Source organism: Lygodium microphyllum, chromosome 7, assembly GCF_053477565.2.
Source record: "Lygodium microphyllum isolate KBCC chromosome 7, Lygodium_microphyllum_v1.1.10, whole genome shotgun sequence".
In the NCBI taxonomy this organism is placed as follows: Eukaryota; Viridiplantae; Streptophyta; class Polypodiopsida; order Schizaeales; family Lygodiaceae; genus Lygodium; species Lygodium microphyllum.
In genome coordinates this window covers 87,630,526-87,702,614 of record NC_141141.1, presented here as the reverse complement: position 1 = coordinate 87,702,614, position 72,089 = coordinate 87,630,526, and the positions used below count along the sequence as shown (strand labels likewise).

General features: G+C 39.8%; 2 protein-coding genes across 2 annotated transcripts in view; both read left to right on the top strand.

The window, feature by feature from the left end:
• LOC148033665 (Transport protein particle (TRAPP) component) overlaps positions 1–3,578 on the top strand; it is an 18,445-nt gene extending 14,867 nt beyond the window's left edge. The window contains exons 2-4 of the mRNA XM_087681587.1: positions 625–742; positions 832–1,066; positions 3,161–3,578. Of these exons, the coding sequence (XP_087537713.1) occupies positions 625–742; positions 832–1,066; positions 3,161–3,189 (382 nt within the window). The 3' untranslated portion in view covers positions 3,190–3,578. The remainder of the gene's footprint in view (positions 1–624; positions 743–831; positions 1,067–3,160) is intronic.
• A 28,760-nt stretch (positions 3,579–32,338) lies between these two features.
• Positions 32,339–62,676, top strand: LOC148033664 (semialdehyde dehydrogenase family protein). Its single transcript, XM_087681586.1, has 11 exons — positions 32,339–32,848; positions 33,000–33,085; positions 60,059–60,158; positions 60,247–60,369; positions 60,493–60,579; positions 60,678–60,722; positions 60,829–60,924; positions 61,346–61,447; positions 61,535–61,621; positions 61,785–61,852; positions 62,164–62,676. The coding sequence occupies exons 1-11, from the start codon at positions 32,537–32,539 to the stop codon at positions 62,243–62,245; spliced, it is 1,188 nt and encodes a 395-aa protein (XP_087537712.1). The 5' UTR covers positions 32,339–32,536; the 3' UTR covers positions 62,246–62,676.
• The last annotated feature ends 9,413 nt before the right edge of the window (positions 62,677–72,089 follow it).

Here is a 72,089-nt window from a genome sequence, read left to right as displayed (position 1 = left end):
GATTGCTTAGGATAGCAATCCATTAAGCGGGGGTGAATGTAAGGGCCTTGTAGGTATACCATGGTGTTGTCTACATATGCACCTCTATAGGGAGTCGTAGTCACTGAAGCCTTGCTTGGGATGTGCTTCTACATGTGATTCCCTATGCTCAGTGGTGAACACTCACATGTGCAGCGTCACGAGGGTATAGTCTTGAGATGCGCCTCAATGTTGTATCTTTCTATATTATGAATAGAAAGGATTCCTTATTCATATATCTTCAGTGCCTTTTCAATGTGCTATTTCTGTGCCTCATGACAGGTTATGACTCGAAGTCCTGTGAAGGTTCGACACCCCCCCCCCCCCCCCCCCTCCAAAAAAAAAAAGAAAGAAAAAAGAAAAAGAAAAAGAGAAAGAAAAACCCATCCACGCGACCCCACCACCCACCTGCCAAGGACAATAAAAAAGAAACCCCAAATTAGTTCTCTATCTATATTTGTTGCTTTCATTGGGCAGTTACATTTGGTTTGTTTTTTATGCTTTCACGTCAAACTGTGAAAATGGCTTGCTTCTTGTGTCGCACTTTTCAATATTATCTTCCCTATCAATGTAATGTACATGCATGAATTCCTTTCATCTTAGCAGGTATACCAAAGAGCGACCCAGATTTGGGGATCATCTTGAAGCCATTAAGTTCATCTGCAAGGATTTCTGGTCAGAAATTTTCAAGAAACAGGTTGACAACTTGAAGACAAATCATCGAGTAAGCTGTACATGGGTCTGGGTTGAAATAATAAAATGTAAGCTAAATCTCCAAAATGTGACAATTAACATTTTTTTTTTTTTTTGCAGGGTGTATTTGTGTTGCAGGATAATCGTTTTCGTTGGCTTACTCGTATTTCCTTGGACTCTCCAACACAGATTGGGGATGGAGTTTCATTAGAGAATGTGCTTACGAACAACACTGTCATGACGGCAAGAGCAGCTGGCCAATATTTATACTTCCCATGTGGTCTGATTCGTGGTGCATTAACAAACCTTGGAGTGCCTTGTGATGTTAATGCTGAGGTTGCCAGTCTTCCGGCATGTAAGCCCTTAGTTTTTTCAATCATTTGAAAGCATGATTGTATTGCTGAATATAGTTAACATTTTGTTTGTGTCATACTAGCGGTGCTTGTCTTATTTTCGTTTTGTAGGACTGTAAAGCAAAGGAAAGAAAAAAGAAACTAAGATGGTCAAGGGGAAAATTATAGTTGTGAGTCAAAATAATGTGATATGCATGTGAACATATGCTAGGGTTTGCATGGAGAAAACACAGAATGTAGAAACACAACTAAAACATGATAACTCAGATAAAAACACAAAAGAGTCAGAGCATGTAATGGCTGATGGAGATCCCCAGGAGCAGGGCAGCAGCAGTGTGAGCAGACCTGCAACAAACACACAGCTGTACCAGCACCTATTTGATCAGAGTGGCAGCAGGGATGGGCAGATCTGAGGCTGCAGACTGTCATGGAATATCTGTGGCACAAGAAGTAGCTGCAGACTGTTGCCTAGCAGCAGAGGCTGTAAACACAAGCAGCAAAGTGTTAGCAAGATTGTCAACTCATGTGTGAGTCAGTGCATGCTAGTTAGGGTTGGGCACACTTATCATTATTTTAGGCATTTTATGTGTGATTTATTTGTTGTATTTTATGCTTAAATGCTGACCGACCAGCTGCCATATTGGCCTATTTTATGCCTATATTTAGTGGGGCCTATAGTCATCATCATTCTTGAGGTGGTCTTGAGAGAGGAGCCGATGCCAGTGCCCATGCAGCCAGTGACTCAATGTTGTACGCAATTGTCTCATGTTTGGTATATGGATTCCATTTCCCGAGCACATCTTTGAGTTCTCTTCTTTTGCAGCGTTCTTTTGTTTTCTTTCTCTTTTGTCTTGAGCTCAGTAGTTTATTTTAGCACATGTCTGTGCTTCCATTGCTGCACCACTTCTGACATGGTATTAGATTGCAGGATCTAGACTCCTGTTGTATGTTTCTCTGCTGATTATAGACCGTCTACACCCCTGCTTGACATGGCGACTGCTCCCTGCTCAAATTGACTTGTGATTGTGTTTTAACACCTAGTGCCTGTACAGTAGCCTGTGTCAACATTTAATTGCTGTGTTTTCAGCACTTACTGCTCCCTAAGGCTGGGCAATTGCATCTGTTGACATCTGACTCTGTTTCTTGGCTGTTTCCTGAGCGCAACAAACAAACCACCATGTCAATTACAAAGGATGTTGAGGAGCTGAGGAAGGGCTGAAAACAGGAAAATACAACAGCCCAAAGTTGACTAAGCCTTGATGAGTATACTGGCAGTAGGATGGCAGCCGATGACAGTGGGCAGGAGCAGGCCATACAGAGGTATACATGACCTAAACAGACGAAACGTGCTAGGGATCCAAAGACATGGGCTGGTCTGAAAACATGGGAAACTATCCACAAACTGACTAAATTGGACCAAAATGTCCCAAGTGACCACTATTGGGCAGAGTCGCCAATGTTCCTCACTTGATATACTATAGGGCTTTCAAGCAACAGATAACCGTGATTCCTAACACATGGACACTAGACACCTAAGTGACCATGAGTGGACAGAGCCTCTAATGCCCCTCGTTGATTTAGTAGAGGGCCTGCAAGCAGTGGAATAACCATGACTGCTGCAAGCCCTTCCCTAGTAGCCCTAGTCAGTTGTACCTTATCAATGTACAAGGTAAATCTGGGTTAGGAGAACTTACTCTGCTATTCTCTGACATTGTAGAGTTCTTGTGTGCGTTCTCTCTGCCTCTACCTGTGCACAACAAGGATTTGCAGTTCATGGCAGGATTTTTGGTTTTGTGCAATCTACTTTCCCCATCATTCGGAGACACGCCCCCGGCTCTCAGGTTTAATCTCTACTACACAAAATATCAAAATATGTTACCTAATTTGAGCATTAATGTCTCTTTCAAAGTTGAGACATGTTTCTTGAAGGATTCTAACCTGGAAATTCCAATAGAACATCATTAAGGTATTTTATCACAGCTTGATGTTCTTGGTCACATCTTTAGTTTCTGTAATGATACTGGTTGTGTTCCTACCAAGTTAAGAAAAAAGAGTAATACTGCAAGCTAAACAATTTCTTAAAATTGATTTTACAGGTTCTTTTATTGTGCGGATCAAAGCATGAGGAGCTCGAACTGATCTATCCTAACATGAGTTTTCTTGCAGTCTAGAAACTGAACAAGAGAGATGAATTGTGTTTCTGAGGGTGAATGCAGGCAAAAGATGGCATGTTGTTCTAGTTGTACATCAAGCTCCTCGACTTTTATTGATTTTTGGAATGAGAGCATTGAAGCAGAAACTCTCTTCTTTGGTGATGCACACTTGTGTGAATGTGCCAAACCATCTAAACCATTTATGTCAAAGGTGGATCCAAGTAGGTTTATAAATTACATTGATGAAATTGCTACTTGTTATTCAGCAGGTACTAGTGATGCTACTTGTAATCAGGTCAATTGAGTTCCATTTTAGTGATTTGAATGAGGCATGCAAGTTTATTATCCAGTTTATAATTGAGATTGATTGAACATCTGACAATTTTAGTTGCCTGGTAGTGATGTCATTTTTAACCCTGGAACATTCTTGCAAGGTAGATCTTTTTATGTTTGCTGGTTGGGACAACTATGTGCTTTTTCACAGTTGACTCCTTTGTCAGAACATGTTCACCTGTGGTTATTGTTCTTGCTGTGTTTGTAGAACTCTAGCACCTTTTCCAAGAGGACTCCATTCACAACCCCTCCAACCTTGTGAGCAGGTTGCATCCATGGTGTACCAGCCCCCAAACCACTGGTCCTAACCTTTGAAAGGGATTTAAAAATGACTTTTGGTTATAAATATTTCTAGCTTTCCCTAGAAGTATGTTACTAAGTAACTACAACAAAAAATGCTCTCGAATATTGGAGAGTACAAACTTTGAATTGTTTGAGGTCTTGTCACTGTTGTCAGTGGCAGCTAACTCTGGTGTTAGACTTTTTGATAGTAAGAGAAGTATGCTTTCAACAAAAGCCAAATGATGCGTCTTGGTGAAAAGTTGGGTTATGTATAAACTCTGAAGTTGACCAAGTTGAAAATTGAGCCCGAGAAGGCACAATACTCCTCACAAAATTGAAGTGATGCCGCTTGATGAAAAGTTGGCTGTTTTAATGCATTCTCAAGTTGACAGAAAGGGCATCTTACTTGTCTTGCAGGCATGGAGAAGCACTAATAGTATGTTGCTGGTTTGGGAATTATCCTTAGAGTAAAGATGAAAACATAACAATAATAATGGCAGGAAACCCAAAAGGGCCAAAACCTATAGATCACATCCAAGAAATGCAAAGAATGAAAAAGGTCAGCCGTGTATGAGGAACGGCAATTCCACCAAAAGAATAGCTATAATGGCAAAAAGGTTATAATAAAGTCAAAAGAGCTTGCCAAAAGGGGGGGTTGAGATAGTGGGAAATAGTTGGATTACAGTTGAGTGATCTAACAAAAGGGTACAATGACTTAGATTGTGTTGAAACATTTGACCAACTAGTTTGCTTGAGGAAGTAGCTTGTTGCAATTTCGAGTTTCATTTGCATTTCTTGTCCAAAAGATTTGCTCAAAAGCTAGTAAAACTCTTATGTTTTCTCAAAGACGTTTGTTGAAGTTACCTAGTGCCCTAAGGATTTCACATTCTTTAGTTGCTTCATAATGAAAGGTATTAGGTGATGTATTTCTAGTGTACGGTTATTGGCCTAAGAACCACCCGTGATTACAAAAGACAAGGAAATGGATTGTACAATTGGAAAAGGTTTTGGAAGAGGAGGACCTAGAAGGTGGTAAAGGTAATGTAGACCTCCATTGATATTTGTAGTAGGTGGTTGGTACACTCCAATTGCAAGTGAGTGCTTTGCTTAACTATCACATTGTGATTATAAAGACAAAGGAATGCAGTGCACATGGTGAAAAAAATAAAATTTTGAAAAAAGAGCCTAGTAAGGAAATTGAACCCTCGTTACAAAAATGGACAACAACATTATAGCAAGATGGCCACTCATAAGTTACAAATGTACTTTGTTAAAGAAAGAAAGTTGTATGAACATTCTTTAGGATCCCTCAAAGGTGTATATGTTCATGCTAAAGGGGAGAAGACGAAGAAGAAGGACAGAAGGAAGAGTAATAGAGAACAACAAAAGGAAGAGGAAAGAGAGTGGAAGAAGAAGAAGAATCTAAGATACATTATTACTAGACCAGAAGCAAGAACTATGGCGTGCCTTTGGTGGACTAAAACTAGCCATCTCAATGGTTTGTCTCCTAGAATACTCTTCCACCTTGTTAATGGATGTGTGAGATTCACTTTGTGAGGATGAGAATGTGCATGCTTCTTGCATAGTGTGTGATTTGAAGATTGAGGTTTAGTGTGTTGAATTTGGAGTATACACTTGTATGGAAGATGCTATCAATGTTGTTGCATCATCTATCAACTAAGGATCACTATATTTCAAACTTGTAGAATCATCTATTGGTTGAGAATTACATACTTCTTTCTTTGAGGCCAGATATGGGTGATCATGATGCAAGATGGGGATAGGAAAGTGATTATATATAGTAATCATGGTCACATACTTCTTTCTTTGAGGCAAGATATGGGTGATCATGATGTAGGATGGGGGTAGGAAAGTGATTATATTTAGTAATCATGGTCACATCAATTACTTGCTTCACTTGCCATTTGCTTATTTGGAGGGATGTAGTTTCATTTTCTTCAACTTGCGAAATCCTACATCCATCTATTTGCATTTGTAACATGGGTTAGGGAAGGATACACAATGAACACACACTCACCCCATGCATGCAAGCATGTGCACATGTGCACACAACAATAACAAGAAATATTTGTAATAGTGTAGACTTGGAAGCTCATGTTGTACCTCACCTAAAAGTGTTTGCATGGAGTACAATAATGCAAAACAATGCCAATAAATGTTTCAATAATAAAGTGAGCACCAATTATAAAAATGTATTGATATTGCCATTGGGCTAACATGTGCTAGGTAACTTGGCACAAGTTTATATTAATTGATCAAACGAAGGTATTGCATATGCCAGCTTTATTAGCTTTGTGAGATAATGTTTATGGCAAATGACTATGCACTATGAAACCCTAAACAAAAAAGATTGAATCACATTTACTTTTGTTGTATTTGTGGCTAAGGGCAACTAGTAAAAACCTTTCCAAGTAAAAAATTTGGCTTTGGCAATGAATCTTAGTACAATATTGAGGATGAAGAGGGTTTCTTGAAGGATATAATGCACCATGTTCAAAGAAGTTCAAGCTGGAGTGATAAGGGGAAAAGGACTTGCCAAGCTTTATCATGTTTGTTAACATTCAAGGTAGCAACAAGGCAATCTGGAATTTGATTTCCATAAGGGTGCATAACATGCATTCAATTTCCCTACTTAAGCATTGCATTGGATCCAAAGATTCATACATTGGTCTAGTTTTTGAAAAATATCAACGAGAAAGCTACAAAGAGAAAAACATTTTATCAAGCCCTACAAGCATCTAGTGATTAGAAACTGGGGCAAAATACCATGACATTTGATAGGCAAGACAAAAAAGATTGAGTAGTAGACAATGCTTGCATGATGATTGATGCATATTAATCTATCATAGTATGGAACCATGGAAAGATTTAGTTAGCAAATTGAGAGTTGAAAAATTTGTGGATTGGCAATTAGCCATGCTAATACCAATTATATATGTGGGTTGCTATGATGCTCCTAAATAAAGTCAAAAGTATTTCTTCAATATGGGTCATATATAGTTCAATATAGCACACTTTTCCAAGTGGAACAGTGATGACAATAAAGCAAATGCATATATTTGTTACAACATGTGAAATATACAAACCAAGATTTATTTATCATATGCAAGTGGATATAAATAAATGTTTTGGTAGAATGCATTGGGATTTCATTGTGCACACATTCGTCAAATAGGGTATGGAGAGAATGCCACATGTTCAAGGATTCTATGAAAAACTTTCTCAAATATGGAGAATGATATGGTCAAAGTGTATTGCTTTGTAGTGACTACACAATTTGCATGATTTAATATACATTTGATCTTTTATCATGGCTAATTTGAGCTCTTATGCAATTGTTGTCACATACCCAATTAATGATCGTTTGTTGGGTGGGAAAATAAAATGAACGAAGGTCAACTTGAGTAAAAATGTTGTTATTGGAAACTTTCAAAATAGCAATATGTGTCCATTTCACTCATTATGCAAGCAACCACAATTTGCATACACTCTCTAGCTATTTGCATTTCTCTCTATGGGTTCACTATATGTATACCCTCTTCATCATGTTCTGCATTCAAGCCCTATTTATAAATACCCTTATTATCTGTGAAGTTTTCCTAAATAAAGCACACCCCTTTTCTATTCAATTTGTGAATAAACCCTTTATATAGCATCGTTTTGTATGTAAAAAAATGTGTAAAAATTGTATTTGAAAAATCCCTTATGTTGAACCCATTTGATATGCATATATATTGACCTTAGAGAATCCTGTAAGGGTAGAATCTCTAGCCACCATAGTGTCAATGGCAAGCAACCCTATCATCCAGACGACAAGGGAAGAAGCATCCAAGGACCCAAATTACCAATAGTTATAAGGAGATGTCCAAGTTAAGGAGCAATACCCTAAAGTAAGACTTAAATATTAAGACACCTCCACTGTAGATTCCCACAAGTCAAGATCTGAAGAAGATCCCATGACTTCCTATACACATACCTAGCTATGCCAAAACACTCAATGCCATAAGGAAGAGTTATCATTGGGAAGAGCTAAGGAGTGATGTAGTTAAGTACATCACCGACATAAGTTACCAATGAGTGAAAGCCAAGGGTGTCAAGATGCTAGCCAAGCGCCAACTGCTTGACATCCCTCAGATCAAGTGGAAATTCATTGATATGGATTTTGTAGTAGGATTACCTTCAGTTCAAGGAGGATATAACTCTACCTTCGTGATCATGGACATGCTAACAAAGGTTAGAGTACCTTCTCCTCGTCAAGACAAACTAGAAGGCCTCAAATCTTGTAAGGCTCTTTGGAAAGGAGATTTTTAGACTTCGTGGCTTATCAAAAAGGCTTGTCTTAGTGATCAAGATATTCACTATTCACTTCTTAATTTTGGAAGAGCCTATTTGAAGTCATTGGGAACCCATGTTAGTATAGCTTGCCACCCCTAAACTAATAGCTAGATAGAGTGGGCCAATCAAGTCATTGAAGATAATATATATTGAGGGCATCTTGCTATAGGGAGCCTAAACCATGGATGCATTATCTACACTTAATAGAATTTGCCTACAAATTCTTCTTAGCACCAAATCATCCAGATGACCCCCTTTCGAGCTTTGTATGGGCATGATTGTCTCATATTGCTCAACTTTTTTGATCCTACCCTAAAGGTGGAAGCCTCTAAGAAGATATTGGATGAAATAGATGAATAGATTAAAGCCATTAGACAAGATATTCAAATAACTAATGGTTGATAAAAGGCCGACACTGATCTAGGAAGGCAATAGTAGATTTGTAAAGGAGAATGCATGGTTTTGATCCGTGTCTCCCCAAGGAAGAGCTCACTGCCTTTGGGTGAATTCAAGAAGTTGAGCTCAATATATTGTGGGCCTTACAAGATCCTACATGTTGAGCATACAAGTTACATCTCCCTGAGTACTCAAAATTCCACAATGTATTTCATATTAGCTTGTTGAAAGCCTAATGATCAACAAGTTGTAATACTAAGGCGAGGAGTCCATGAGCTTCAGCCTCAAAGGATACTTCATGTAAAAGAGAGAATTCTTAGAAGTAGAACTCTTAGGAAATACCTTGTCCACTAGAAGGCCTATTAAAAAGAGGATTCCACTTGGATTGAGAAGGATACTTTATGTAAACACTATCCCCAATTTCTCTCGAGAAGAAGACATCTACATTCCCTTGAGGGGGAAATGATGTAATGTCCCATGCATGACAGTGAGCTAGAGACTAAGGTTTGAAAAGATTTGTTTAATACCAAAAGGAAAAAAGAGAAATGGAGCTATTGATTAAATTTGCCACCATCGATGGTAGCATATGCCTCAAAAGCTCTCTTATTTCCTTCACCGTCAGACGATTGGTGATTCAAAAATGAATTCATCACTCATTTGATACATGAATGGGAGGATGGTAGAGACACTTACGATCATGTGTACAAAAGTCCACCAAACCTGATGGATATATACTAGTCTCTATGCCTCTATGCTAAGGCTATAGATACTTTTTTTTAAAGGCCAATCATTTGATAAGCTAAACAATATGTGTGTGTGAGAGAGAGAGAGAGAGGTCGAAGGCAAGAAGATCATCAAAGCTTTGGAAGAGGACTCGAATACCCTCTCAGCACCTTACTTGTCATCCCCTTTAAGCACATTGCCATCATCTACTCAATTGGTCGATTTTCCTTTGCCCCCCTCCATCCTCAATATCCTTAAGGTATATTAAGCTTCCACCTTCCAAAATTCGTAAGAAATCACATACTACTCCTTCCTATCAACCACATATAGCTTCAAAGGTCTAATCTTTCCCTTGGCCAAGGTATCCCCTTGTGTTGGAGTTTCGACACATCGGTCTCTCTTTTTCTTGCTTGAACCTCCATAGCTCTTGCACTCTTCTTGCTTTCGCTTGTGCTTCTATCTTCCACTCACCTTTCAGGAGTAGGAATTTGAGGAGCTTCTTCATCATTTGCTTCAGCCTGGATTCAAAGCTTCAGCTCAAGGTTTCATGGTAGCACTACCTTCTTCTCCCCGATGTATGCATTGAGTTCTTTCATCTCCCAGCTTGCTTCAGCTTGCTCTCGGCTTGTTAAAGAGCTTCCCCAAGACCCTTGGAGCATTTACAAGTGATCATTGAACCCAACACACTCAGTCATCAGTGGAAACTAACAGCCACGCTATGTGATTTATGCATGTTGTGCTACCCCCTTTCTTGATTTGGCTCATCACTTCCACGTCCTACTTAAGCTCTCGACAATTGGCAAACACCTTGGCAATAATTTAGACATTGTTTGACTTGATCTCAAGCATCATTTGAGGTGTTCTTGATCAGCCATTGCTTCACTATTTTGTATAGACCTGCTATATACCATGTGGATAGCAAACAATGAGCTCATGGCTCCTACTCCCTTTCGTGTTTAACCACAAAAAGATATTAGATAACATTTGCACAACTAGGATTTGGGGTCCTATCAATGATAAGTATCCATTATGCATGTTTAATGCTTTGGTGATGCTATTTTGGGGCCCGAATGTTATGATTGTTTAAAGCTTGATTAACTCAATTTTGAAACCATTCTTTATCATATATTTTGATAGAATTATGTATTTCTAAAATATTGGAGTTTATTGGTGTAACAATAGTTTGGATAGTAAGCATACAGTGAGCTCCATGCTTTGAATGCATATTGTGTCTACATGGTATTTTGGATATGCTACATGTCTATAGTGATGTCTAGCATTGATGTATGAGCTCAGATATATTTATCACATGCTTTGGCACTTGGATTGGAGCTACATTTGATTTACTTTGGCTTTGTTTAATTACTTTAAGCTTTGATGTTTACTCACTTATAGGTATTGAAGCTTCATTGGACACTTATACTTGTGGATGTATATTTGATGTGCTTGGGCTTCTCGAATGCTTTGATGTATATGTCTTGACATTTTCTTGCTCACTTTGCATTCCAAACTTGCTTCCAATAGGAGACACTTGTACTTACTAGGCAGAGCTTGGTTCTTTGAGAGAGTGGGACTCTTGATTCATGTACGTGCTCTCTTGTATGCTATTGGGATGCAATTACTTCTGCTTGTGGGTTGCTTTGATTTCTTATGTTTTGGACACTAACACTTACCTCTATCAACAATTTTTCAATGATTTATACATGCATATTGGTTATGTACTAAGCACTAGTGCTCTTTGCTCAGTCAGTCATCCATTTGGCAGGTTTTTGCAGTTGCTCTTAAGATCTTCTATATGCATGATGTATATGCCAATGGGATGTATGGTTTATTGACACTTTGAGTTCATGATAATCTTTGGTGCCAGTGTTCTATACTCATTCACTGCTAGTTGCATTCTTTCTATTGTAGGTGCTACCCAGATATCCTTAGTAGTGAGAGCTTGCTTTCTTGGCTATTTTCCCATAATTGGATTGACATATACTACTATCTTTATTTCAGCATTGCTTTAATTACAAATTTCAACATTCTTTTTGAGAGTAGGCAATTTGTTTTTTCACACTCCTTTGATTACAGTTTGTGGACAATTGTATCCTCATTTGTTCCCACATCCTTTTGGATCAATTTTAGGGCTATCTTATTGAATTTATAGTAACCCTTACTCTTGTCATTTGTAGATGTTTATAATCATTATGGTAGGTTCATGAACCGGCGAATGCTATTTTCAATATTGAAAATATTAATGGCAATAACTTTCAATACTGGAAGATCCAGATATGGCAAGTCTTGATGTAGAAGAGGCAAGTCAAACCATTGAAGATAGAGGGCATAAAGCCTAAGCTTTATGATGCAAAGGATTGGGCATAACTTGATGAGCTATGCAAATCTACTATCATTCTTCCATTATCAACATAGGTGTATTTTAATGTCATTGATGGGCTTTATGATGCAAAGGATTGGGCATAACTTGATGAGCTATGCAAATCTACTATCATTCTTCCATTATCAACATAGGTGTATTTTAATGTCATTGACACTAAGAGTGGTGCTTATGCATTCTACTCATTTGAATGAGCTTCATTCCATTTTTAGCTAGCTTGTATCACATGGTATTTAGTTGAAAGATAATATCAAGTCTTTGTTCTTGCTTATTACACTGTATGAGTTATGGGACACCTTTTGTAATGCTCAAGGTGGTTTTAAATGTAGTAATCTAGAGAGTGCTCTAATGACATGAGAAGTAAATAGAAAGAACATTGATGCAACCCACACTTCTCATGCATTGACTATTAGAGGAAGAATTGGTGGTAATGGCAACAATAACCGTGGTAGGGAATCCTAGCCCAATAGGGACAAGTCTCAATCTTGTGGGCAATCTCGCAGTAAAACCCAGGAATGTGAGTCCTCTTTGATGTGTCATTATTGTGGGCGGTAAGGTCATTTTAGGCTATAGTGCCATAAAATGCATAATGTGATAGGCAAGGGGAAAGTGCAAGATAATGCAAAGTTTGATTATTGTAGCATTATCCCTAGTCTAATGTGAACATTGAAGAGATAAATGTAGTGCATCATGAGTCTAATGATGACTATATCTTAGCTACTTTATCGTTTGATGCCACTCATTTGATCAATGCTTCACTACTTACTCTCAGTGTTGGCTATTTGATTTGGAGGGATCCTTTACATGTTATCTCGCATCAGGATTGGTTTCATACCTATCATAGCATTGCAGATTTTTAAGATTGGAAAATGATACTACATTGGATATCATTGGCAGTGGGGATGATAGACTATAGATTGCTTCACACAACTCTTTTATTTTGTATAATGTACGTCATCTATTAGCTTTGACCAAAAGCTTACTCTCTGTTGGACAATTGGATGATGCTTGTAGGTTATCACGTCTCTTTTGGTGATTATACATGGAAGATTATATGTGGTCACATTGTTTTTGTTGAAGGTCCCAAGGCAAGCAACCTCTAACTATGTATTAGTTATGATTGATTTACGGCATATATCTTTATGGTATCCTCACCTTGGGCACATCTTGTTGAAATGAATGAGAGTACTTACTCATTTGTAGCACCTTTGGCCACTTGATTACTTGCATTTTGTTTCATGTGATCATTGTCTTTATGGCTAGCAGACATGGAATTGTCATAAAAAGTTTGGCTCTACATACATGGGTGAGCCTCTAACTCTTGTGCATTCTGATATATCTAGTCCCATGCCTTGGTGATGCAAAGTAGTTTGTCACATTTATTGATGATTATTTACATAAGGTTTGGGCTTATCCTATTAAGCAAAAATTATATGCTCTAGCTACATTTTAACACTTTATTGTTACTCTTGTTTTGGGAATCAATCTGGGTATAGTCTAAAATACCTAAGGTTTGAAAACGGGGGTGAATATGTCTCTAAGGTATTTGAGCATTTTTGTGATTAAGGTATTAAGCATTAGTTCACCACCCCATATACCCCACCCTAGAATGGTATTGTAGAGTGCATGAACATGACTATTCAAGAAAGAGCCCGTGGTATGCTTAGTTAGGTAGGCTTACTACAATATTTTGGGTTAAGGTAGTTACTACTATCATGCATCTCATTAATAGATCCCCATGCACCACTCAAGTTGGTTGTCAACTTGTAGAGGAGGTATGGTTTGGAAACCTCCATTATATGCTCACTTGAGGATTTTTGGATGTGAGGCTCTTTGCCATGTTCTTAAGGATATGCGCAACAAGCCAAATCTAAAGTCTATCAATTACATATTTCTTAGATATGGTGATGCAGCTGAGATGGGCTATTGCCTTTGGGATTTGCAAGCTTGGAAGGTTCTTTGCATATGTGATGTTATGTTTCATGAAGAAAAAATGCGTAAGTATCTTGAGCAAGTAGCTGAGCTACGCAGGGTGGTCTTTTAGAAGGAGCTTCTTATTATAGTATAGTCAGTCCCTGTCAGATACCTTGCTGCTATAGTTATTGATAACGTACTGGCCCACGATCTATATATTATGCAAGATCATGCTATTAAACAGAGAGGACATGCTTCTTAGGCTCCATATCCAACTTTAAGATGCTCTGCTAGATCTTCATGTCCTCCTAATCATTATGACCCCTCTGTGGATTATATCATGGTGATAAACTCTATTGAGCCACTTACCTATGAGAAGGCTATGCATAGAGGTGATTCTCATTCTTGGGAGATAGCTATGTAGATTGAGTTTGATTCGCTATAGAAGAACCATACATAGGACTTGGTTTCCTTTCGTGATGGAAAATGTACATTGCCATGCAATTTCATGTACAAGTTGAAGAGTACCCTTGATCACCCTAAGCCAACATATAAGACTAGATTGGTTGCAAAGGGTTTTAAGCAAGAGTATGGTGTTGACTTCGATGAAGTTTTTTCTCCTCTAGTCAAGATGACTATCCTATGCTTGGTCTTGGTGTTGGTTGCTCAGTTGGATTTGAATCTTTATCAAATGGATATTAAGACAGATTTTTTACATAAGGAATTGGATTATAAGATTTATATATAGCAAGTAAGGGATTCGCAAAGAAATGTAGGGAACACCTAGTATGCAAATTGAAGAAGAGTCTTTATGGGCTTAAGTAAGCACCTAGGAAGTGGTACCAAAAGTTGGATGCTTTAATGCACTTGCAAGGATATTCTCGTAATGATATGGATCAATGTCTATACACAAAGAAGGATCGTGATGCTAGGCTTATTATTTTGGTGCTTTATGTTGATGATATTCTTATAGTAGGGAGTGCTCGTGTTTTTGAACTGAATACTCTAAAGACAACACAAGAAGTTCTTTGAGATATGAAGGATATGGGATAGGCCTCACACATGCTTGGTATACACATTATGCACAATAGCTCTAAGGGAGTTCTCTATCTGTCCCAAAAGGATTTTATCCAAGAGGTACTTGAGCAATTCCATATGTAGGATAGTAAGCCTATTGGTTGTCCTTTATCTTCTCATGGAAAGGTTAGCCAAGTTGATTGTCCATAGTCAAATGCTAAGAGGGCCAAGATGACCAAGGTTCCATATGCATCCACAATCGGCAATTTAAAGTATGCCATGATAGCCACTCATCTTGACGTAGCATTTGCAATGGGAGATGTGGCATGATATATGGCTATACTTGATAGACAACATTGGGATGTCGTGGAAAGGGTATCATGGGATGCCTAAAAGGCATAGCAAATATATGCATTGGATATGGTAGCCAAGATATAGGGGTTGTAGGTTATAGTGACTCAAATTATGCACGATGTGCAAATAGTAGGAAGTCCACCTCTAGGTATGTCTTTACCTATGCTCAAGGCGCTATCTCTGGGATGTCCAAGGTGCAAAAATGCATGGCCTTGTCTACCACTCAGGTTAAGTACGTTGCAATCACTGAGGCTTGCAAGGAGGCCCTATGGTTAGAGACCATCTAATTGTAGATCTTGGTAGGACTATGACTCCTACACTGCATTCGGATTTGATAAGTACCATTCAATTCCTATAATCCAATCTTCCATGTGAAGACAAAGCACATTGAGGTACACTATGAGTTCATCAGGGAGGTGGTAGAGGACAAGTCCATTGAGCTTGTAAGATACCTACAAATACAAATCATGTAGATCTCACTAAAAGTCTTTCGGTGAAATGATATGCCTTCCTTAGGAGGTTGATAGGTATAGGATGGGATGATGTCTTTCATCATCCTATTGTACTCTATTCATATATTATACTTTTCTCTTTTTTCTTTCACTCCTCACTAAGGCACATTCACCTTTAAGTGGGATATTGTTGGGGATTAAAGGCTACTTGTGCCTAGTTGCCTAATTTATTGTATACAAACCCACACGCATGTACACTGCAAGTGACAAGCATCCATCACTGTCAATTTATTCTTTATTTTGTTTAGTGACAAATAGAATAAGGGAAGGCACATCACACATTGTGGCTGTTGGAGCTTCCATACACTGGTCTCTCTTCTTCTTGCATGAACCTCCATAACTGTTGCACTCTGTTCTAACTAATCATAATCTATGTAGCAGACTTATCCTACGGGCTTTTCTAACATTACTAACTTATCTCTCCTTTTATCATAAGATGCAAAAAAGTAATAACATAAAATAGAAAAGTAAGAAAATATAGAGTTAATAGCTTAAAAGTAATCCTTTTCTTATGTACTAAACTTGATTATCTCCGTTTTGCAATCCATCGTGATTATGGTTTATGACCGCAACCTCGGTTTGTTGTGAAATAACCGATCCTTTGGCTTGAATGGATTTGGATGTAGCTTCCACTTGCGCTTTAGCGGCGGCTACTTCCTCACGTTGGGGAGCTCTCCAAGCATGACCTTGCTCAGCATCTCGATGTCTCTTAGGAGCCATGGAAGAAGATTGATGGATTTGAGTAGTGCTTCTGCGTGGGTGTGAAGAGAGAGACGCTCGGCTGATTGCAGTAGAGCTTCGTCACATCAACATCAGAGAGACTTCACATGTGAGGTGACTCCTCCAATAGACTCGAAGGAGTCCTCTTAGTAGTTGACCGAAATTCATATCCATGCACATCACCATCCCATCTCCCCATGGAAAACCTAAGACTTTGTTGAACATTGGAATCTCAGCTCTACTTTATAGGGGAAGCTTGGACAATTCACCCCTAATAGCAATCTAATGCCCACCTAAGAAAGACCACTTTGTAATCAATCAAAGGCAGGAGTGAGGTTAACACCCCACTTGGTTCAAAGAGAGTGAGAGACGAGGGGGAGTGTAACTCGATTCCCCTACCCATAAGGTAAAATCTCAGCTCTAGTCTCCAAAACGGTATTAAACCTGGTAACTAATCCTATCAATATTGGGAGGGTCATGATGTAATAAGCTCTATATAGTATTGCAAAGTTACCCGATGTATTGAGTCCACCCAACCATAAGTGTTCGATTGTCAGGACCAAAGCCTCCCACTTTCTTCGATTGGGTTTGATTTAGTTTTCTAATTAGCAAAGCATACTAGCACACTATTTGGACATATTTTTAAAAAAAGCTTCCTTTTATTACTCAGTTAAATTGGGTTCATTAAACTCAATCTTTAGCACATAACAAACAATTTGGAAATCAAATACTTTATTTCATAGTAACAAGCAAAGCCATCACTCCGCAGAGTGCTACAAAATTGTCTTTCTGTAAAAAGGCATTGTCTAGCCTAGGATAGGACCATAAGTGACCGCAATCTAGGACCGTGAGTGATCACAGTCTGTCTATGGGGTCAACAAGGAATTTACTAGCTCACAGTCCCTCTAAGCTTCCTTGAGCCTCAAGAGCTGTCCTACATAGCAGGGGCACTTATCACTCGGCCCTTTTCCCTCTAAGGTGCTCGAGTGATCAAAAACCAAAAACAACTATCTCTCTCAAGAGCATAGGATCCCCACCCGCATGTGAGTTTTTCCACACTCCACAGAGTGTTTAGGGAGCATTGGGTTGGGGACCCCAACATCCCCATCCACCACAATTCACAACTTGTCAGGATATTATAAGCACGGAATCATAAGAGACATAATTCATCATTCACAAATCTAAAAGTAGACATAACCATAAAGCATTTTTAACACACTTGTCAATGTATGCAATGCATAGAACCTATCCCCTCATCAATTCTAATGTTCTTTCCTAAAAGGCAATTCATAATACTAACATGTTTTCGTAAGTTTAAGTACGTTCTAACTAATCGTAATCTATGTAACAGACTTATCCTTCTGGGCTTTTCTAACATTACTAACTTATCCCTCATTTTATCATAAGATGCAAAAAAACAATAAGTACATAAAATAGAAAAATTAGAGAGTTGTAGAGTTAATAGCTTAAAAGTAATCCTTTTCTTATGTACTAAATCAGATTATCTCAATTCGGCCATCCATCATGATTACAGTTTATGACCACAACCCTGGTTTATTATGGAACAAGCAATCCTTTGGGTTGAATGGATTTAGGGATAACTTCCACTTGCACTTCAACAGCGACTACTTCCTCGTGTTGGGAAGCTCTCCAAGCATGACCTTACTCAACATCTCGACGCCTCTTGGGAGCCATGAAAGAAGCTTCGTGGATTTGAACAGTGCTTCCGAATAGGTGTGGAGAGAGAGAGAGAGAGAGGCTCACCTAATTGTAGTAGAGCTTCGTCGCATCAACTGCAGAGAGACTTCATGTGTGAGGTGTCTCCTCCAACAAACCCGGAGGAGTCCTCTTAGTAGTGGACTAAAATTCATATCCATGCACATCACCATCCAGTCACCCCATGGGAAACCTAGGACATAGTTGAACATGGGAATCTCAATTCTACTTCACAAGGGAAGCATGGACAAGTCACCCCTAACAGCAAGCTAACGCCCACCTAAGAAAGACCACTTTGTAATCAATCAAAGGCAGGAGTGAGGTTAATACCGCACTTGGTTCAAAGAGAGTGAGAGACGAGGGAGAGTGTAACTCGATCCCCCTACCCATAAGGTAAAATCTCAGCTCCGGCCTCCTAAAATGGTATTAAACCTGGTAACTAATCCTATCGATATTGGGAGGGTCACGATTTAATCAGCTCTATCTAGTGTTGGAAAGTTACCCAACTTATCGAGTCCACCCAACCATAGGCGTTCGATTGTCAGGATCGAAGCCTCCCACTTTCTTCGATTGGGTTTGCTTTTGTTTTCAAATTAGCAAAGTATACTATCACATTGTTTGGACATATTTTAACAAACATCTTTCTTTTATTACTTAATTAAACTGGGTTTATTAAACTCAATCTTTAGCACATAACAAACAATTCAAAAATCAAATACTGTATTTCATAATAACAAGCAGAACCATTACTCCACAGAGTGGTACAAAACCATCTTTCCACAAAAAGACATTGTCCAACCTAGGATAAGATCTTCTAATCTCATAGGATTGGGTTGTATGTGATCGCACTCCATCTACGATCAATAGGGATTTAGTGTTTGATAGCCCTTTTTTCACAAAAAGACATCATCCAGCCTAGGATAGGACCTTCCAATCGCATAGGATTGGGCTATATGTGATCGCACTCTCTCTATGGTCAACAGGGAATTTACTAGCTTAGAGTCCCTCTAAGCTTCCCTGAGCCTCAAGAGCCATCCTACATAGTAGGCACACTTATCACCCGGCCCTTTGCCCGATCAAAAACCAAAAACACCTACCTCCCTCGGGAGCATAGGACCCCCACCTATAGGTGAGTTATTTGACACTCCACAAAGTGTTTAGGGAGCATCGGGTTGGGGACCCCAATGTCCCGAACCACCACAATCCACAACTCATCCAGTTGTTATAAGCACGGAATCATAAGAGACATAATTCATCATTCACAAATCCAAAAGCAGACATAACCATGAAACATTTTTAATGCAATTGTCAATGTATGCCAAGCATAGAATCTATCCCCCTCATCAATTCCTATGTTCTTTTCTAAAAATCAATTCATAATACTAACATTTTTTTCTAAGTTTAAGTACGTTCTAGCTAATCGTAATCTATGTAACAAACTTATCCTATGGGCTTTTCTAACATTACTAACTTATCCCTCATTTTATCATAAGATGCAAAAAAATAATAACATAAAATAGAAAAATAAAGAAGTTGTAGAGTCAATAGCTTAAAAGTAATCATTTTCTTATGTACTAAACCTAATTATCTCTGTTTGACCATCCATTGTGATTACAGTTTATGACCGCAACCTTGGCTTGTTGTGGAATAACCGGTCCTTCGAGTTGAATGAATTTGGGGGAAACTTTCGGTTGTGGTTCAGTAGTGACTACCTCGTGTTTAGAAGCTCTCCAAGCATGACCTTGCTAAGCATCTCGATGTCTCTTGGGAGCCATGGAAGAGGCTTAATTGATTTGAGCAGCGCTTGCGCGTAGATGTGGAGAGAGAGACAGAGAGAGGCTTCGTTGATTGTAGCAAAGCTTCATCGCGTCAACAATAGAGAGACTTCACACGTGGCTGTATGTGATCACACTCCGTCTGCAGTCAACATGGAATTTACTGACTCAGATCCCCTCTAAGCTTTCCTGAGCCTCAAGAGCCGTCCTACATAGCTGGGGCACTTATCACTCGGCCCTTTTCCCTCTCAGATACTCGAGTGATCAAAAACCAAAAACAACCTCCCTCGAGAGCATAGGACCCCCACCTGCAGGTGAGTTTTTTCACACTCTACAGAGTGTTTAGGGAGCATTGGGTTGGGGATCCTAATGTCCAAGCCACCACAATCCACAACTCATACAGTTGTTATAAGTGCGAAATCATAAGAGACATAATTCATCATTCACCAATCCAAAAGCACACATAACTATAAAATATTTTTAATACACTTGCCAATATATACAATGCATTGAATTTATCCTACCTCCCTTGGGAGCATAGGATCCCCACCCGTAGGTGAGTTTTGCACACTCCACAGAGTGTCTAGGGAGCATTGAGTTGGGGACCCCAACATCCCGAACCACCGCAATCCACAACTCGTCCTATTGCTACAAGCACATATTCATAAGAGACATAATTCATCATTCACAAATCCAAAAGCAAACATAACCATAAAACATTTTTCGTACACTTGTCAATGTATGCGATGCATAGAATCTATCCCCCTCATCAATTCCCATGTTCTTTCTTGAAAATTAATTGATAATACTAACATGTTTTTGTAAGTTTAAGTGCATTCTAACTAATTCTAATATATGTAATAGACTTATCCTATGGGCTTTTCTAGCATTACTAACTTATCTCTCATTTTATCTTAAGATGTAAAAAAACAATAACATAAAATACAAAAATTAGAAAGTTGTAGAGTTAGTAGCTTAAAAGTAATCCTTTTTTAATGTAATAAACTTGATTATCTCCATTCAGCCATCCATCATGATTATGGTTTATGACTGCAACCTTGGGGTTGAATGGATTCAGGGGTAACTTTCACTTGCACTTTAGCAACGACTACTTCCTCACATTGGGAAGCTCTCCAAGCATGACCTTGCTCAGCATCTCGATGTCTCTTGGGAGCGATGCAAGAATCTTGATGGATTTGAGTAGTGCTTCCACTTAGGTGTTGAGAGAGAGAGACTCGGCTAATTGCAGCAGAGCTTCGTTGCATCAACAACACAGAGAATTCACGTGTGAGGTGCATCCTCCAACAGACCCAAAGGAGTCGTCTTAGTAGTCAATTGAAATTCGTATCCATGTACATCACCATCCAATCTCCCTATGGAAAACCTAGGACTTTGTTGAACATTGGAATCTTAGTTCTACTTCACAAGGGAAGCTTGGACAAGTCACCCCTAACAACGATCTAATGCGCACTTAAGAAAGACCACTTTGTAATCAATCAAAGGCAGGAGTGAGATTAACACTGCACTTGGTTCAAAGAGAGTGAGAGATGGGGGAGAATGTAACTCGATCCCCCTACCCATAAGGTAAAATCTTAGTTCTGGCCTCCTAAAACAATGTTAAACATGGTAACTAATCCTACCGATATTGGGAGGGTCATGATTTAATCAACTCTATCTAGTGTTGAAAAGTTACCCAACTTATCGGGTCCACCCAACCATAGGCATTCAATCATTAGGATTGAAACCTCCCACTTTCCTCGACTGGGTTTGCTTTAGTTTTCTAATTAGCAAAGCATACTACCACATTGTTTGCACATATTTTTTTAAAAATAGCTTCCTTTTATTACTCAATTAAATTGGGTTTGTTAAACTCAATCTAAACACATAACAAACAATTCGAAAAACAAATATTTTATTTTATAATAATAAGTAGAACCATCACTCTACAGAGTGGTACAAAACCGTCTTTTCGCAAAAACACATTGTCTAGCTAGGACCCTCCAATCTCATAGGATTGGGCTGTATGTGATCACACTCCGTCTGTAGTGGTCAATAGGGAATTTAGTGGCTCACAGCCCCTCTAAGCTTTCCTAAGCCTTAGGAGCTGTCCTAGATAGTAAGGGGACTTATCACTTGACCCTTTGCCCTCTCAGGTACTAGAGTGATCAAAAACTAGAAACACTTATCTCCCTCGAGAGCATAGGACCCCCACCTACAAGTGAGTTTTTCCACACTCCACAGAGTGTTTAGGGAGCATTGGGTTGGGGACCCTAACATTCCAAACCACCATAATCCATAACTCATCCGGTTGTTACAAGCACAGAATCATAAGTGACATAATTCATCATTCACAAATCTAAAATCAAACATAGCCATAAAACATTTTTAATGCATGTTAATGTATGTGATGCATAGAATTTATCCCCCTCATCAATTCCCATGTTCTTTCCTAAAAAGCAATTGATAATACTAATATGTTTTTTTAAAGTTAAGTACATTCTAACTAATCGTAATCTATGTAACAGACTTATCCTATTAGCTTTTCTAACATTACTAACTTATCCCTCATTTTATCGTAAGATGCAAAAAAGCAATTACATAAAATAGAAAATTTAGGAAGTTGTAGGTTTAATGGCTAAAAAGTAATCCTTTTCTTACGTACTAAACTTCATTATCCAAATTCGGCCATCTCTCGTGATTATGGGTTATGACCGCAACCTCGGTTTGTTGTGGAATAACCGATCCTTCGAGTTGAATGGATTTGGGGGTAACTTCCGCTTGTGCTTCAGTAGTGACTACTTCCTCACATTAGGGAGCTCTCTAAGCATGACCTCGCTCAGCATCTCAACGTCTCTTGGGAGCAATGGAAGAAGCTTGATGGATTTGAGCAACACTTCCACGTAGGTGTGGAGAGAGAAAGAGGCTTGGCTAATTGCAGCAGAGCTTCACTGCATCAACGATAGAGAGACTTTTGCATGGGTTGTTGTTCTAATGTGGCACTCTAATTTGTGTTTATATAGTAATTGCAAGGGGAGGTAAAGAGAGAGCGCTTGCTTTTAGGATTTTTGATGACATCATCGATGATGTTAGAGAGGAGCTCCGTTTTTGGAACATAGTGTGGAGATAAAGATAAGAATTTACAAATATATGGCAAGCACCGCCCGTCACGTCGTTGGGCGACGTCACTCCAAGGGAGTGACCAAGGCATAGACCTTGGCATCTTGGCCATGGCATACTTGGCAATGGGCTACAAAGGCTTGTTGGCGCTGTTGGCTACATGTGAGAAGCTTCCACTAGCTTGTAGGAAAAGCTTCCCGGGAGGTCACCCATCCTGACAGTGTCGTCAACCAAGTGCACTTAACTGCCAAGTGACTATCCACTAGGCTAGTTCTTTTTGTTGTTCTATACTACAAACATAGTTTTAATAAGCTTTTCTTGGGAGGGTTTCCCAAGCCTTCCTTCAATTATCTTCATAGTTAGATGTAGTTTTAAAAATGTGTAATCTTTACCATCCACTTCACACTTGTTGATAACAATATATCTATACAAAGATTTCTCACGGTTACACCTAACTTTACTTAACAACACAAATAACCAATACATAAGATGAAGAATAATACTGAATGAAAGGTGCTAGATGAGAATCTTTCGTAGACTATACAAGTTAAATGTTTATATATATTTTTTCACCCTACAATTTGAAGCTTAGAATCCATCCTTTCTTATGAAAGTTCACAATATCTATTTTTGGTGTGTTGATCTTGTGAGGATCTTTGTAAGAGAAGATTCGAGTTATCTAATCATGGATCTTATAGGTTGCTGGATAGCATATATCTTTCTCTATTGTATTCTAACATATGTATACTCGTATAAAACTATATGGTTTCCTAGAAAAAGCCATGGAAGAGGCTTGAGATATTGAAAAGAAACAAGACACGTTAAAACTAAAATAAAAAAGATTCTCCAACTTAGTTTACAAGCTCAACGAAATAATAAAAATAAAAATAAAATGGCACATTAAATGCTAATTTTTCATAAAATCTAATTTTTATTACCTTAAAGTGAGACAAGAAGTGTTGCTACATAGAAGGTGCCAATCGAAGATCCTTTGTAGACTATAAGTTTTGAATATTTGCATGCCATTTTAAATCCTATAACTTAAATCTTGGAATTTGTCCTTTGAGTGAAATCTCATAGTTTTTCTTTTTTATTTGTTGATCTTATGAGAATCTTTACATGAGGGAAGCATTGTTATCCAATTGTGAATCTCGTAGGCTGATAGATACCATGCATCATCCTCTCTTATATTGTGTAGCATGTGCATGCATATATAGAGTTACATGGTTACCTAAAAGAAGCCATGGAAGAAAAAGTCTCAGGTATTGATGAGAAATGAGGTTAGAATAGAGTCAAGTTAATGCAAAAAGGAGTTTGGAGAAGCTAAACTACTAAAATAATGAGAGTTACAAGAAAATGCACACAAAAAGTGTGCAAAGTATAAAAGCTTTTGAAATATCTCTTAAATTGAGATAAATGGCTTTTAGTCATTACCAAGGATAAGCCTTTTGGTTGGAATTGCCTCATAAGGATAGGTTTAAGGCCTCTTTTTACCCTTTTGCTAGAGGTAGATGCATTTTGAATGAATTAGTAAAGAGTCAAATATTGCATTGGACTACACATGGCACTATCCTATTGGCATATTCAATAATTTTATCATTAATGATTCTAATTAAAAGGTTTATTTCCCTCAAAATTGGTCCTAATGAATGGTTCTAGGTTGGCTATAAAAGGTAAGCATATTAGCAACTTAGTTACCTTTATATAAGTCTACTTGAAATGAATGTTTCTATGTTTGCACAAGGTTCAGTGACATAGCCCATATCGAAATTTAGCATAAGGAGTTGATCAAATAAATGTACATCATATGAAAAATATGCAATCGTAGATTGTGGATGGCTTACCCAACTTTAGAGTTAACATGATACATAAAAAATGTGCAACATATCAAAAGTAGACAAGGCATGCATTTTCACATGAAAAGAACTTACATAAGGAATCATAGAGTTTATACGTTTTGATATGTGGGGTCCTATGAAGGTTGCAACTATTATGTCTCCTTCATTGATGATCATACTCAATAAGTATGGATTTATTTAATGCATAAAAAAAGCACACTTTAAAACATTTAAAGCTTTGGTTGAGAAGGAGACATGGTTGGAAATCAAATACCTAAGGTAAGATAGATGATGTGAGGATATCTTCTGATGAATTTTCCAATTTTGTGAAAAACATGGTATAGAGAGATAGTTTACATGTAAATATAGTTTCCAACACCATAGAGATATTGATTGAAAAAGAAGTATATTATAGAGGTGGCTTGCACATTGACATTTGAAAGAAACTTGTTGTATTCTTATTGGGTTGAAGTAATTGATATTACAAGTAGGACACCCACAATTGTTGTACATGGGATGGCACTTGAGGATAAGTTCATAGGTAGAAAACCAAATCTATCCCACCTGAAAATATTTGGATGTACTTCTTATGTGCATATTATTGATGAGTTGCATAGCATATTGGATCCCAATGTAGAAAAAATGTGTATTTGTGAAATATTCTCTTGATACAAATTCTACAACCATATCATATGTGAGTTAAGAGTTACAAAGGATGTTATATTTGATGAGATGAGCAACTGGTATAGCAATGTGCAAGATACAATAAGTGTTGATGTACATAAGTATCATAGGAGCTCCTAGTCATGAGACTAGTGATACACCTTGGAATGGTGGATTGGGTTACAAGTCACTCCACTAAGTACATCAAAGATGATGAAAAAAGGTAAGGAGAAGGTTGGGATATAAAGAACGGAATAGGATAGAAGAAATATGAGAAATATGAGAAAATCCATGACTACATGAGCAGGGGTATAAAAGGTGTAAGGGGTTTAGTTAGAGCAATAGTTATTTGCATAATCAAGTCTTTATTATCTTCCTTCTAGCTTTCATGGCTTCTTAGCTCTCTTTCTCCCTCTTCTCCTAGTACTTCTCTCAGTTCTTTGCAATCTTTTCTCTCTTCTCTTCCCTTTCTCTTGTCCTCTTCACTAGAGTTGGTATCAAAGCTCAGTGCTTTGATCCCTTTTCTTTCTCTTTCTTTCAAATCTCCTTTTATGAAACTTTAGTAATTGTGTCAATTTAGCATAAAATTTTATGCAAATTTTTAGTAAGCATGCCAATTTAGCATATTGTCACTAAATTGCATGCAAACTTTAGTGTTCTTGGTAAAGGAGACCACTACAAGAGTTAGAGGAGGGTAAAACCTTTCCTACTTTTCAAGTAAGACCTTCTCTCTCTTCTCCCCTCAAGCTTACTTCAAGCTACCATGGATTTACATGGAGAAAACTCGATTTCTCTTGTTGATCTTCGACAAGAGAAAACTCGATTTACTTCAAGCTACCATGGATTTACATGGAGAAAACTCGATTTCTCTTGTTGATCTTCAACTCCCAACAACAACAAAGGATTGAAGAAAGAAACTCTTAACCTGTCAAGCTTGAGAAAGAGCACCATTTTGTGGAGTTTTTGGGATCATGTGGATAATAGCCCTTTCCTAAACAATTTGCACTAGTTATGTACCTTCAAAGCTAACGTGATCATCAATGTGAAGGAAGGAAGTGTCATCACCTCCTTTGGTGTGCTAAGTGCTTCAATAATGTAGCTATATCCTAAACACTTCACTACATTGAGCAATAGCCCTTTGAGTAGATAAAGCTCCAACAGAACCATGCCTCGTGCCACTGGAGTATACATAGCCTACCATCATCTAAAATACCACCCTCTTTCTTGGAATCTGCATCTTGTTCTCTATTACTTATAAGAAAACCTAATGATGCTTGCTCCTTAGGATTGCAATCATAAAAGTGGACTGCTTGCAAAGCTCTATTCACTCTTAGCAACATGCAATGAAGGCACCTTGTCGAGCTTGTTCAACTATGTAACCAAGTCATCTATCAAACAACTTACACCTTGCAACTATGTCTTAGCTAGTTTGCACTCAACCCACAATGGAGACTAGTCATTTTTTAGAACAACCAATTCCTTATACAAGATCGAATATTGTTCCTCAATCTCTCTTCTAGAACCAAAAATCTTGATTAACTATGTTTTATAGCTTCATTTGCACACATTCTATTGCAGGTAGACTCTAACTGTTTATTCTCTAGCATCAACTATTTCTCCCCCTTTAAAGAAATGCTTTCATTGCGAATTCTATGTTGCAAGTTTGATCTCAAAAGTTTTGCAGCTATAGATTTCTAATATGAGAGTGCCATTCCTCCTATGAAATGTCTTCTTCACTCCTCAATGATCCTTGAGGCTCTACGTGTAGAGGTTTAAATTGTTCCAATGAAGGCAACATGCTACTATAGAAGTTGTAGGTTATGGAAGCTTGGGTACATCTCTAGTTGGTTTTATTGTCATGAATCTAGCTATCTCTACAGCTCTTGCTTCAAGAGTACAGGGTCAGGCAATGCTCACATCTACCCCTCCTTCAACACTATTCCAAACATACTTATTTGTCCATTATAATAAACTATGGAATAGACATGCAGACCAATGAGACCAAATGTTCCTAGCTTGCGAGTTGGCCTTTTGCAAGAGCATGGATTTCTTCATCGATGAGGCAAGGCCCAAAAGTACATTGATCTCTTAATGTACATTGCTCATCAAACCATTTGATTTTATCAAGCATCACAAGAATCACTTCCTCCTCCACTCTCACCATAAGGACATCATATTTATGAGGTTCAGTTCCTAGATGCTAATTCCATGGAAATTGTTGTTATTGCTATTCAAGTCTAGTATTGTTACTAACCTAGGAGAGTTACTAGGACCAAGGGGTTTTGGACTACAATATGCTATGTTTGGGTTCACATGCATGGTTTCCTGCTCTTGGAGGAGAACTTGGAAGGTTAACCTTGCAGGAAACCTTAGTCTTTGAGCCACATGCTTGCTAGGCTATAATAACAACTTCTAGAAGCATATCACCTTGCCCAACTCCATTGCATATCTTAGCTTTACTCACTTGTGCCTCTCAGACCTGATAGCTTCTTGTTTTGGACTACAATGTGCTATGATTGGGTTCACATGCATGGTTGCCTTGAGGGTTTCCTGCTCTCAAAGGAGGACTTGGAGGGTTAACCTGCAAGAACCTCAATCTTGAGGCACATGCTTGCTGGCCTATAATGATAGCTTTTGGAAGCATGTCACCTTGCCTAGCTCCATTGCATCCAAGGAGCTTAGGTGCTAGTCAACAACGTTCCAACAAGCCTCTACAAAGTTAGCAATAAAAGAAGAAAGAACATGAAGATATTGAAGTAAGTATCATGAAGTATTTGAGGGGTTAATTAAGTAGGATTTCATGAATCAAAGGTAAGAATAAGAAGCAAGAACATGCAAAAATTGGAGTAGCCTATCATGAGTATCTGAGAGGTCCATTGGACAATGTGCAACAATGAGCAACCACTAGATAAACTCAGTCATGGTGCATAGTTCTATCAGCTCCTTTTATCACTCTTGGCATCTCAAAATGAATGCTTTGAATGCTACTCTATGGTGACAAGAAGCTATCAGGGTTGAGAGACAACCAACTAATGGAGAGACATAACCAACCAATGTCCAAGTTTGATCAGATACTGGATCAAATGGCATTTGCCGGTGATAAGCCTAAGAAGGATCGATACAGTGATTGTCACCATGAGCAATGGTATAATCCATGTGATCAATAGGAATATTATTTTTATTATGAATACCATGAGTATTATCATCAGCATGATTATGAGCAACATCATGAGCATTCTTATGGGAATTATGAACAACATGACCATTGGCATGGGTCTCATAAGCAAAGATAGCAGCATGTGCATTCTTACGATGAGCATGCACATGATGTTTGTGCATATATATGAGTAGCAACATGCATCTGATGACTATGCACATTGTTATGAGCCACATTATGTTCATGGGCATAGACAACCATCTAGGTAGGCTTATATACATGGGCAACATCGTGCAAATGCATACAAGTATATACACAAGGAGCAACATACACATCAGCCATTGATAAATTTGTATAGCAGTGAGTATGGACAACCATTATCTTATGAGCATCATGTATATTGGGAACATGGGTATTCTTACAAGTAGCAACATACACACGCTAATGCTGCATATGATCAATCTTCTTGTGGGCATGCTTTTAATCATCATTCTTATGGGTAGCATGATGCTACTAATAGTAGATACCTCACTAGTGATGACATAAGAGAAATCTATGCTCAAGGCTTATGCTACAAGTGTGCTAAGCCTATGTTGACGAATCACAAACACACATGCATACCAGGAATGCTAAACTAATGTACTTGATTTTGCTAATAAAGAGGAGGATCGAATGGAAAATGAGTTGGTTGAACCCCAATCCCCCCCCCCTCCTTAACTACTTTAGGCCATGATGCAAGCATCTCACTATAGTTTCATGCAAAAGAGACCCTTTAGTCCAAGGATTGAGTCTAAATACCCAGTGGTAGCCAAGAATGTGGGGACCATGGACATGCAACACCTAGGGATCAATGCAATCATGGATTACAACTCCACTTGATCATAACCTTATGGGTAATGTTCCAATGGATGGCACAGATCAACATGTCTCTTTGATCCAAGTAGGCTAAGTATTGAGTTAAAATTTGAAGCTCTATTTAGACCAGCACATATGGCAAAATCTTTAAAGGATCTTTATGCTAGTTGGGCTCTATCTTATACCATTGTTTCATGGTTGACTACATATAATAGGACAACTCTCTATTCACTAGACCAATTTAAATTATGGTTTAATTAAAGATGTGTATCTTACATACCTAAATGCATTTAAAATAAGATTTCTTTCAAGCTGTAGTATGCACTATTCACATCAGCCTATGGAAAGTTATGGCAGTTTTAATGCAAATAGGTTTGTATAGACAACACATTGACTATTGACCACAAGAGCTCCTTACTAAGACATTCTGAACCAAGCTCCCAATTTTATGGTTCAATATGGATACATTGATATTCTACTTTATCCTCAAATCTTGCTCTATGCATTATCTTGAAGATATTGGATACTTTGTAATGTTTAAATATAGTACAGTTCCCCTTTCCACCAGTCGGAAAAACACTATAATAAGTCCTATCTTTTGCTTTTGGAGACAAAAACATCAGAGTGGGGATGGAATGTAAAGAATGGAATAGCATGGGAAAAATAGGGGAAATACAATAAAGTATTTGACTACATGAGTAGGGGTATAAAAGGTGTAAAGGGCTTTGTTAGGGCATTAGTTATTTGCATAATCAAGTCTCTTATACCTTCTTTCCACCTTTCATGGCTTTCCTGCTCTCTTCATCTTTCTCTCTCTTTTACTAGTATTTTTCTCTCGTGTCTCTATTTTTTCTCTCCTTTCTATAGCCTTCTCTCTCTTCTCTTCTCTCTCTCTCTCTCTCTCTCTCTCTCTCTCTCTCTCTCTCTCGTCCTCCTCACACTACATGGGGACTTAAATTATGTTGATATATCATTAGGTTTCTCTTATATGGATGTAGATTCCAATGGGTTGGAGCAACATTTGGATAAAGAGTTTGGGATTCTAGCTATTAGGACGCCCGATGTGAGAAATGCAAATGTGGATACTAAGATACCTTGTAGTAAATTAGGTCCATGCAACTCAACCAAAGTTAAAAATCCAATGCAATGGTTGTTGTATGCTAGCTATGTAGCTCATCACTCTGTGTCTTATTTTGAACATATAGTTGGCAATCATCATTAGGATCAAGCTATGGCTATACTGAAGAAAAACGACACATAGGATTCTGTGCTTTTACCTAAAGGCAAGAAAGTGTTATTGTTTACAAATGGATATATAAAATGGAAAGTATAGATCAAATTGATCTAGTGAGTACTATAAGGCTTGTCTAGAAGCCAATTTGTATGTACACACTCATGGCATTGACTATGAGGAGAATGTTTGCACAAGTGACTAAAATGACTATTGTAAGGGTTTTCATAGCAATGGCTATGTCAAAGGGTTGGATTATGCATTAGATGGATTTTAAAAATGCCTTCTTGCATGGAGAATTTGCAGTTTGATATTAATGTGGAGTACCCATGTGGTTATGTGAATGAGTGTCATCTTGATTATGTATCGAAGCGTTGTAATGTTTTGTATAGGCTAAATCATAGGGTTTCACAAAGTGCACATTGATGATTCACTTTATGTTTGTGAGGGTGATGCAAGTATTCACTTTATATATGTGAGGGTGATGCAAGTATTGTGACCATCACTATATATGCAAATGACAATGAGATAGAGATTGATCGTGTCAAGGGCATGGCCCACAATGTACCCCCAACCCATCAAATCCAAGTATAATGGTTTGTTAAGATGTTGATCGATCTATGTGCCTTAGTTGCAAACACTTCTAACATTATTTTGGCCTTGATCTAGTATATACCCACCATGGCATCAAAGGCTTGGAATGTACTACACAATAAGTATAAAATATGAAATCAAACAAGAATACAAAACCTAGAGGACCATCTAGCAATAGAGAAGTTTGGTCAATAAGAAACAATAGAGACCTTCAAAAGCCATATCAGGGGTATAAAAGATTAGCGAGGAGCCATATAGTACAAACATACCTACATATGTGTTTGTGTGTGCGTGTGCGTGTGTGTGTGTACATACATAAGGCAGTTACAATGAATGGTACAATAAAAGGTAAAATGAAGGAATTAGGAAATATGGTAAAAGTTATGCTAGAGTTATTCATGTCCACCATTGATGACTATGCTTCTCATCTTGAGAAGCATCCCACTAATTCATGGTTGTTGGATAGTTGTATCTTTCATCATGTGACTAGCAAGAAAGGTCTATATAATTCTATACATCCTACACAAGAACCCATCACTTTGATCATTAACAACAATGTAAAAGAGTCTTAGGCCATATGTAATGTTTTCTTCATTGCTACAAACGGTCTATTAAGAATCTTTCAAATATATTGCATGTTCTAAAGGTTAAGACACACCTACTATTAGTTGCTCCTATAAGTAATATTGGCCATGAAGTGAGATTCACGAAGATAGATGCAAAAATTCTCCATACTATTGGAAAGCTTATTTGTAAAGGATAAATAATAAATAATATGTATAAGATAATGCTCTTACAACCACCATTAGATTGGGCATCGAGAAAAATTTGGTATGAAAGGCAAGACCACATCAAATTTGCAATATGTATAAGATAGTGCTCCTACAGGCACCATTCAAGAGAAAATTGGTATGAAAGTTCAAACCACATTAGATTTGCAATACTAGGAAGATACATAAGCAGAGTATGATTTCTCACATGCTTGGAGTGACAAAAATGAAGGAACCATGTCAAGCTTGTATCATAGGACAAATGACTAATAGAGGTATTTCAATTAGAAAGAGAAAACAAAGCAAAGGCTTCTCTAGATGTGGTGTAACTTGACTTGTATACTAACATGTCTATGCCCTTCTACCCTAGTATATAATAGTTATCTTGACACGTCACTAAAAGCTACGCCCTTGACCTTCAGGTGCTGTGACTGAAAACTGTCGTGCCGGATACAGGGGCTTACTGGAGCTCCAAGGGTGCAAGGATGGGTTTCTCTGTACGCCCGGCGGCGGCATCCCGAAGGCCCTAATACCCCCCCTAGTAGCCTACTCTCACCAAGGTTTTTGGTACCGTTCGTTCGTCTCCTGCTCCTGTGCTACTTACGCCCGACGCGCTATGGCAGCCTCGGCTCTTCTCGCGCGTTCCTCGTCCTCTTCCCTGTTTTCGCCCCTGCCGGAGGTCAGCCCCAACCAGCTTCAGCTGCGCGACTCTCTATGGCTGAGATGCAACAGCAGCGGCAGGAGGAGTCGCGGCGCAGGTGCAGTCACCATGGGCTTGACCGAGCACGGCCCCTCTGTTGCTGTAGTCGGCGTCACGGGCGCGGTTGGCCAGGAGTTCTTGAGCGTGCTGTCGGAGCGGAACTTCCCCTACCGGAGCTTGAAGCTTCTCGCCAGCAAGCGTTCTGCAGGCAAACACATCACCTTTGAGGTTTCTCTCCTAACCTGCCTGTGAATCTGTCCTAATTTTTGAGTTTATGAAGTCTCACAGTAACTGATGTGAGTCGACTGAGAGATCCTACATTTCTGCTTTTCCTTGTTGATTATGGTGACGTTAAATGCCCCTCCTCCCTGTTTCATAGGGCCATGACATCGAGGTCGAGGAGCTCACAGAGGACAGCTTTCAGGGGATCGATATCGCCCTTTTCAGTGCTGGAGGTTCAATCAGGTGTGCATGCCATATTGGTACTGTATCGGGAATTTGACCATGATCTCTCGTGGCTGTAATGCAACCCTAAGGAAGTGTATGCAGTGTGAATAAGTCCTTGTTGTGTCCTGTAGACATGAATAGAAGAGTGCAATAAAGAGGAGGATTTTGACTCTTTGAGAAGACCATTACTTGAGGATCAAGTTAAATCAAAGCTCGTGGTTGGAATTTGGACAATAGTTGGACTAGTGGATCATATAGCAAGAAAGTAGAGATCTTGGATGATATCGATGTGTTAGTCTAATTCGATCAAGGTTTATGCTTTTGAATGATTTGTGAACATGGTGGCTGGTCTAGGAGGCCACATAGATATAGTGATGCAATGTACAGAAGGGCTACTCTATGTTTGGGATAGATCACAAATATTTGTAATGTAGGATTTAAGTTTGTTTCAGTTGTGCTTGCTTTGTACTTTCTTGGTAGTATTAAAAGGTGGTTCATGAAGAGTTTTATATAGTTGGTTGTTTAGCATCGAGGTAAGAAGGCCACCATCACCTGATCAATCATGACTTGAAGTGGACAAACACCATACTTGGCTTAACAAAAGTGCGCGATGAGAGGCAGTAAGTATCGATCCCTTTGACCATAAGGTATAGCCTCACATTGGCTCTCTAAAATAGTGCTATGCTGGGATCTAAGACCTAGACCCCAAGGAAGTCAGTGTTTAGGTCTAAACCTAGCCTTTGAGAAGCCACTCGATTAGATAGTCTACTCAGCCATAGGACAACTCCCATTCGGGAAGTTCTCCTCACGTTACTATGCATGCACTTTAAACATATTTTATTTTCTAGTTAGGGTTCTAGCACATTTAGTTTGAATATTCAAAATTAGCTTTCTAATTTAATCCTAGCAATAGCAATGTTACTATACATATGAGTGTGCATTTCGGGCTACGGCACTCCGTGATAGTTCCCTTGAACACCTACCATAGGTGGCTGAAAACCAGCTAGATTATGCATTTCAACATTGGCGGGTATAGTGGTATGCATGGCCTAAAACATCGATCCACTCCCAAAATGACTTAGATGCATAGATGGTTGAGGAATTGTTTATTGTCCATGAGGAATATTTTCCGCATTGTTTCTTGATGGATGATGGCGTTGCTAAATTGGAGTTCCTTGCACATTTGACATTATAGATGGTGGTGCATGCAATACTTGTGGTTTAAAAGATTGTCCATGAGTCTCACTTGGTTGTTTAGAATGTGAAGCATGACCTTTTTTCTTTAATATCAGGAATGGATTGCATAAATTTAGCTTGAGGTGCTGAACTGATTGCTGGAAGGTTATAGTAGGACTTGCCAATTGAGTCGTAAATATTGCATTTGCTTCTTGAGCACCTTGGACTCATGGAGTTACATTTTATTGAGTTGCATGCTCATCGATCACATTTATTGCTTATTGTCTTAAAGCATTTTCAGCACTTGATGACTCAAATCCATACGTTAAGTGTCTTTTTAGGTGGGGATTCTTGTTTCTCACTCCTATTAACATCGATATGTGACATCTTTAATTGTTTGCTCCTTGTTGTACATAGTTTTTAGGGAGTATAAACCTTTTTGTTTAACTAAATTATAGCAAGCTAAAATGCATGTATTTGTACCTTGAGATAACCACAAGCTTACTTCTTTTAGCAAGATGGTGATATCCCGACATTAGAACCATTAAACTTGCCTTTGGAAGCCCAAAGGGCAATGGACTACATTTTAGCAAACACTTAATTCAACTTAATAGTAAATTCCACAAGAAAAATCCACACACAATTGGAGTTATGAGTACTTTTGCACCACACATGATACCTGTTGATCCCAAAGCTTTGTGCCCCTTTCGGTAGTTCTTTAGGTTATTGATATATGCTCGAAATTGGATATAAATGGTTGCATTTTAGTGATTTCTTGCTATACTACTAATCCATGAGTATACAATGATCTTGTTACCTTCAATGCTGGTCTCCAACCCACTGTAGAGTATTCAAAAATGCAAATGAATACATTAGCTTGTCAAACCCTAAAAACTACAATGAGCATTTGAACCTAATTTCAAGAAGCATTTTTCCGGGCAACTGTCTGCTAGAGATAGTCTTTCCTTGGACATGCATTTTTCTCAGTTAGGCTGTGTACATATGCAATTTTCCAGTCAGGCAGTCATTTGAGAGAGTTTCGATGTGCGAAATAGGTTTGCCACGTTAGTAACAGCCACTCAAGATGCAGTGGGATTGCCACGTGGCAGTCCAATTGGACTACTGTGTAGTCGATCAGCTTTTTTGCGACACAGTCTGCTGCATTTAATGCAGCCAACCTGATTTTTATTGGCATTTGCAGTAGGCTATAAATAGCCTAACACTAGCAGACTCTCTCATTCTTATAGTTGTAGATTTCAGGGTAGAGATCAAATAGATTGCAGCAGACTTTGAGGTGTCTAGCAGGGAGACATTCTCGAGGTTGAGATATGTAGACATACAGAGTGTACACGTGTACAAATTTGCATTCCTTTGTATTCAGTATACTTAACACAATAAATCTTCATGTTTTTTTGTCTCTCTCTCTCTCTCCACTCCGTGCCCACTCTACTCTCTTAGTCTTGGTACCATGCTTTTGCACCGTTGCACTTTGACATGGTATCAGAGTAGTGAAGACGAACTGACTTAGTGAAAAACCCATCTGAAGAGGAGATTTCAGCGACATAAGGCTGCGTTTCCAGTGTTCAAGAGCGAGCGGGAGAGTTGTGCATCGGAACAAGGTTGAAGCGAGTGTGGGCATGTGGAAAAGGATCAAAGTTGGTGAAGTATTGTTGTTTGCTACCGTTCCAAGAGGAGGAAGGCCAAGTTTTTGGCCTTCAAGTGCAGATTTTATCTTTTCATTGTCTTCGACGGGTGGAGCCGGATGAGTGAACCATAGTTCTAGTAGGCTGTATTTTTACAGTCAGAGGGGGCTATTTTTGTGATTTGTGCAGACATTGTAGGTGAAGATGTCATTTGAGGCCGTGACAGCGTTTCAGGCGATCATGGACCGGAAGGTGTCCATCTTACCAGCTCTTCCATTAGATCAAAAGCTTGATGGCGAAAACTAGCGCATTTGGTGGGTAATGATGCTTGCCATATTGGAGTCCTATGATTTGGCGGAGCTTGTTATGGAGGCTATCCGTCATCCTTCTTACTAAATTATAGCAGTAAACAATTAATGCAAATCTGAAAATACAAATTTACCTACTGATCTTGGACAATGCGAATAGGCTAAAAACAACTTCAGCCTTGTTCAATCTAAGTCTTGGATCTTCCGATTTCTGCCACGATTCTCGAGGCTATTGCTAAACCCTAATTTTTGCTGCATATTAGGGTTTACAGCAGAGAAATCTGAAATTTCTTAGCGTCTAAGGGTCCAAATGCTGAGATCTTCAGAGCAAGGATGTGAAATGGCTGGGAGATGAGAGGGAAAGCTGTAGAGAGAGAAAATTCAGAGTTTTGTCGCGAAGAATGACTGAAATTCAGTCAAATGCAGTTGCTGCCTTACCACAACAGCTTGTAGATGCAAAGAATTGAAGAAAATCGGTCATTTACAGCTGCTGTTCTTTCTCAACAGCCTGTAGATGCTGTCTTTTGCTGTTGATCGGTCTTCTCCTGCCCTTGGCAGCCTCTGAAGGTCCTCCAATGACTGCAAATCAGACTAGCAGCCTCCTCTCTCTCTCCCTTGCAGGTTGAATTTATAGAGTTTCTTTTTTCTAGCCTCTAAAAGACGTTTTTTAGTCTTGCATATGCATTTTTGATAAGTGGCAGCCTTCCTTATTGTTTTTTCTAGCATTTTTCATAATTAAATATTAATTTTCAGTCTTTAAATATCAAAAATTAGTCTAATAATTATTTCGATGCCCTGAAAAATAACCTGATTGGTCAATAATTAAATTGGCTAGGCAACTTCTATTCCTGAGTGTCTCTGCGTCATCTTTGACCATTAGATTGGTGTTAGGTACTATTAAACGCCACTTCTCTAGTGTTACCAATTGACATTTATGGCTAAGTGGATGACCTAGGCCAACAACAGGCACTAAATACAACCAAATACGTGTGCGGCATAACTTATAGCAACTTTTGCCTTTGACATCTCGTGATTTCTTTGGGTCTCGGGCTCGTAAATTTACTCTAACCCCAGTTGCACATTTCTTGTGCAACATTTACTTAATCATGTGATTAAAATTAATCCACATGTTAAGTGAGGTTTCAAAAATACATGCCCTTATGACAACCCTTCCCCTTGAAATCCTTGCAATCGTTCTCGATTGTACTGCCAAATGCATCAAAAGCAAAGTACTACATTGGAATTTCCATAGGCCATCATAGTCAACACAACATTGCCCACTGCTGTTCGACCGTTCCATATGCTCAACATATACTGAAAATCACCAGTCAACATAACATAACATAAGACTCACAAAGAATCTCAAAAACAGTGCCAGATTATCATGTGACATGTCTGTTTCTCATGAGCTCAACTCATCTGGCAAAACAAAACCATTGTATAGTGAAAACCAAGCATAAACCATGGCTAAAACATCAATGGCATCATAACATACGCTATTGTCCATGGAACTAGATGTAAACCATTGAAAACTGAGTATAATCTGATCATAAACTGATCACTTACTGATATGAGAACGGATCACAAACTGCTGCAAATGTGACCCCAAATTGATCACAAACTCATTGTAAAAACTGACTAGCAATCAACGCAAAAGCTGATGCACAATTGATCCAAAAAGTGACCATAAACGATTCTCAAGCTGATCAAAAACTGATTTGAAACTTATCAGAATTTTTGTTCAAAAATTGAGATAAAATTCATACTAAATTGATCATAAGCTGATGCAAAAGTATAGTTCCAGTGCCCGGGTGAAACTCATACTCATTTGCATGCATTTCGTAGTGACTAGTATACTAAGTAGTAACCTCATGGCAAACATACTGTCAGCGCAGTACCTTGGATGCATGTTGAATACATTCGAGATCCACTACATACGAGAGCTGTCCATAACTGGAGGAGGGGAAGTGCTACCTTCCCCTTGAGCATCAGACAATACTTTGGACCCTTGCTTTGTTGAACCTAACAGAGCTCGAACTAAAGTCGGCTCTAACTGAAAGGCATCTAGGTAAAGCTGCAACAACTAAGGATAGTCTGCCAAGTCATCCTGTTCCATCCATTTGGCATCCATTGGTGAATAATTCTGAAATTTCATTAAGTATCTCCTAGAAACTTTACCTTTGATCTTTCTTTTTTATGTGCCAAAATTTGCTCAAGTACCAAAATTTCATCTAGCTTCTCAACCTCAAGCTGAATTTCAGCAGACATATCCTCTGGCACATCACCATGAAAAGGCCTCAACAAACTGACATGAAAGGCATTGTGTATCTGCCAATATGGAGGTAATTTCAGCCGATATGCCACATCGGTGATCTTCTCCAACACGTGGAAGAGCCCATAGTATCTCATACTCAACTTCGGATACAATCTTTCTCTTCCTTTCATCTTTTTCAACCTTGCCTTTTCAAAACGCAGTAATACATAATCACCCTTTGCAAACTGCAAAGTATGTTTGGGGCGATCAATTGTCCTCTTTTACTTTTCTTGTGATCTTTGAAGTGCATATTTTATCTTTGCATAGGCTACATCCAAGTTTTCCACATAACAATCAATCTCAAAGATCTTATCCTTAGTTTTCAGAATAGGTGGTATCGTCTTGCAATCCTCAATCACCTCAAATAGAGCTTTGTCCGTAGAACTATGCATTGTGTTGTTGTAAGCAAACTCAACCAAGGGCAAATATTGCTCCCACTGTGTCTTATGGACTGAAACATAGTACTTCAAAAGATTTAACACTGCGGAATTTGCTTCCTTAGATTGACTATCTCTCTGTGGATGGAAGAATGATGAGAATTTCAACGTGGTATCCATATTCGCAAACAAGTCCTTCCAAAATAAACTGGTCATCCGGGGGTCCTGATCATTAATTATCGACTCTGGCATACCATGATACTTAAAGATGTGTTGCAAAAACAATCGTGCCATATGATCAACCTTTATTTTCTTCCTCATTGGAATGAAATGGGCTTGTTTGCTAAACCTGCAAATGATATGATGTACCAGCGAGATAATAGGGTTTGCGGGGAGGAACATGGAGTGAACTCGGCAAACATGGAGAAGAGAAGAGAAGAGAGAAGAAACTTTGATGATGGAATGATGAAGTTCCGAATCATGGAGTGAATGTGATACAAGGGACCAAGGGTGTGGGTAGTAAGCTGAAACTCTTGAAATCTGCAAAAACGAGCAGCAGCAGAAGAAGAGAAGTGGATGCCAAACCCGCCACCCGTCTTTGTCGTCACTGGAGTGGAGGATCTTTGCCATTGTTTGAGCAAAACCGGTTCTGATACCATGTCAAAAGATGACGTACTAGAGAGACAGTAGGGTTGGCGGGGAGGAACACGGAGTGAACGCAACAAACATGGAGAAGAGAAGAGAAGAGAGAAGAAACTATGATGAATGGAATGATGTAGTTCCGAATCATGGAGTGAATGTGATACAAGGGACCAAGGGGGGTGCTGTTGCACAAGGAAGATGATGAAAATAGCCACGAACGACGAACCGCAATGTCCTCCTAAAGGGGTGTGAGGGTAGTGGAGAGGTTGGAGAGAAGAGGTGACAGACTGAATGAATCAGCCATAATGAATGAATGAGAGAGTGGCTTATAAATAGGCACAATCAATCTAGGATGGTGCCCCTTTTTTGGGGTTGCAAACCCTAAACGCAAAACGCAGAAACGCAAATTGCGGGTGAAGGGTTTCTTAACACCTAGACGGGCGGCCATGTCAATAGAGATGAAGTTGGCTCGTGTACCATTATCAAAGAAAATCAATTCATGTTGATCCCTAATTTTTCCCCATGCTCTGCACCACTCAGTAGCATCATCATTGGGCTGATCACTAACAACATCGGGCACCAATCCCACTGATGTTTTAGGCTTATTTCCTTTAGAATCTCCTTGATTTTCCGATTTTCCAGCTTGCTGCCTATTGGGACAGTCCCTTGCAATGTGTCCCTCCTGTTCACAAATAAAACATTTATTTGCAGCTATCAATTCCCTACGTTGTGCCAATGTTTTCGACCCTTTCTTTGTTGTTTTGGCCTCTTTTCAAGCTGATTTTCAGATTTTCCCCTTTTCTCAGCCTTAAACAACTTCTTATTCGGTTTCTCCCCATTCTCTAGGAAGCCCGAATCCTTCCCATGTAGCAAAGCATCGGCTGGAGCAGCAGTCTCTATAAACTGAGACATGCTAGACACGATGGATTTAATGCAAAAATCCCTGATTCCTTTGGGCAGCCCACAAACATATTTTTCCACTTGCTCATGAAGGGGTACGAGGCGATAAGAAGTAATAGGCAGCAATGCATCCCAAAACTTCTTATTATATTGCTCCGAATTCTTACATTCCTTAGCATCCAGCTTATTCCAAGCTGTCATGATGTCCACCTCAAAGGTACTTGTCAACCAATTCGATGCAAACATTTGCTTGAATTGTACCCACGTTGACAGTGCTCTACCTTGCATCAAAAGAGTGGACCGCCACTGTAATGGATTCCCTTTCAAGAAAGTGGTTGCCTTTCGAATCTTTGAGGACTCCGTGAAGTTCCCCCTTGAATAGGCTGCATCAAACTGCTAAATGAAAGTCAAAGCTTTCAGCTTATCTTGTACACTGCTGAAGGACTCAAACTTCACTCCTTTTCCACCCTCATCATAGTCTTTTGCTACCCCTTTGGGGTGTCAAGTTGTCATACACTGGCTGCTACAAAAAGGGTGCATTTGCTGAATTTACATCAAAACCAACGCCAAACGGAGCATTTGCATAACGAACATTCATTCCTTGAGCCCCATAAGCATTCGGGGGTGCAGATGCAATACCAAACATGCTACTTTGTGTCCCAGGCATCAAGCATGTGCCATACATAGGGTTTTGCATATTTCCAGCCATACGAGAATACATTGGGCCTTGCACACCATGCATTGGTTGTTGTATACCATTGGGATTTGTGCCATTTGTCCAACCATAGCATGAAAAATCGTGCTTCCACCAAAATATCCCAGCTGCCCCATCATAGTATGCACGCCTGGCTGTCCAAAATCCATTGGATTAGCACTTCCGTGATGGCCTTGCATTTGCATTCCTTGCCCCGTAGTTACCAATTGTTTTATTTCATTAGCATCTTCGGTGCATCTTGCTGTCCCGAAGGTGTAGAAGATGTCTTCTTCTTCTTGCCTTTGCTGTCCTTCTTTGGAGCATTCAAAAATCGGGTAAATTGAGGATTCTTTGCCAATTCAGCAAAGAGATTTATTGCTGTCCTCATCCGATTCTTGAACTGGTCATCAAATTCCTCTTCACTTTGCTGGTCATGAGCCTCCTTATGCCCCGAAGGCCGTGCATCTTGCCCAACAGCAACATTTTCAGCTTGCTGTTCATAATTTGAGCCTTGTCCAAGGTCAGGCATTACATTTCTTTCATTCCCATGTGAACGTTCATACTGAGAGGCATCATCATTGTTTGAGTCCATCTCACTGTATGTGTTAGAAGATAGGCATAGGAACCCGCTGTAAGCGTGGGTGTATGAGGGCAGATGGGTGTGAATAGCTTGAAGGGCAAGGGAAACCTTAACCCTAGCTAGACAGAGGCTATATAAATAGCCTATGGGTCACTATCAAGGTTGAGATAGAGTGTACCCAAGTTGTACCTTGAGCAACTTAGTAAACAAGATTTTGTTTTTGTACTTTGAGCTCCTATCTCCCTCTTGTGCACACTTTTTTCTTGCTGCAACTCTTCTCTTTCACATGATATCAGAGCCTCCTTTGATCCTTTCAGCTTCCTCAAACCACAGCCTTACTAAGTGCACAAGAAAATCTTCATTTCTCTCATCTTGGACCTTCAAATTTCATAGCAGCTTGATCCCCTGACCTTGGAGGACATGGGGAAGCCAAAGGAGAGTATTTCAGCTCCTGGCTTCAACTAAGAACTTCTTCCTTGACACAAGGTGACCAGTCCGAGCACATCAGAGCTCGACATTGGGCAGCCAGGAGTAGGGCATTGCGGGTTTTCTTAGAACGGTGCAGTTCTGAATTGTCAGGCCATTTGTACGGCGGCGCGGCCTGTAGCAGGTGCAATGATGGCGGCGACCATGGGGCTTTGATAGCCCCCCAAGTGGGCTATCTCCACCCAAGAGGGTTTCTTGAAATTCTTCTTTTGCTGCTCCCACATAGTGAAACCCTAACTATTTTTAGGGGTTTCATGGCAGCAATAGCCACAAGCTTGAAAGCTTGACCTTCTTGTTTTTTTCATCTTCTGCTGTCACTAACAATGATTTTAATCACTGAGTTATCTTTTTCAGAGTCAGTTACTAATCTGGGAACTTCATTTTAGAGGTTCTTTCACTTGGTAGGGTATCACCAAGCTTATCAAGACCGACATCTACCATCTCTAGTAGCATAAACTAGAGATCAGTGCTTGTAAGCACTAAAGCACATTGCTCAATCATTTTGTTGCTGGTATTTACTCAATCTGAGTTTTTCATTAGAAAATTAAAACCCATTAAGTGCTCTACTTTATTTTGTAAGGCTATGTGTACAACTATAAACACATAGACCATCCTATCCTAAACTCATGTTGCTTGTTGCATATCATGTGTGGTTTCTTTCAAATACCTTGGTCAATGAAATCAGAGAGATGAGTGTCATTGTACTCTCCTCGGAGTCATCAGCAACAAGCGTTGAAATCATAGACCCGTCCTTGTCCAATGCAAGGTTCATCTACTAAACCATACCACAAGGAAGAGCTAGAAGTCCAGTCTAGGTTCACATCATTGAAGCCTAAAAAGACCATTAAACCTCGGAAGAAGATTACATATGAGAAAGGACCACCAAAGTCATATTTTGAAGTACTACATATGTATGATTTTCAACTTTTCTCTTCATTGCAATTTTGAATATCAATTGTTTGTAAGGGTGTCCTTGATTTGCTTCTGCATTCATTGGCAAGTTTGTAAGGGACTAGACATTGCCCTTGTCTTAGCAAGTGGTAAGACCTTGCCAATTACCACAACATATGTTGATGTCCGCCCTCAGATTCCTAAATTTGATGGCAAAGATTTCCACCCATGGCAGGTACTTATCAAGTACAAGATGGAGAGAGGGTATTGGCCTCTCATTCAAGGCACTAGAGCTGTAAACTATGCAAATCTGGTTGATGTAGAGGATGACCAACGTGTCCAAGCAATCATCATGTTACACTTAGATGAGTTCTTGATTCATCATGTTGATTAGCTAAATATTGCTAAAGAAAAATGGGATGAGCTTGAAAAGCTCTATGGAGCCATTGGTAAAAATACTAAAATCTTTCTTAAAATTGAATTCTTTAGCTTGGAATATAAATCAGGAGAAGACTTGGGAAAATTCATTTCTCACATGAAGGGTCTCATGGCGCAGCTTGCCTCTGTACAAGCCCCAATCCATGAAGTGGATGCTATTGATATTCTCCTAAAAGCTGTGAAAAATGTGTTTCCTACCCTTGTAACCACTCTTACCAACATTTCAAATCTTACATTGGCAAGTACCATCCAATTCTATTCGGATGAAGAAAAGAGGAATCACAATGAAGGCAGGACCAGTTAGGCATCTTCAACTTCCCATGATTAAGTATTGGTACATAGAGTTATCACTAAATGTTCCTTTTGTAAGAAAAAAGGGCATATTGTAAACAACTGTTGGAAGAAGTATCTCGAAAAAATGAAATGTAACAAATGCAAGAAGGCAAGGTATATCACTAGTAAATGTCCCAACATTCCTGAAGTACCCAAAGAACTGGTGGCCAACTATGCTTCCAATCCATCTGATGATCGACTTTTTTGAGCCTCTAAACCATCTACCTATAAACACTTTCGTAGCCTGATCTATAAAGGCATCCCATTTTGTTTGAGGGGGGAGGGACATCTTACATGCTTTGTAATTCAATGCCACCTTGGCGTTGAGGGAGGTGTTAGAGATCAGATCAGGGCAGCAGGCCAGGTCTGGTGTAGTCGGACTGCCACGTGGCAGTCCGACCTGCAGCAGCCAGTCGGTTGCATTTAATGCAGCCGCCTGGCCATTTCTGGCGCCCTATTTTCCCCGGTTTTTCGCCTATTTATACCTGGCACTTTCAGCAGTCTGGTACACTTCTCTGCTCGCAGATTACAGACCAGTGACACGCGCAGATTCCGTTTCTGTTCGCAGATTTCAGACAGCAGACAGTGCAGACTGTAGCAGACTTCGAGGTGAACAGCAGGTTGCATCGTCGAGGTGGAGACACGCAGTCCAGCGCACTGCGCCCGTGTATATATCTGCATATTTTTGTATTCAGCTTTCTTTATACAGCAGATCTTCATCGTCCACTGTCTCTTTCTCTCTCTTCTCTCTCTGCGTTCTCTCTCTCTCAGTCCTACGCTTCCGCACCGCTGCACTCTGACATGGTATCAGAGCAGTGTTTGAGGGCTGACTGAGCGCAGAATCAACCTGAAGAGGAGTTTCCATCGCGACACAAATTTGCGTTTTTTGCGTTTAAGGGCAGACAGGAGGGCTGCGCCTTGGAACAAGGCTGAAATGAGTGTGGGCGCACAGGAAAGGAGAACAGGTGGTGGATTTGCTGCTATTTACTGTTGTTTGATGCGGAGGAAGTTTGAGTTTTTAGCCTACAAGTGCAGGTTTTGCTTTTTCATCGCCTCCGGCGGGTGAAGAAGATTCAGGACGCGAAAGAGCCTTAGCAGGCTGAGTTTTCCCAGTCAGAGGGGGCTGCTTTTGCGTTTGTGAAGGCATTGCAAGTGAAGATGTCTACAGAGATTGACTTGGAGTTCCAGGCGATTATGGATCGGAAGGTGCCTGTCTTACCGGCTCTTCCTACAGATCAGAAGCTCGACGGCGACAACTACCGTATTTGGCGCGTCATGATGTTGGCCATCCTTGAGTCCTATGATTTGGCGGAGTTGGTATAGGAGGAGATTGACCGGCCCTCGGTAAGAGATGAGTCCAAACTCTCTTCTGATGCTCGTGTGGAGTTGGCCAAGGCCCAGTCTCATTGGGACAAACTGAATGCCAGGATTCGATCCTTTCTCTTTCTATCATGCACTACAGCCGTGATCGCTCACATCGAGCACTTGACGGTGGCTCGGAAGATATGGCTGGAGCTTGATCAGATGTACAATCGGATGACCCTAATGAAGCGGGTTTCTTTGGAGGTATAGATGCGGACCTTGTCCGTAAATAAGTCTTCTTCGCTGCGGGAGCACATTAACAAGCTAAGGCAGCTTCAGATGCAGGTTCAGAATGCAGGGAAGCCGATTTCCTCTGAAGACATGGCGATCACACTATTGTTCCAGTTGCCGCCACGATTTGGTACATTTTACTCTGCCCTTATAGCCTCGGGGCGAGAGTCTACTCTTCGGTGGGAAGAGTTGGTTCCTATGGTCTTGGACCAAGAGGAACAGCTAAAGGGACATAATGCTTCTAAGTCGGAGGCATTGACAGGTCAAGCCTCTCAGAAGAAGGGGAAGGACCAAAAGAAGAAGAAGGGTGATAACAAGTCCAAGAAGGACAAGGACAAAGATTCCACATGCCATATTTGTGGAAAGACTGGCCATTGGAAGAAGGATTGCCCTGAAAAAGACATGAAGGACACCAAGAAGAAGGATACCAAGGATTCTGGAGCGGTGGCTGCACCCTTATCAGCTGCATTTCTTCATCTAGCTGTCATTGAGGACGCTTCACCGAATGCTTCTGATGCTGCGATGACGGCTCCCCGGGCTCGAGAGTGGATTGTTGATAGTGGTGCCTCTCGGCACATGACTCCTTCATCAGATGGTGTTGCCCAGTTGCGACCCTCGCGTGGGCAGATTCTCATTGGAGACAGCTCTTCAGTTTCTATTGCAGGTCGGGGTAAGATGCAGCTTATTCCCGATGGACGAGGTAGTACCCATACCTCAGAGGTTTTGCATGTACCAGGATTAGGGTACCATCTCCTTTCAGTTCATAAGATTTGCTCCCTTGGCCTTTTGGTGGAGTTTGATAGTACTATGGTGCGAGTCCTTGATCGTGGATCGAGGAAGGTTCTCTCATCCGGATATGAGGAGAACAGCATTTACAAACTGAAGTCTTCCGCCGCCCTCTCTACTCTTCTTCTTACCTCTCAGTCACAGTCAGAATTATGGCATGCTCGGTTTGGTCACCTGAACTATGACTATCTTTGGAGGGCGTCACGTGGACAGCTTGTTTGAGGGTTGCCGGATATAGTGGTGAGCCAGCAGCCATGTGTCTCCTGCATTCGGGGGAAGCAGCATAGGGATGCCATTCCCCACACAGCTTTGCGGCAGTCTACTTCACCGATGGAGCTAGTATCTACGGATCTATGTGGCCCTATGAGGAATGAGTCCTTGCGTGGAAGCTCGTACTTCATGCTGATCGTGGATGACTTCAGCAGGATGACATGGGCCTATTTTTTGGCACTAAAGTCAAAAGCTTTCTCGCACTGCAAGGATTGGCTTCTCTTTGAGGAGAATCGATCGGGCCGGAAGTTGAAGACCTTGCGATCCGACAAGGGAGGTGAATTTGTTTCTAATGAGTTTGCTCGATTTTGTGCAGATAGAGGAATTCACGAGGAGTTTGCCAATACCAACACTCCTCAAGAAAATGGTATTCTTGAACGGAAGAACCGCAGTGTGATCGAGATGGCGCGCACCATGATGGAGCACCGACAGACCCCTCAGGTTCTGTGGGCCGAGGCTGTGGCTACCGCAGTTCACATCCTTAATCGATCCTCTACTTCGGCCGTGGACGGGATGACCCCATTTGAGGCTTATTTTGGGACGAAGCCGGATGTTTCTTACTTTCAGGTCTTTGGGTGTGATGCCTATGTTCACTGTGATAAATTTGAAGCAGCTTCCCGAAAATAGGTATTTGTTGGCTACAGCTCCTAGTCCCAAGGCTACCGTCTGTATGATCCCGTCAAGCGGGATGTGTACACTAGCCGTGATGTGCGGTTTGTGGAGGTTCCGGCTACTTCAACGGGTGAGGAGCATCCCGTTCTTGGAGATCCAGGGGAGAGTTCGGCTCCTTCTACAGTTCCACTGGAGCCCGTGCCTTTTGATTATGATTCTGTTTCTGACACAGAGTCTACTGCTCCACCGGACACCTCTGAGGAGTTACCGCCGGTGGATATTCCAGAGTCTTCTATTGATGGAGAAAGACGGGGGGAGGTTCTCGGCCTCCTCCTCGCTGGGCCCGTGACACACTCCGTGATTCAAGGATCGAGGGGGTTCCTGAGGAGTGGGGACCGCAGGATGGTCCGCGGCGGTCACAGAGGCACCAGGCACATTCTACGGAGCTTGTTTGCTCCAACTATTGTTTGATGACCTGTGTTATGCAGGATCGAGAGTCCACCTCCGTGAAGGAGGCTTTATAGTCCGCACCATGGAAGAAAGCTATGGAAGCCGAGTTGGAGGCTATTGAGAGGAATGGCACTTGGTCACTCGTGCCTCGCCCCCCGAAGAAGAAGGTGATTGGATAAGCACAAGGCTCGCCTTGTTGCTAAAGGTTTTGCACAGCGCCCAGGTATTGACTGTCATGATACTTTTGCCCCCACAGCTCGTATGGCGACCATTAGAGCTGTTCTTGCTTTGGCTGGCCATAGGAGATGGCCTGTTTATCAGTTGGATGTGAAGTCGGCCTTCCTCAATGGTGATTTGAAGGAGGAGATATATGTTGAGCAGTCTCCTGGCTTTGGTTCTTCAGATGGGAAAGTCTACAGGTTGAAGAAGGCCTTGTATGGCCTCAAGCAGGCTCCGCGTGCATGGAACGAGAAGATTGATTCGTTTCTCCAGGTTCAATTGGGATATCGGCGGTCCAAGGCCGATCCGCAGCTGTATGTTCACACTTCCGAGGATGGTTGTGTGTTGTTTGTCTTATATGTTGATGATTTGATTGTCAGAGGTGATGATGCACAACAGGTCCAAGAGACGAAGTTAGCTTTACATCGGACGTTCGAGATGACGGACTTGGGTCTACTCCATTTCTTTTTGGGCCATGAGATTTATCAGTCTCAGAGGGGGATCTTTATCTCTCAACAGAGATATGTACAGGAGCTCGGTGTGTCTTTTGAGATGGAGGATTGTCGGGCCCTATCTACTCCTATGGATCCGAATTGGAAGGCCACTTCCCATTCAGCTTCTCCTTTGGCGGATGCGTCCCGCTATCGACAGTTGATTGGGTCCTTGATTTGGCTTCTCAACACCAGGGTTGATCTATGTTTTGCTGTTGGGCTCTTGGCAGGGTTCATGAGTGAACCTAAGACAGTGCATTGGTAGGCTGCTCAGAGGATACTTCGGTATCTGAGGGGGACGTCTGATTTAGAGATTCATTACCCCGTAGGGACAGATGGGTCAGATCTTGTACTTGCAGGTTGGACTCGGATTGGGCCAGTGATGTGGACCACAAGCGGTCTACTACAGGTTACTGTTTTACTTTGGGTGCAGGTGTTATTTCATGGAGTAGCAAGAAGCAGCCCACGGTAGCCCTTTCGTCTACTGAGGCGGAGTATCGGGCCGCGTCTTCCACCACATGCGAGGTTGTGTGGCTTCGGAGATTATTGGAGGAGCTTGGGTGCCCCCAGACTCATCCTACATTGCTGCGATGTGACAATGAGAGTTGCATTGCCTTGGCAAGGAACCCTGTTTTTCATGCCCGGATGAAGCACATAGAGATCCAGTACCACTTCATCCGAGAAAAGCTTCTGGATGAGACCATCACTGTGGAGTATTGCAAGACGGAGGACAATCTTGCGGATTTGTTTACGAAGGCACTTCCTCAGGCTCTACTTCGGAGACATTCCAGATCCCTTAGGCTTTTGCCCTGCCCAGGCTCTGAGAGGGGGTGTTAGAGATCAGATCAGATCAGGGCAGCAGGCCAGGTCTGGTGCAGTCGGAGTGCCTGCAGTCAGACTGCACAGTCGGACTGCCCAGTCGGACTGCCACGTGGCAGTCCGACCTGCAGCAGCCAGTCGGTTGCATTTAATGCAGCCGCCTGGCCATTTCTGGCGCCCTATTTCCCCCGGTTTTTCGCCTATTTATACCTGGCACTTTCAGCAGTCTGGTACACTTCTCTGCTTGCAGATTATAGACCGGTGACGCGCAGATTCCGTCTCTGTTCGCAGATTTCAGACAGCAAACAGTGCAGACTGCAGCAGACTTCGAGGTGAACAACAGGTTGCATCATCGAGGTGGAGACATGCAGTCCAGCGCACTGCGCCCGTGTATATATCTGGATATCTTTGTATTCAGCATTCTTTATACAGCAGATCTTCATCGTCCACTGTCTCTTTCTCTCTCTTCTCTCTCTGCGTTCTCTCTCTCTCAGTCCTACGCTTCCGCACCGCTGCACTCTGACAGGAGGGTGTTATAAGATAGGCATAGGATCCCACCGTAAGCATGGGTGTATGAGGGCAGATGGGTGTGAATAGCCTGAAGGGCAAGAGAAACCCTAATCCTAGCTAGGTAGAGGCTATATAAACAGTCTATGAGTCACTATCAAGGTTGAGATAGAGTGTACCCAAGTTGTACCTTGAGCAACTTAGTAAACAAGATTTTGTTCTTGTACTTTGAGCTCCTGTCTCCCTCTTATGCACGCTTTTTTCTTGCTGCAACTCTGCTCTTTCACATTATGAAGACATATTGTTGTAATTTCTCAGTTGAGAGTAAAAATCAGCACTAGCACAAAGCTTTGGCTTGCAATCAAGTGCCTCGGGCCCACCAAATCAAGGGATTGAGTGGTATCCCGGCAACAGAACCATGTAACCAGCCTTCCTTCTGTGGATGAGTGGTAAATCCTTGATTATAACTAAATTACAGCATCAAACAATTAATGCAAATCTTAAAATACAAATTTACCTATTGATCTTGGACAATGCACACTCGATTGGTCCCAAAATTGGCGTCCCTTTCAGCATTTCTTTAGCTTTATTGAAGAATAAGTTGATTTACAATGGGATTCTCCCAATTCCTTTTGGTATTCCAACTCCCCTTGCTGTGATGAATCACCAATAAGTCTTTAATCCGATTTGCCCCTTGATTTGGTCAATCAATTGGCCTTCACCCGCTTTGATGGAAATGGAAAATGCCCCAAATTCAATGATTTGTTGGTCCCTCCACTTGAATAGGCTAAAAACAGCTTCAGCCCTGTTCAATCCAAGTCTTGGAGCTTCCAATTTCTGGCATGATTCTTGAGGCTGTTGCTAAACCCTAATTTCTGTTGCATATTAGGGCTTACAACAGAGAGATCTGAAATTTCTCAATCTCGAAGGGTCCAAATGTTGAGATCTTCGGAGCAAGGCTGTGAAATGGCTGGGAGATGAGAGGAAAAGCTGTAGAGAGAGAAAATTCAGAGTTTTGTTGTGAAGAATGACTGAAAATCAGTCAAATGCAGCTGCTGCCCTGCCACAACAGCTTGTAGATGCAAAGAACTGAAGAAAATCGGTCATTTACAACTGTTGCCCTGTCTCAACAGCCTGTAGATGCTGCCTCTTGTTGTTGATTGGTCTTCTCCTGCCCTTGGCAGCCTTAGAAGGTCCTCCAATGGCTGCAAATCAGACTAGTAGCCTCCTCTCCCTCTCCCTTGTAGGCTGAATTTATAGAAATTCTTCTCTCCAGTCTCTAAAGACGTTTTTCAGTCTTGCATGGGCATTATTGATAAGTGGCAGGCTTCCCAAATGGTTTTTTCAGCATTTTCATAATTAATTATTAATTTTCAGTCTTTAAATATTAAAAATTAATCTAATAATTATTTCGGTGCCTTGAAAAATAATCTGATTGGCCAATAATTAGATTGGCTAAGCAACTTCCATTCCGTAGTGTCTCTGTGCCATCTTAGACGATTAGATTGGCGTTAGGTACCATTAAACACCACTTCTTTAGTGTCACCAACTGACATTTATGGCCAAATGGATGACCTAAGCCAACATCTAGCACTAGATACCACCAAGTGCATGTGCGGCATAACTTAAAGTAACTTTTGCCTTTGACATCCTGTGATTTTTTTGGATCCCAAGCTCATAAATTTACTTTAACCCTAGTTGCATCTCACATATGCAACATTTACTTAATCATGTGATTAAAATTAATCCACATGTTAAGTGGGGTTTTAAAAATACATGTCCTCATGACAGACGGAGTCCCTTAAAGGGAGCTTGTATTTCATGCTAATTGTGGATGATCTCTTTCTAATGAACCAGCTTCTGCTATCAACACATGGAGTAATACTTTAGCCTATCTCAAGAGGCTCCCCCCTCCCTCCACCAACTGGTGGCATTGCCAGGGAGGGGGTCATAACTACTTATAAAAAGGGGGGTCCTTACAACGATGGAATATTACATCCTTCCCCCCTTAAGGAATTGAGATGTCCTCATCTTGAAAGGAATTGGGGGTATTGTTGGTTGAGAGTACTCTCGTCAATCCAGGTGGCATCTTCTTCTAGATAGTCCTTCCACTAGATGAGATACTCTTTGTGGGTTCTATTTCTCAATCTTTTTTTTTGAATGTCTAGGATTCTATTTGGCCAAATCTCAAGGACTCCTTGGCTTGGCATTACAACTTGTTGAACATTGAGTATATGGCTAAGATTGGATACATATTTCTTTAGTAGGCTAAGATGAAATACATTGTGAACCTTTACGTTCTCGTGGAGTTGGAGTTTGTAGACATTTAGGCCTACTTCTCGTGGATTTCATGCCTTGGTTTTGTCAGGGGGTAGAGTATGAGCTGTGATGTATTGTGTTGTGTTTTTTTTTTTTGTATCAGCTTAATGCTCCTTTTTGTTGTTTATGTGCAGAACTATTTGTGGGATTCGACAGGCTGAGTCGCCCTATCCCGTGGTCGCCAATGACAGATGATTTCTTATGCCAATAAGTGCTTAAAAATAGCCAAAAATTTATGAATATCAAGGGAAAAATAGACTTCGTTGAAGGCAGTGGTTCCAATCAGTACGATTTTAAGCAGCAAGTGCCTAAAGCCCTAGTGCTTATTTTCATGGATCCTGACATAGGTCTATTTCTTGAAGTTGAAGTTGGAGGCTTTCTCCAACTTTAAGGATTGGTTGCTGTTTGAGGAGAACCGATCGGGGCAGAAGCTGAAGACCTTATGATCGGATAAGAGCAGAGAGTTTGCTTCTAACGAGTTTACTCATTTTTATATAGATTGTGGTATTCACCAAGAGTTTGCCAATACAAACACCCCTAGGAGAATGGCATCTTGGAGTAGAAGAATGGCAGTGTGATCGAGATGGCCTGTACCATGTTGGAGCATCGTCATAGACACCTCTGTGTCTATGGGTTGAGGCTGTGGCTACTGCCGCTCACATTCTTAATTGTTTCCCTACTTCCGCTGTTGTTGGCATGACTCATTATGAGGCGGACTTTGGGTCAAAGTCAGATGTTTCTTATTTTAGGGTCTTTGGGTATGATGCCTATGTTCACATTCCAAAGACACAACGTGACATTTGAAGTGGCTTCCAAAAGAGAGGTGGTTGTGTGCTATAGCTCGCAGTTTCAAGGTTACTGATTGTATAATCTTGTTAAGTAGGATGTCTACACGAGTTGTGATGTTTAATTTGTGGAGGTTTCAACCCCAGAGGGGGGTGAGGACCACCCTGTTCTTGGAGATCCCGGTGATAGCTGGGCTCCAACGATTGTTCCTTTTGAGCCTGTCTCTCTTGAGTACTCTTCTTCGAATGAGGAGCCTAGTTCCTAGCCAGTGGATTCAACAAATGCTTCTCCGTTGTCAGTGGACCTTCTAGAAACTTCAGTAGATGGAGAGCGTTGTTGAGAGGAGATCCGGCCTCCTTCTCGTTGGGCTCGTGAAATGTGAAGCCAACCTTCCTTCCGTGGATGGGTGGTAAGTCCCTGATTACAACTTAATTATAGCGGGAAACAATAAGTGTAAATCTGAAAATACAAATTTACCTACTGATCCTGGACAATGCACACCCGATTGGCCCCAAAATTGGCGCCCCTTCCAGTATTTCTTTAGCTTTATTGAAGAAAAAGTTGATTTACAATGGGATTCTCCCAATCCCTTTCGGTATTTTAACTCCCCTTGCTGTCCAAAGTGACCTGCAAGTCTTCAATCTATTTTGCCCCTTGATTCGGGCACTCAATTGGGCTTCACCCGCTTTGATGGAGATGGAAAATGCCCCAAATTCAATTATTTGCTGGTCCCTCCACTTAAATAGGCTAAAAACAGCTTTAGCCTTGCTCAATCCAAGTCTTGGAGCTTCCAATCTCTGGCACGATTCTCGAGGTTGTTGCTAAACCCTAATTTCTGCTGCATCTTAGGGTTTACATCAGAGAAATCTGAAATTTCTCACCCTCCAAGAGTCCAAATGTTGAGATCTTTAGAGCAAGGCTGTGAAATGGCTAGGAGATGAGAGGGAAAGCTGTAGAGAGAGAAAATTCAGAGTTTACCCTAATTTTTGCTGCATCTTAGGGTTTATAGCAGAGAAATCTGAAATTTCTCACCCTCCAAGTGTCCAAATGTTGAGATCTTTAGAGCGAGGTTGTGAAATGGCTAGGAGATGAGAGGGAAAGCTGTAGAGAGAGAAAATTCAGAGTTTTGTCGCGAAGAATGACTGAAAATCAGTCAAGTGCAACTGTTGCCTTGCCACAACAGGATATAGATGCAAAGAACTGAAGAAAATCAGTCATTTACTGCTGTTGCCCTACCTCAACAGCTTGTAGATGCTGTTTCTTGCTGTTGATTGGTTTTTTTTTTCCCCTGGCTCCTTCAGAAGGTTTTCCAATGGCTGCAAATTAAACCAATAGCCTCCCCTCTCTCTCTTTTGTAGGCTGAATTTATAAAAATGCCTCTCTCCAGTCTCTAAAGACGTTTTCCAGTCTCGCATGGGCATTTTTGACAAGTGGCAGCTTTCCCAAATGGTTTTTTCAGTATTTGTCATAATTAAATATTAAATTTCAGTCTTTAAATACTGAAAATTAATCTAATAATTATTTCGGTGCCTTGAAAAATAATCTGACTGGCCAATAATTAGATTGGCTAGGCAACTTCCATTCCGGAGTGTCTCTGCGTCATCTTAGACCATGAGATTGGCATTAGGTATCATTAAATGCTACTTCTTTAGTGTCATCAACTGACATATATGGCCAAATGGATGACCTAAGCCAACATCTAGCACCAAATACCACCAAGTGCATGTGCGGCATAACTTAAAGCAACTTTTGCCTTTGACATCACGTGGTTTCTTTGGGTCTCGAGCTCGTTAATTTACTTTAATCCCAATTGCATCTCACATGTGCGAAATTTACTTAATCATGTGATTAGAATTAATCCATATGTTAAGTGAGGTTTCAAAAATACATGTCCTCATGACAACATGCGTTGAGATTTAGGGATTGAGGGGGTGCTTGAGGAGTGGCAACCGCAAGATGGATTGAGGATGTCACGGAGGCACCAAGCACATTCTATGGAGCTTGTTTGCTCTAACTACTGTTTGATATCCCTTGTTATGCAGAATAGAGAGTCTACCCTTGTGAAGGAGGCTTTACAGTTTGTTCATTGGCAGTAAGTGATGAAATCCAGGTCGGAGGCTATTGAGCGGAATGACACTTGGTACCTTGTGCCTCGTCCCTCTCATAAGAAGGTGATTGGTGTCAAATGGGTCTTCAAGACTAAGTAACATAGTGATGGTTTTTTGGACAAGCACAAGGCTCGCCTTGTTGCTAAAGGTTTTTCTCAATACCAAAGTATTGATTTCCATGATACTTTTGCCTGCACTACTCGTATGGTGTCGATTCGTGCTGTTCTTGCCTTGGTTGGTCATAGGAGATAGCCTGTCTTTCAGTTAGATGTAAAGTCGGCCTTGTTGAACGGTGATTTGAAGGAGGAGATGTACGTAGAGCAGCCTCGTGGCTTTGATTCCTCAGATGGGAAGGTTTACAGGTTGAAGAAGGCCTTGTTTGGCCTGAAGCAGACTCCCATCCTTGGAACGAGAAGATTGGTTCATTTCTCCAGGCAAAGTTGGGATATTGGCACTCTAGGGCCGATCCGTAGCTTTATGTGCACACTTCCGAGGTTGGTTGTGTGTTGTTTGTTTTGTATGTTGATGACTTGATTGTTACATGTGACTATGCTCAGAAGGTCGAAGAGACAAAGGCAGCCTTACATTAGAAGTTCGAGATGACGGATTTAGGACTTATCCATTTCTTTTTGGGCCACGAGATTTCTTAGACTCAGAGGGGGATTTTCATCTCTTAGCAGAGATATGTACAGGAGCTCTTGGTGACTTTTGAGATGGAGGATTGTTGGTTCATTTCTATTTCTATGGATTCGAACTGGAAGGCTACTTCACACTCAGATTCTCCTTTGGCAGATACTACCCGCTACTGTCAACTGATTAGATTGTTGATTTGGCTCCTCAATACATGGGTCGATCTATGCTTTGTTGTAGGTCTCTTGGCTGGGTTCATGAGTGCACCTTAGTAGGTTCATTGGTAGGTTGCCCAGAGGATACTACGGTTTCTGAAGGGGACCTTTGACCTAGGGATTTACTATCCAGCAGGTACAGGTGCTTCTGATATTGTCCTTGCAAGTTGGAGTGATTCGGATTGGGCTAGTGATGTGGACTATAGGCGGTCTACTATAGGTTATTGTTTTACCTTGGGTGTAGGTGTTATCTCTTGGAGTAGCAAGAAGCAGCCCATAGTAGCCCTATCTTCAATTGAGGTAGAGTATCAGGCCGTGTCTTCTACCACATGTGAGATTATGTGGCTTCGGAGATTGTTGGAGGAGCTTGGTTGCCCCCAGACTCGTCCTACTATTTTGTAGTGCGACAATGAGAATTGCATTGCCTTGGCACAGAATCCTGTATTCCTTACCCAGATGAAGCACATAGAGATCTAGTACCACTTCATTAGGGAGAAGCTTTTGGATGAGACCATTGATGTGGAGTACTGTAAGATCGAGGACAATCTTGTAGATCTGTTTACGATGGTGCTTCCCTAGGCTCTACTTCAGCGACATTCCAGATCCCTCAGCCTTATGCCTCGTCCAGGATCTGAGAGGGAGTGTTAGAGATTGTCTTCCCTTGGACATGCATTTTTCTCAGTTAGGCTGTGTACATATGTTGTTTTCCAGGCAGGTAGTCATTTGAGAGAGTTTCGGTGTGCAAAGCAGGTTTGCCATGTCAGCAGCAGCCATGCAAGATGCAGCCGGATTGCCACGTGGCAGTCCAATCGGATTGCTGTACAGTCTGTTAGTTTTGCAACATAGTCGTTAAATGCAGCCGACCTGATTTTTATTGGCATTTTCAGTAGGCTATAAAATAGCAGGACACCAGCACACTCTCATCCTTGCAGTTGCAGATTTCAGGGCAGAGATCGGGCAGATTGCAGCAGACTTCGAGGTGTCTAGTAGGGAGACATTGTCGAGGTCGAGATACGCAGACATACGGACTGCACCCATGTACATATCTGCATTCCTTTGTATTCAGCATACTTTATATAGCAGATCTTCATGTTCTTTTGTCTCTTTCTCTCTCTCTCTCTTCACTCCATGTTTACCCTACTCTCTCAGTCTTGGTCTCACACTTTTGCACCGCTGCACTCTGAGATTGTTTTGCATACTTTCCATGCAATCCCATGCCGTTCCTCTAGAAACAAAGGGATTTCTCGTGATGCAAGCATGAGAATGTCATTTTCTTTGCAATGAAGTTGTCCAAAAAGCACACTAGGCTTGAAATCTCAAAGGGGAAGAAAGGATCCGAGCCTCTAGTTCTGTAATAATCTATTTTTTGATATATAGGTTTAAAAATAATAGCATATTTTGCTACAAACGGGTTTACAAAAGTTGCCCAATGGATTAGCTATGCCAAGAGGAGAAGATTGACTATTGTTCATACTCCATCTATATTGTTAGCTTATATTCCATGGCCAAACCTTGCAATTTTTATAGCGAAGAAGAGAAGAATGACTCTAAAATTAGGCCACTCCAAATGAGAGAGAGGGAGTCTCAAATAGCCAAGATAAGCTTTCCAAATGATAACTAGCTACCTCTTAATCAATATCGTTGTTTATTAAGGGCTAATTAATGACTTAGTCACTAATTATAAGTGAGCCCCACTCACTAGACCAAACTTCAGCTTAGGGTTTGCTTTATAACTTAAGTACCCTAAGTAAGCACTTACTAGGCACATTGGACCTTGTTACTTTTCCCTTGCTCTTGTACCATAGATTGTATATTTGTCCACTAGATGTTGAGCATCAAATTCTTAATTGCAAATGCAATGATCAACATGCCAAAACTAGTTGTATTGGAATTACAATTCATTTTAATTTTAAATCTTCGTGAAGTTTAATTAAATCTTCAAGTTCATTTCTCACTGTGGTGATAGCTCTCCTTGCAATTGTTGCCTCACCTTTTGTTGTAGTTATTCCTCTTGGAGGATTGAACTTTGATCTACACATTGAGAGAAGTAACTAGACTATCAAATTTTGGAGATAGCATGCGAATATATCTTCGTGCAAGATCTTCAACTAGAGTAGTTAGCTCTTGAGCACTAACATATTTTAATGCAACACTAAACTTTCTCCTCATATTCTTATCGAATGCTAATGTCGATGTAGACTTGGAACGAGCAGATGCTTATAGAGAAGTTTTTCTTTCTAATATATCGTAAAAAATTTATGCACTGTGGGATATTGAATTTTCATCTTGGCTTTGTACTCATATGCAAGTCTCGAATGACAATTTGAACCTTTTGAAAGTTATCTAGGCCATTAAACTTGAGAATTATTTCTTAATATTTGAAGATGTATTGGATTAATGTCAGACCCTTTATTTTGACACTTATCCTAGGCAGTCCAATTACAAATCTTTTCATTCTCAGGCAGAAATTCCTTTCGAAACGTTTCCTTAAACTTTGCCAAGTTGTAGGATGGGTAGTGGCATCAAGACTTATCCACCACTTATAGGCCTTGTCCTCAAGTGAGACTTGCCATGAAGGCTTTGATGGAAAGTGGTGTATGATGTAATTGATGCAAGTCACTCCACCTTTTCAAGGAAGTATTGAGTGCATCTTTGTTATGATCTTGTTTCTCTCCTCAAAACACAAGTGGCTTTGCATTCTTTAACACATTATTAGTCTTTGGTGTATTGAGAGAGCTAAAGACCTTGGCACCTTGAGGTGGCTCTATTGATGGAGTGGCTTCAAGAGCAATGCTGTCAACTTGAGGTGTATCGAAGGTGCTGGAAGCTTGTTGATACAAGCTATTGTAAAAGATTCAAGATCTTTGTGATATTTTAATTAAGAGTAGCAAAATTTTCCTCCTGTGTCATTGTGCGGATCACTAGAAAACTAAATTCCCTTATGTCAAATAGTTCATGTGCAGTTAAATCATCTATCTCATTCATGGCTGCATCTTCATATATATGTGTAGGTTCATCATGCCATGCATGTGATAGTGAGGAGATGTTGTGATGCTTGAAACTAAGAGAGAGAAAAATTGCCACTTGTGATGTCTTCACAATGAAACAATTCACAGAATTGTAGAGTGTTGGTAGAATTCCAAATGTTGTATGCGATTAGAGGTGCTTGAAAAGCTCTTCATCTCTTCCAAAACTAGCTTTTGAAAACTTTCTTTGTGATATGGAGCAAAAACAAGGCTTAATGTGGTGCTTAGATACCTTGCAGTTAAATGCGCATGGGTGATGGCAGTAATAGGATGGGTGACCTCTTGGGAAGTCTTTCTTTAAGAAAATTGTTGTGTCTTATGCACAACCAACGGTATCAATCAATGAAGCCTTTTTTTTTTAGCCTTGTTGCCAAGCATGCCAAGGTCTATGCCTTGGTTGTTGCTTTAGTCATAAGCCATAGATCATAGCAAATGGTATGGCTTGCCTATTGGTTGGTTGTGGAACTGTTGAATGCATGCTCCTTGATCCTTTTGCTACACAGCCCGCTTTGATACTAGTGTCATGCATGCATGCAGGTCTTGCCTTTAAGCATGGCGGCCACAGCCTCTAGCGAACTTTGAGAGTTAGGAAAAGCTTTGTTAACCTCCCAGGCACTGAAGTGAATATCTCATTTTAGCACTGTGTTGGTATCTTTAGGTAGGCATGTGGACCTATAGAATTAGACTAACCTTGGTGATGAGTCCATTCACACTGATCGCCAATCCTTTGACCCTTTGGTCCATGTACGTGCCATCCCTGTTGCTTGCTACCAACATTATGGTCGAGCTATCTTGTGGACCATGTGTGTTGAGGAGAGAACATGGTTGCTAGGCTGAGGGAAGTGTTGCTAGGATGATGGGAGTCGGTGCTAGTCTAAGGCAGCACTTGGGTGGACTCCACAAACTGTGATGTCCTCCATGTAGGGGTGTGGACAAGAGTGGAGATTGCTGAGGAAGAATGACCTAGTAAAGAATGATTTACTTTCTATTGATTTATTTTAGGGGGGAAAGACCGGGGGGTTGGGGGGGGATACCCACAATATGCCCTGTTTATAGGGGATTTTGGAGCATTTGTCCTTCACGTGAAATTGGTGCCAATAAACTCAAATAAAGCCTTTTTGAGGCTGTTATTGAGGACTAAATTTAGGAATTAGTGCACTAGATTAAAATGTTAATGAATGTGATGACTTTGGTTGCTTAACAGTCCAGCAAATGAGGGTCTTAACAATCACGTTTTTCATATGCTAATTGCATCATATTGCGACTTGTGGTTTTAGTTGTTTGGATTTGCCAGTTAATATGGTCCTTTTTGTTTTTCTTCTCTATCAGTTCTTTGAATTGAGCACTTAATACGACCATTTTGTGTTTCATTTTTTAGCAAGAAATATGGTCCAGTGGCAGTAAAGCAGGGATCCATTGTGGTAGACAACAGTTCAGCTTTCCGAATGGATGAGGGAGTCCCACTTGTGATTCCAGAGGTTGCATCATGTTAAGTTATGTAAAAAAATCCGTCTAGGTTATGGTTGTACTTTTTCTCAGTTTTCATGCAGACCTGTTTCCAAACAGGTTAACCCTGCTGCCATGTCTCACATCAAGCTGAGCAATAAGAGGGGAGCGCTTATTGCAAATCCGAACTGCTCGACAATTATATGTTTGATGGCTGCCACTCCTTTGCATCGTTATGCAAAGGTAAGAGATTAGGAAATATGACTTTGTATGGTCCACCTAGAAGCCTCTTCTGCACTAATAGGCTTGCATTTTCCGACTTGTCATCAGGGGCAGCCTCAAAAGTCTTGAGAGGTTTTTTTACAGGTGAAAAGAATGGTAGTAAGTACATACCAGGCAGCTAGTGGAGCAGGTGCTGCAGCTATGGCTGAGCTAGAACAGCAAACGCGAGAGGTTCAATGTCGATTATTTCTTTGTTTGTAGACCAGAGGTAAAAGTTGTGATGCAGTAATCATTGACGTGGTTATTTGTATGTGTGTACTCTTTTGCAGGTGTTGGATGGCAAGCCTCCCACTTGCAAGATCTTCAATCGTCAGGTATCTGATATTGCAAACCTCTGCATATCCTTTTTTACTGCATGCATTATCTGAACTAGCATCTTTGAAACTGGAAGGCTAATAATGCTCTTACTCTTCTTTGCAGTATGCTTTCAATCTTTTCAGCCACAATTCCTCAGTGATGCACAATGGATACAATGAAGAAGAAATGAAGCTGGTTAAGGAGACCAGGAAGATTTGGGTATGTGTTCTCATGACAAAGTAAATACCAATTCATGCTTGAATTTTTTATCTGAAGACGAATTTTGCCCTGTTACTAGCTAGAGCACATGTAAAGTAGCTCAGACCAGACAAGTAGTCGAAATTATTACAAGCTGCTGGTAGATGGTGCACACGACAAGTTCCAGAATGAGCTCTGATAGATCAAGATAACATTTTGAAAAGTATCAGTAGCTAACTGTAAAAGAGTATCAGATGCACCGTTTTTGTCGATATGTGTGAAAATCTACTTTTCTGGGTTACTGTAAATATTTCTGCTTCTTCAGCAGTTATATGTTAGACCAGGAACCATGATCAAAACTAGTAGCTTAAGTTGAAAACATGCTGTGTTATTGCGATTTGTTTCTGGTCTCTTGTTTCTAAGATCACATTGTATGGGTCAGAATGCTCCAGATGTGAAGGTCTCTGCTACATGTATTCGGGTACCAGTAATGAGAGCACATGCTGAAAGTATCAATTTTCAATTTGAGAATCCTTTGGATGAGGTACTGGGCTCTATGTTTGATATATTCGAAATACTACCTTTATGCTTTTATGCTCTGGTGATTATGTTTAGAACTCGTTAATTGCAGGAAACAGCTAGAGAGTTGCTTTCAAAAGCCGAGGGTGTTGTGGTTGTTGATGATAGGGCCTCCAACAACTTCCCCACCCCTCTGGAGGTGCGTTTATTCATAATAAACTGCTTGTTCGTCTTCTTCATAACCTTTTATCTGAGTTTTTTCCCAAAATTTCAAATCTATAGACTGTTTTTCCCGACGGTTATCATACAAAAATGAGATTGTTTTGACTGTTATAATGTGTAAATGGTTGTAAAAATTTCAGGTATCCAATAAAGATGATGTTGCTGTTGGTAGAATCAGGCATGATATTTCTCAAGATGGAAATTATGGGTATGCTGGCTGACCTCTCTTGTTTTGTTGTATAAAAAGTGCATGTATTCCAACTGCAATTTTACTTCGTACTCCTTTTACCTACCAGTGTGACAAGCATCTGAATAGAATGTACATGAGAGAAAAGAAAACAGGTTCCTTTTTTCCACAAATAGTCACTTGCATTGACTGAAGGCCTTGGTTCAATCTTGTGCTACTGCAATCATCCTTATGTTAAATAGGTTTTGGTTTATAAAATAGGTTGTGGTTTAGGACGTCTTTCCTTAAAGATTCTTTTAAGTAGTTTTTTTTTTTGTCTGGTGGAAATGTAGACTGGACATTTTTGTCTGTGGAGACCAAATCCGCAAAGGAGCGGCCTTAAATGCAGTTCAAATTGCAGAGCAACTCTTTTGAGGTCACATTTCAATCAATATTTGAAGAATTGCAAACTGTTAACTCTCAAGAAGTGAGCTTCAACATCTTATGTTAGTTGGATCCTTTGGGATCACAATTTTGACACTGGCTTCCAGTTTTGTAGCTTATAAGAGACGGAACTGATTTTAGAGAAGGGCCAATTGAGTTTTGCCCTTGGAGCCTTATTTTTAAAGACTTGGACTAAGTTACTTATCAGAAGCTCCCATTTAAGGGTAAACTCTTGAGTCCGTGTTGATTGCGCTATTTTCTTGTTTGGCTAATTTCTCTTCATATCTTCCATTTTTTTTAGAGCAAATCTCAGCTTTTTCTTGCCAGGACTCTTTAAATCTACTCTCTCAATTTGCAACCAAACTCATCCCTTACCTACAACCTCCATAGAACCCTCCTGATATATGCTTTAACAATAAAAAGTGATGGTTGAACTTGACAGATGTTGCATACTATGTTATTTTCATGGCTTGTATTGCAAGGGTTTACTCTCTCTCTCTCTCTCTCTCTCTCTCTCTCTCTGTCTCTGGTATAGTGTATTCATGCAGGCAGTTAAAACTAACAATATGATCCCTCCACATATACTTCACACATTAGCAATGAATCAAACTCTTATGGTTTTAAGACTTGCGTAGACGTGTGTAGTGCTAAGTGAAATCATAGCTTCAAAAAGCAAATTACAGGACTGAACTCGGAAACTGTAGGTTGTCAAAGTCATGGTATACATGGCTAAGCCTAAATTGTAGATTGGTAAGTATATGGCATACCCAAATTGTTTGTACTATTCAGTCCAATTGTTTCAACCTTAAGTTGGTTGAAGCAAGTGCAACAATGTGAAGCTTGTGTATCAACTCAACTGTCTTGAGCTAGATGATTTTGTTGCCAGCTTCTTGAGCAGACCTAAATGGAGTTTTGATGTTAAGCTTTAAATGGTTGATAATACCGAGCTGCTAGGGCATAATCCTCAAGACAAAGAAATAGTTGATATGGTCACATGTACACGTTTAGGAGTTAGCACCTAAAGATGGCAAACCCTTAAGGATAGATATAAAGGCTCCATGGGAGGTGGGTCCTATATGAGAGTAGGTTGGTTGCTTAAATATTTTGTAGATTTCTTACACTTTTGAAAGTGCAATAGGAGCAACATCATATTGCACCTTTTACTCCAAAGGCTTTCCAATTCACATAAGGGAACCTATGGCATTGTGGTTGATTAGGTTGGTTTATGTTTGTATTTTGGATACTTGCATTTCAAAGGCTTGGCCTCTTTCTTAAAGAGCTTGGTTAGCATGGGTAAATATGCCATTGGTTTAGGGTTTTAGTACAGCACCAATTAAAATCTAAATTTATTGTAATGATTAGTTTGCCCATAACCCATATACATGACTATGGTAAAGTATTGGTAAGAGTACCAATAAAAAATCTAATGTATTGTAAATAATAGTTTTCCCATAACCCATATACATGACTATGGTAAAGTATTGATTGAAATCTATTTTATTCTAAAGTTGATAGTTTACTCATGATACATATATGGGGTTATGGTAAGAATTAAGTAAATCATTAATAATATTGAAGATGTTTTCATTAGTAAGATTTAAATAGCAATGCATAAAGGGTAGATATAATAGGAAGGTGATGTTGATGCCAAAGACAAGAAGACAACCTAACGGTCAAATAGTGGCAACCGCTAACCATGGATATTGATAAGTTAGTAAGAACTTGATGTTGAAGTAGATGGAGGTTGAAGAACCTAAATTGAAAGAGTTGTAGTGGAGAAGCAACTACCATGATAGCATCAAGGGACATCTAAAGCTTGACTTCGGGAGGGGAAACCTCCATACTTGTTAAAGAAGTAGGGCTCAATGAGGAGAGAATACAAAGCATTCAAGGCCCAAAAATACCTCATTTAGAAACTATATGCTTTGGTACTAGGCCAAAAATGGAAAGCTTAACTAAACAAGAATGTGCAATAGAAGAGAAAATAGCATTCCTAAGGAGGTACGTAGCCTTAATCTTAGCCTAATGACAATGAGGTTGTTGGTTGAACTCAATCACCCTAAAGAGCTATGGAAGAAAGATTTAAACTAGTTTAAGGATGTATCGATGTAGCTTTACCCAAAAGGACCTAGAGGGATCTAACCAAAGGATAGGCCCACCATTATGATGCACATCCTTTGAAAGGTCTTTATCAAAGAAATCATGTTTAGTGGGTGAAGCCACATAGACTTTGGACACATCATAGAGTCCCCATAAGGGCAGCCAAATGGTCTTGAGAAGTAAAGGCCATTTAAGGAAGCTTGCAAGACCATGGAGGGTGGGCCTTTTAGGTGTCACAAGAGGCATTGTTTGATGGGGGTGTCCATAAAATAAATTATCAATGGGTCATCATTGGGTATTGGGCACTAGGTCGTGTAGGAAGAATGGAAAGTGTATAAAGGAGGATAGATGTAGAAAGAAATGAGAATTGTACCAAAAATGCAAGAGTATGCAGAAAACAATAGTAATCCTCAACCTTGGATCACACGAATGATGAAGACACTTGTTCATGTCAAGGAGCTTCATGTCAGATTGTTGCTTGAGCATTTATTCTTGATCATCGAAATTAAAAGTTTCATGTCAGGTGGAAAATAGCTAGGTTGGCGACTTAGGAGAAGACACCTCTCTCTCTCTCCTCTCTCTCACCACACGGAATTAAGCATAATAAATGCTCATGCTTCAATCTGACTCTCTCTCTCTCTCTCTATGATTAAGAACACACACATTAGGAAATTGGAATTGAGAGTAGATTCACAAATATCTAAAGCTAGTAAGCACTTCTCATAAGCTGGTTCAAACATAGCTTGTAAAAACCTCACCATTGGAACTCTTGTAATCAATAGTTAAATCATGAAATCTCAAGATATGTACCTACAAAGGAAAAAGCAAGCTCTTGTAAACTTTTAAATCACCAACAGCTTATGAGGCGTGAGTTGGTTATACTAGCACATGTGCGTGAGTTTCTTGATCTTCTCGAGTTGGATCCCATATGGATGCCTCAGTATTCACCTAACTAGTATGGGGGGTAGCGGTACCTTGAGAAAAAGTGCATCTAAAACTCCCAAATCACTATATGCACCTAAATAAGAAAAAAGAGTGGAAAAAACTCTTTCAAAAAAACTAGGTTGATAGATGTAGCTAAATAAAGGAGTGCGAAGTTCATATGCAATTCTTGCATGTTTGTTATGTAGCAGTTTTATTGATGGTATTTAGACATGTGACATGTTTTAAAGTGAAGTACGTTTGTAGATAAGGTTTAGCGTTGTTTAAATACATGGAGAAACTCGAAAGGAGAATATGTATACTTATATAGCTTCAGTTAATCATCATGATTTTGAACATTCACATTTTTTTGCTATGTTAAATGAGGTTTTTTCTTTTAAAAAAATACTTTTTACATCTTGTTGGGTGTTCGTATAGGTGGTTGTATGTCACGGTTGCATTTTTCTTATGGATGGTAGCTTGCTCAAAATTCCTAGCCTTGTTTATGCTATCAACTATTGTTTCTTTGTTAACCTCGAAGTTATCCTCGAACGGTTGGAATGTTTCTATGTCTTTCTTCATTTTCTTGACGGGATTTCTTCGATGGTGTTGGATTCTTTTCTTGATGTTGGTTGTTTGTCCTACGTACTCCTTGCCATTTTCTTACATCTTATGTTGTAGATGAAGTACTTTCTTTTGTGTCTCTGTGTTGATGCCTCTGAAGTGGCTGGTGGGTTTTGGTTGCAGACGGTGCCAGATAATATAAAAGTACTTGAGATGGTGGCAAGACTTGCAGTGGTTGAGGCTGCAAGTTTGGCGCTATAGAAGTTTGGTTTCTCATTTCTGCGAGAAGTTAATATTTTTAGTTTTGCTTTTAAAAAAATATATTTAAGAAATCGTGTTTGAGAACTTGTCGATTACGTAGATTATATTGGTGAATGGATTGGAGTTGTAACCATGTTTCTGGTGTACACCTCTTTGCTCAATAGATATGTGGCCTTGATTGTTATTGCAAGATTGTCACGACCATGATTGTAATGGTTTTTTTTCATGTAATCTTCTAGTATGTCATTGCCTTTTTTTTTTCGTGACTTCTACCAACTAGTTGAATGAGATGATAAAATTAGTAGTGCAACAGCTCACTTGGATATGTTCCAATGCCGTTTGTTCTTGTGTCCAAAAGTGCTTGGGCGGTGTTTATTCGTAGTGGATTATCAATCGAGTCTTTGTACTCAAGTTCGAGTTTGTTCAGTATGTCTTTGAGAAGTCTTGCATGTTAAGTGCATATGAGTTAGCGTTGTTGTTTCAAGTAAAGATAAAGGTTGCGAAGTTTGTAGGAGGTTGTGTATTAGTTGCGATCTTGTCATCTGATGCAACTCATCGTTCGTTGTCGAGAATTTGAGTGGTGTGGCCATCAATTTTTGGAGGTCGTTGTACATTGTGAAGTTGTTGATGTATGTTGATGGCTTTTTCCCAGTGATAATTGCCATTCTCATCTAGTTTGTCATTATGTACTTGCAATTTTGTGTATTTGCAAGATAGTTCTCGATATGGTGGTGTGTGTTCTTGTGGTTTTGAATGTATAGGTAGAACACGTGTGCATAGGTCAATGTGATTAGGTGAAGAAATATATTTGTATTTTTATACTTACTAGGTATCATTTGGATTGCGCGTATCTCATCCAGAGTCATCTTTGCCTTGATGGGTGATGTGTATCTGTAAAGGAGAGAATGAGAAAATCACATTAATATGTTAGTAAATCTATTAGTAGGAGGAGATAATTAGGAAAACACATTAGTATATTAACAAACAACGTTTGAAAGAAGGTTTAGAAGTTGCTTTATTGCTTGTTAAAAGAAGCATATGAGATTATTGTGTGATGAAATGTGCTGTGTTTAATCTTTGTTTGTTTTTTGTTGAGTTGTGTTGTTTCTCTACTTGAACCATCGTGTTAAGAAAGGTGTCAGACTGAAGGTAGATGGATCTAGAAGGCCGATGATAACTCAAAATTTTTATTTTGATTATGCGGGAGTGCATTATGTAGACTAGTCTAGGTGTGAACACGCTTCTTATGTTTGGAAGTGCTTTTTAGTTGACTATGGCTTCTTACGACTCGTGACCCATGATCGCGTATGTGAGTGTTAATGAGAATACAGATTTATGGTACCACTTGCTATTTGGTGCCTTGCATTGGTACTTCCTGTGCACTGTTGGTTCATTGACTAAATCATGACCTAGATTCCTAATATCATTTTGTCGTTTGATGTGTAGATATACATCACACCGTTTATTGCACCTATGGTGAGGTCAATATTCTTAGTTATCATTGTAGTCACCTCAATTGCTATCTCCTCTATGTCGTGGAAGTTCTTGTCATATAGCTAGGTCTGTAATGCTGGCTAATCATTTGCATCCGTGTGAACTTTGACGGTTTGGATCTGTTCAATTGTGTAGTATTTGTGTAGAATTTACTTGTTGTAGTTGTGAACATATTCCTTGTGTGTGCATATGATTGTTGTTTTCTGCTTGACAAAATATAGGACATCCTTCTCATCGATCATGCACTAGTGTAAGCATTCATGTATCTTTGGCTTTGTTGAACAACGATGCCCTATCACTTGTAAAAACTATAGGACTAGCATGCCATGTGCATGTCGAACTGAGGTTTGGAAAGTGTGTGCTTTCCATGTGCTTGTTATGATGAGGAGGTGATATGACATTGTTTGCAGAATTGGATTAAATGGTTGTAAATATGAAGTAACTATGCAAGATCGCCAAATAGTATCACGAGCTTCTTGCTGCTGAATGGACTGAGTAGCGAGCCTTGGAATATGCTCACTATCTGACATACTATTATATCGAATGTTATCCTTGTTAACATGGATATCTCATCGATGATGATTGCATCGGCTTCTCTTATTGCAATATAGCATTCATCCATCTCTTGTAGCTATACTAGATATTACTGTGCACTACTAGTATCTTGAATTGGTAGTGGACCATGGTGGTTAGGTTGCATAGTCTAGTTGTAGTTGCTCCCATGCTTACTGTCAGCAGTACGCGATCATTGTTAGATAAAATGTATGCACATCTCATTTGTTATATTTGCAACGTCTACCTCATGTAACCATATGATGACATGTGCATGTAAGGAGCTCCTATATTGAATTTCATACCTAATGACATGGTGTTGTATGTGTCCAAGCAAGCAGCTCTACCAAGAATGTATTGATTGGAGAAACGGTGAAACTTGGTGTGGAAGAGGACGGTGCACTTGACGGGGCAGTCTTTCCATGAGAAATTAGGATTGAACTCCTTTGCAATGCATTCCAACTTGTTAATCTCGGCCCACCTTGTACTGATGACTTTGTTTGTAGTGAATGTAAAGAAGAAATGAGGCATTCCCCATACGTTGACCATTGTGATAAGGTCCTTCAAGTTACATCTGTGCTCAGATGGGGATCCTGATATTGAAGCGGGAACACTATAGCGGAGGATGTGCATGATGACCTCCTCATTGGAATTGTGCTTGTTTGCGCGCCTATAGTTGTCAATGTCCCTTTGTAGGCAAGTTGTGCTTGTGCTGTTCGTGATTAACCAGCCTATTTTAGTTGGTATAAAATCAGAATGTAAGGCTTGTGTAAGATGTACATAGAGAACAAGGTTGATACCCGTATCTTAATTTATTCACTAAGATAGATGTTGCCATCATAGGCACCATGGACAATGGGAATAAGAACAAAAACATTACATTTTCCAAGGTGATATCTAGGCAGGGCGAGCTTCTCCAACAAACCGTCCGTCCTAAATGTTGTTCTTTCTATGAGACGGTTATTATTTCGTAATATGATGCATAGGAACTTGTGTTGATCGGCTCTTTGGAATGCATATCCTTGACTTGGCTCGACTATATTGTCGAGCAAACTGTAACCTATTTTATTATTATGTTTTGCTTGGAGCATTGGGTCAAATGGAAAGCTTTCACGATGGAGTTCTAGAATCCTTTCGATGGATTGCCTGTTGAGGATGCAAAGCCTTGTCCTTGGATGTGGATGTTTTGTTACAACCATGTACTTTTGGATCAATGTATTATGTAGTATGTTGAAAGTGAACACATCCACGATATCAGATGTAGTCATGCCAATTCTAGTAGATGGCTGTGAAAGCGATGCATCGTTCCAAGAGAGTAGAGGGTTGTCAAGAATAGATCGATAGTCCATGGTTTCATTTGCAATTGCTCTTGTCATTTTAGAGATTGAGATGGATGCATCAATGATGCTCAATAGTTGAAACTGTAATGACTTTGCATTGAGAATTCATTTTTTGTAGTCTGGTAACAACGAGACCACATTTGTTTCTGTCTTTGTTCGCAAGACATGGTTGCATTTCGTCATAATCATATTGACTCCATGTTGTCAGTATGTAAGGATGAGAATAGTACTTGACAAAGCCATTGTTACTTGTATTTCTTCTGTAGATGGATCGTTCTTTTGTGAGATGATAGCATGATATTGCATTGTGACTATATCACATGATGTGCACATTGTTAGTCTTCCAATGATAGCTTTCACATTTTGTTGCCCAAGATGGTTTGAATTTGTCTATGTCGTACCAAGTTGCAACAAATGATTTTAATGATGTTTGTTTTTTTTACAAGCCACAGTTTTTATTTTTTTAGAAGTCCTAAAGGATGTTGTGACTTTGTTTTTGCGTATCGTCCATCGATGCTGATGAGAACAATATATTTTAATCATTCAATTACACTATACTTATTCATGAAAACAACATGCTATACTTTGTAATTACATATTTAAAAAAAGCAAACTTATCTCTTTACATGCATGAATGATGATTTTTAATTTTTTACTTAATAGTAATTTAAATAAATAAATAAATAAAATCAATAAATACTAAAATAAATAAACATTAATAATATTTCACAAACTAAATGAAATAAAAAAACATGCTATGTAGCATGTCGAAGAGTTGACACATGTTTCTTTGTATTTAAATAATTATGAAAGAATGTGCCATCCCCCTTATCCATTGAAAATATGTTGTTTGTTGAAGATATATGGTTTCATTTTTTCATTTGAAAGATTGTTACGCTTTCGTTTTTTCCATAAGTTCAAAAGATCGTTTTCTTTCCCTTTCGTTTCACTACTAATTAACTATTAACTAATACAAATACTAGTGATACCACATAAGTCTAACTAATTAACTAATAATACTACAACTACTAATGCTACGAATAAGTCTATCTACTAACACTACAATTAATGATTAACTATTAACCATTATAAATACTATTGATATTACATAAGTCAAACTAATTAACTAATAATATTATAACTACTAAAACTACTAATAAGTCTAACTAATTAACTAGTACTAATATTACTAATAAGTCTAATTAATATAAGTCTAACTACTAATACTACAACTATTAATTAACAATTAACTAGTACAAATACTACATAAGTCCAACTAATTAACTAATAATACCACAACTATTAATACTACTAATAAGTCCAACTAATTAACTAATAATACTACAACTTCTAATGCTACTAATAAGTTTAATTAACTAATATTGCTAATAAAACAATACTAATACTACTAATAAGTCTAAATAATTAACTAATAATAGTACAACTACTAATACTAATTAATACTACTAATAGACTAATAATTCTAACTAATTAATTAATACTAATATAACTACTATTAAGTCTAACTAATTAACTGATGATACTACAACTACTAATAATACTACTAATAAGTCTAACTAACTAATACTGCCAATAAACTAATACTACTACTACTACATAAGTTTAACTAATTAACTAATAATTATACACTAACTAAATACGTTTAAATAACTACGTTAACTTATGTTAACTGCATTAATACGTGCGCTAATACGACCTACTTGCCAATGGCTGATGTTGCACACCATATACTTTGTTGCCCCATGCGTCTTTCTGTTGTTGCCTAATTGCCACGATAAGCAAGCTTGTGTGATGCTACTCCGACTTGACTCTTTGCTACCATCGACGATCTCGATTTTCTTTACTGCTGCGATGCTTTCAAATGAGATGGTGCCAACAAACGAGTGCGAGGCTCATAACATGAGCATACCAAACGAGTATGATGCTTATAACACGGTGTCCCACATTGTTCAACATTCGACGAAAAGCAAAGAGTGTAGCGTTCGAGCAATTTTAGTGATGAAAAGCAAAGTAATGATAACTTTCGAGGGATTTTTGTATTTTCAAGGAGAAAAAAAAAAGATTACAAAGTTGAACGTGTAATGAAGTAGTCCATTGAAAGCTTTCATGCAGGTTGAAGAAATTTGTCAACTCGCAAGCAATAGGCTAAAGTTGAATTTAGTTACTTAACTAAAGCTAATTTTTGTTACTTAGTCAAACTTTCGTTTTGAACTATAATTGATGGCAACAACAATGTCATTATGCACAATGGGCAGATATTGAATGGGCAGATATTGAATGGGTAGAAATTGAACATGATGAGAATAGCATAAACATGGAACAAACTTGGATGATTGGATGATGGAAGTTTTGGATGGGACAACACAATAAAGCACAGGACATCAGACTCATGTCACATAAGTAACAGAGGGAGACAACACAACACGATCATAGCCATCGACAGTTATTATTGACGGGATCACCAATGTCACAACTCTACCCATATTCAAGTTAGAATCTTCCATATGACACGCACCCACACAATCAACTCGGCATTTCATGTATGGCGTGTAGTTTGTAAATAAAACCTTGTATTATTGTCG

Bases quoted from the DNA above. Each gene is read 5' to 3' on its own strand.
- LOC148033664 (XM_087681586.1), top strand. From the start codon at position 32,537: ATGGCAGCCTCGGCTCTTCTCGCGCGTTCCTCGTCCTCTTCCCTGTTT. The intron at 60,925-61,345 runs GTATGTGTTCTC...TGTATGGGTCAG, and splicing joins AGGAGACCAGGAAGATTTGG to AATGCTCCAGATGTGAAGGT. The intron at 61,448-61,534 runs GTACTGGGCTCT...CGTTAATTGCAG, and splicing joins TTGAGAATCCTTTGGATGAG to GAAACAGCTAGAGAGTTGCT.